We start from the raw sequence: 57,396 nt of genomic DNA on the forward strand, positions 1-57,396 counted from the left end.
TAACTCCAAGTACAGCAGCTACACCAACCACAGTGACAAGTACAGCAGCTACTCAAACTCTGACTACAACACATAATGCAACTACTCCAACTCCAAGTACAGCAGCTAAACCAACCACAGTGACAGGTACAGCAGCTACTCAAATCCAAACAGCAACAGACAGTGCAGCTGCTGGAGCTACTGAACCCCCAAGCACAGTGGCTGCACCAACCGCAACAACAGATACTGCAGCCACTCCAACCACAGTGATAAACACTGAAGCTAAACCAAAAGACCAGTTCGTGCCAATATCGGCTGCCCCTTTACACAAGGAGAAAAGCAAACAAGAGGCACAAAAAGCAACCAGTACAGTGAAGAAAGATGAAGAACTAATGCACTTACTACACAGGACAGCATCTAAACAAGAGTTATTATTATGTAGGTCATAGGAAGAGGAAGAAGAGAAGGTGACTTCTCAACCCCAGGCCCCAACCAAGCTATGGAACATGTGAAAAGATTTTACCCATGCTCCAGGGGAGCACATCATCACCTGGTAGCTTCAATGCTGGGACAATGGGGGCGACGGTCACTAACTAGAAGACAGGGAAGCCAAGCAGCTAGGATCACTTGCTAGGGAAGGGGGAATTGACAAAGCAATTGGAAAAGAGAAACAGTCCCTTAGCCTTTGGAGGCAGCTCTTGGCAGCTGCGAAAGAAAGGTTTTCGTACAAGGACGATGTTACGAGTCATTCAGCCAACTGGATCACAAGAGAAAAAGGCATCCAGTCTCTGAGGGAATCAGCCATTGTAGAGATGATCTATCATAGGCTGGATGCTAGGAATGCATCCTTAGATCCAGACGAAGTTGAATGTACACGACCCATGTGGTGAAAATTTACATGTAGTGCACCGTCATCATATGCCCACTCTCTGGCATGAATAATGTAGCATGACATAGCACCACCAACAGTGTATGAAGTGATTCGTTAACTCCGAGAGTTTGAAGACAATCTCACCCCTTCCATCATTTCAGCTGTGGAAAAAACTGTCCCAGGAGTTCAGACAATTGAGAGATGATCTATCTGATCTATCCAGCTCCCTACATGTACCAACCCAAGGATGATCATCCCATGAAAGCTGCAGCTTCAGTCTCTGGTGAGCAGGTTCCCAGATGGAGTGGAAGAGCTGATTTTACTCCAGCTCCTGTGATAACGAAGAATAATCCCTTTCAACATGACTTAAGTGTTCAACTTTGTGATGACTATTAGAGGGACCCTGCCTCCAGCCAGGTGGAGGTAGGGGATAATCGGATTTACTGGACTGTGTGGATCAGATGGCCTGGCACATCAGTCCCACAGAAGTATAAGGCTTTAGTAGATACCGGTGCACAGTGTACCCTGATGCCATCAAGCTGTCAAGGGGTGGAACCCATCTATATTTCTGGAGTGACAGGAGGATCCTAAGAGTTAACTGCACTGGAGGCTGAAATCATCCTGACTGGGAGGAAATGACAAAAGCACCCCATTGTGACTGGTCCAGAGGCTCTGTGCATCCTCACATAGACTACCTCAGGAGAGGGCACTTCAAAGGCCCAAAAGGGTACCGATGTGCTTTTGGTATTGCTGCTCTGGAGACAGGGGAAATTGAGCAGCTGTCCACCTTGCCTGGACTCTCAGAGGATCCTTCTGTTGTGGGGTTGCTGAAGGTTGAAGAACAAGTGCCAGTCGCGAACACAACAGTGCACTGGCGGCAATATCGCACCAACCAAGACTCCCTGATTCCCATCCATAGGCTGATCCATAGACTGGAGAGCCAAGGACTGATCAGCAGGACCCGCTCACCCTTTAATAGCCCCACATGGCCAGTGCGAAAGTCTAACAGAGAGTGGAGACTAGCAGTAGACTATCGTGGCCTGAATGAAGTCACACCGCCATTGAGAGCTGCCGTACCGGACATGCTAGAACTTCAGTATGAATTAGAGTCAAAGGCAGCCAAGTGGTATGCCATGATTGATATTGCCAGTGCATTTTCCTCAATTCCTTTGGCAGCAGAGTGCAGGCCACAGTTTGCTTTTACTTGGAGGGGCATCCGGTACACTTGGAACCGACTGCCCCAGGGGTGGAAACACAGCCCTACCATCTGCCATGGACTGATCCAGACTGCACTGGAACAGGGGCAAGCTCCAGAACATCTGCAATACATTGATGACATTATCATGTGGGGCAATACAGCGGAAGAAGTCTTTGAGAAAGGGAGGAAAATAATCCAAATCCTGCTGAAAGCCAGTTTTGCCATAAAACGGAGTAAGATCAAGGGACCTGCACAGGAGATTTAATTTTGGGGGATAAAATGGCAAGATGGATGTAGACAGATCCCCACAGATGTGATCAACAAGATAACAGCAGTGTCTCCACCAACTAATAAGAAAGAAACACAAGCTTTCTTGAGTGTTGTGGGAGAATGCACATCCCAAATTACAGTTTGATTGTAAGCCCTCTCTATCATGTGACCCAGAAGAAGAATGATTTTAAATGGGGCCCTGAGCAACAACAAGCCTTTGAGCAAATTAAACGAGAGACAGTTCATGCAGTGGTCCTTGGACCAGTTTGGACCAGGCCAGATGTAAAGAATGTACTGTACACCGCAAGTGGGGAAAATGGTCCTACCTGGAGCCTCTGGCAGAAAACTCCAGGGGAGACTCGAGGTCGACCCCTCAGCTTTTGGAGCTGGGGATACAAAGGATCTGAGGCCATCTATACCCCAACTGAGAAAGAGATACTGGCAGCCTAAGAAGGGGTTCGAGCTGCTTCGGAAGTGATTGGCACTGAAGCACAGCTCCTCCTGGCACCTCAGTTGCCTATGCTGGGCTGGATGATCAAAGACAGGGTCTCCTCCACACATCATGCAACTGGTGCTACATGGTGTAAGTGGGCTGCACTAATTATACAACGAGCTCGAATAGGAAATCCCAGTCATCCAGGAATTCTAGAAGTCATCATGGACTGGCCAGAAGGCAAAGATTTTGGAATGTCACCAGAGGAGGAGGTGATGCGCGCTGAAGAGGCCCCACCATATAATAAACTGTTAGAAAGTGAAAAGCAGTATGCCTTGTTTACTGACGGGCTCTGCTGTATTGTGGGAAAGCATCGGAGATGGAAGGCAGCCGTATGGAGTCCTCGACGACAAGCCGCAGAAACTGCTGAAGGAGAGGGTGCATGGAGTCAGTTTGCCGAGGTGAAAGCCATCCAGCTGGCCCTGGACATTGCTGAATGAGAAAAGTGGCCAGTACTTTATCTCTACACTGACTCATGGATGGTGGCAAATGCCCTGTGGGGGTGGTTGCAGCAATGGAAGCAGAGCAACCGGCAACGCAGAGGTAAACCCATCTGGGCTGCTGCACTGTGGCAAGATATCGCTGCCCGGGTGCAGAACCTGGTGGTGAAGGTATGCCATGTAGATGCTCATGTACCCAAGAGTCGGGCCACTGAGGAACACCAGAACAACCAACAAGTGGATAAAGCTGCTAAGATTGCAGTGGCTCAGATGGACTTAGATTAGCAACATAAAGGTGAATTATTTTTTGCGCCATGGACCCATGACACTTCAGGCCATCAGGGCAGAGATGCAACATACAGATGGGCTCGTGATGGAGGGGTGGACTTAACAATGGACACTATTGCCCAGGTTATTCATGAGTGTGAAACGTGCTGCAATTAAACAAGCTGAACGGTTAAAGCCTCTCTGATATGGAGGATGACGGCTGAAGTATAAATATGGGGAGGCCTGGCAGATTGACTATATCACACTCCTACCAACCTGCCAAGGCAAGTGCCATGTGCTTACCATGGTGGAAGCAACCACTGGATGGCTGGAAACATACGCTGTGCCCCACGCCACTGCCCGGAACACTATCCTGGGCCTTGAGAAACAAAGCTTGTGGGGACACGGCACCCCAGAGAGAACTAAGTCAGACAGTGGGACTCATTTCTGGAACAACCTTATAGACACTTGGGCCAAAGAGCATGGCAATGAGTGGGTATATCACATCCCATACCATGCACCAGCCTCTGGGAAAATCGAACGGTACAATGGGCTGTTAAAAACTACACTGAGAGCAATGGCTGGTGGGAATTTCAAACATTGGGATACACATTTACCAAAAGCCACCTGGTTGGTCAACACCAAAGGATCTGCCAACAGAGCTGGCCCAGCCCAGTCAGAACTTTTACATATTGTAGAAGGGGACAAAGTTCCTGTGGTGCGCATGAAGAATTTGCTGGGGAAGACAGTCTGGGTTATTCCTGCTTCAGGTAAAGGCAAACCCACTTGCGGGATTGCTTTTGCTCAGGCACCCAGATATACTTGGTGGGTAATGCAGGAAGATGGGGAAGTCCGATGTGTACATCAAGGGGATTTGAATTTAGGGGAAAAAAGCCAATGAACTCAATTATATGCTGCTGCCTTCTCTATAGCACTTCTATAGCCCACCAACTAGATATCTTCAGGTCACCAGTGACTGGCCCTGACTTCCTTCCGACCATCATCCCAACAAAGAATGAACTTTGATGAAACCAGACGAGCTCAAGCAGTGACCAGATGAGTTCCGCAATGTCAGCAGCAGGCAACGATCCAACACTGCACACAGCCTCTCCTGCTCGGGAAGACTGTTACAAGAGGTGGAGCCTGACATCATGAACCAGACGAACTCAGCAGCTTTATTGGGATTGGTCCATGAACTAAGGAATTATATCTCTCTCTTTGTGTGTGTGGGGGTATATATATATGTGTGTGTATGTATATATATATATATATATATGAGAAAGAGTGATGGTATATTGAAAAATGTGGGATCTGAACACGACATGAATGGTATGGAATAAGAAGTGGATACTGTCCTGGGTTCAGCAGTAGCAGTCATTTTTCTCCTTCTTAGTAGCTGGTGCCACGCTGTGTTTTTGACTTTCATACTGGGAACAGCGCTGATAACATCAATGTTTTCAGTTGTTTCTCAGTAATGTTTGGTCTGACCAAGGACTTTCTGAGTCTCATGCTCTGCCAGGGAGGAGGGGAAGCCGGGAGGAAGCAGAGACAGGACACCTGACCCAAACTGACCAAAGAGGTGTTCTATACCACAGCACGTCATGCCCAGTATAGAAACTGGGGGAAGTTACCCAGAAGGGCTAGATCACTGCTCAGGTCTGGCTGGCTATCTGTCGGTGGGTGGTGAGCAGTTGTACTCTCTCCCTTGTTATTTCCCTTATCATTATTATTATTGGTGGTAGCAGCAGTGGTTTGTGTTATACCTTAGTTACTGGACTGCTTTTACCTCAACCTGTGGGAGTCACATTCTTTTGATTCTCCTCCCCTTCCCTCCGGCAGTGGGGGGAGGAAGAAGGGAGGAGAGTGAGCGAGCAGCTGCGTGGCTCTGAGTTGCCAGCTGGGCTTAAACCATGACAGAATGCAAACTTCTCTGGCAATTTCCCAGAGGAAAAAAAAAGGCAAAACACACATAAAACCCCCAAAACACCACCCCCCCCCAAAAAAAAAAAAACCAAAAAACCAAAAAAACCACAAAACCAAAAAAAAACCACACCCCAAAACAAACAGACAACAAGACCAAAAAGGGACAGGGGGAAGGAGGAGAGAACCTCAAATCTAGAAGACTTGATGATCTCCTCAATAAAGAAACTAAACACATAAGTAATAACCATACCGCAAAACACAGCAAACGCACTGCTAATATCATGCTATGCCCCCTACCTAAGAATCTCAGTGGGCTTTTGTAAGTTTTACTGAATGAACTGTTGTAGGATAGTTATTGAGAAACCAAGTAACTTCTTGTCCTGGGTTGAGCAGCAGCAGTCATTTTTCTCCTTCTTAGGAGCTAGTACAGTGCTGTGTTTTGATCTTTTGGCCTTGGAACAGTGGTGATGGCGCCGATGTTTTCGGTTGCTGCTCGAATGTTTGGTCTGGCCAGGGACTTTGTGAGCCTCATGCTCTGCCAGGGAGGAGGGGAGGCTGGGAGGAAGCAGAGACAGGACACCTGACCCAAGCTAGCGAAAGAGGTATTCCATACCACAGCACGTCATGCCCAGGAGGTAACTGGGAGTGACCCAGAAGGGCTAGAGGGACTGCAGGGTTGGAGGAGGTATCGGTCAGTGCTTGGCTGGGGGGAGTGGGGTGAGTTATTGGTCGGCTGGTGTTGAGGTGTTGTATTCTTTCCTCTTGTTATTTCCTTTAGCACCATTATTACTGGTGGTAGCAGCAGTGATTTGTGTTATACCTTAGTTACTGGGCTGTTCTTATCTCAAGCCGTGGGAGTTGTATTCTTTTTGATTCTCCTCTCCGTCCCTCCAGAAGCTGGGGGAGGGCAAGAAGGGGGGGAGTGAGTAAAAGAGGTTTGTGGTTGGGTTTAAACCACGACACTTCTTTAACTTCACAAACAGAGTTACAGAAAATATAAGAACCCCTCAGATCAGTACCATTTGCTTAGCTGATTTCAGTGCTCCAAATCGGTCTCTACAAGAAACAGCAAAGTCAACTTTAGTGGTGCAAAAGAGATGATAACCTACCTGAGTTTTCATCTTTGTCAGCAATGGTCTGATGAAATACAGCAAAACCTCTCATCTCTTCCTTCAGCTTCATCAGCAGTGTGCTTACCTCACCCGTGAAGTTCTGTGCTATTACCCTGACCTTTATTTAGCCAACCAAGCTGCTTTGGTTTATACTGGAACACATTGATCACAAGTATAACGTTCACCACCATCCTGGAAATGAAGTCTTCTTTAGTGGTGTCCATTCAGTGAAAAAAAACTTTAGAAACAGAGCAGCATTCATCACATTGTGTTTTCTAACCCCTGTTTTCCACCTTCAAACATTATATCACTTCTTGCTAAGACCACATTCATCTGTGTACTGAGAAAGGCAACACCTGCTACCAAACTCTGATGTGCACAAACTAGCCAGAATCAATGGTAGTGCTGCTTTTGGATAATGTCTTGGTATTAAAACACTTAACAGCTCAGAAAGAACAAAGTGGAGGAATTATTTTGCTGAACTTGTGGGTAACTGTCATAGACTGCTTCCCCACAGTAAGTCAGCTTGCACGCAGAGGGGAAGAATTATAATCTCAGAACTATTTTCTTGATCTCATTGGAACTTTTAGACACCAGAGCTAAGGCAGCCGTATGGAGGTAAACATACATCACTAAGAAGCAGAGCTGCACCACTGACAGAACTGTGCACCTCTGCATCTGGCTGCTTGCAGGGGTTGTGTAAATCTGTGTCTTTTTCCTGAGAGAGTGCCATTTGTAGCAGCTACAAGCTGCATTTGTATCCCACAATGCTTTCTCTACTAACTGGTTTTGGATGGTCTCAGGTTTTTTGATCCTTAAAACATCTCACCTGTTAGTACAGAGCTCATCTGTTAGCATCCCTCATGATACTTTCTTTCTTAGTGTTATTTCTGGTTCTTATTACTTGAGCCTGTTATCCCTGTTTTCTCAAGGAGGGACAAGGATTGCTACAGATGCACCTGCTCAGAAATCACAGTGAGGCACTTGCAACTGTATCTGCCATATGGGAATTAATCTCTTAAACCCCAGAAAACCACATGAAAATGAAAGCCTCTGAGAGACCAGGTCAGCCTAAGCTCCTTGAGAGCGTTTTGTATCTATCTTTTGCCCATTTACAAAGATAGCAATGGGTAACAAAGGAGTAAACGTACAAGTGAATACCGGATTCTTCGGCTTCTTTTTCCAGACTTTCAAAGAAAACAACAAAGAAACCAGATCTGCAGCAGCATGGATGTGTCTCCTTCACCTCACTCATGCTACTCACTGTAGGAAGTGGTACAGATCAGACCCACAGCAATGGCATGGCTTGTCCTGAGGAGTAAGGTTGAGCTAGGGCCATTGGGATGCTGGGGATAGTTTTCTATTTGGCCACTTCTTGACATCAGTATTAAATGGGTGTGAATGAGCATAACCAGTGCTTAGGGGGAACATTTCACACACCCTTTGTGCAGGTGTAAATAAAAATGCAAAGTACACAGACAGGAATATGGTCCCTTACATTCTCCTGCTAAAGCTGTAAATAGTAAGTGTCCGAGCACTGTATAGCTGGCACAGAGGCAGGAGAAAATATTCCTTTTGTGAAAGTCTGTTTGATGCACTTAAAGCTAAATCCTGTCACTCTTTCCAACAGTAGTATACTTGCGGGATTAATGAGAGTGATGTGAATAGGATTTGGCCTCTAGTCTATGTGTTCTACCTTTTCTGGACTCCTTGTGATATTGCCAATAGAGCTCTGCTTTTTGCTAGAAGTTAGGATTCTGGCCACCAAAATGGGGGGTTGGGAGGTGGAAAACAAATAAAATCGCAAACAGAAATGAACCAAACAAAAAAACCCAAACCAAACAAACAAACAAAAAAAAAAACACACCCAAACAATAAAACCTAACCCTGAAACCTCTTCAGGGCTCCCCCTTCCTCCCACACAAGCCAAATTACAACTGCAGCGGCACAATCTCACCTCACCTTGATCGAGTATCAGTGTGAAGCTATCGTCTGATGAACTATTTCCAAAATTGCTTTTAGTTTGAACTGTTGTACAACACATTCAGCAACCACAAAATAACAACTCAAAACTTGTGCACTGCAAGGGTTCAGATGACTCAATAATAGGTAATAGATCACAGGTCATAAATGTCTTACTCTCTCAGTTTTAGCTTAGCTCAAGCACATTCTGTCTACAGATGTATACACTCAAATTATTTGGGGGAAAAACCACAATGTGAATAAATACCAACGTGACAGTGTCAGCCCTGGGAGATGGGAATGATACATCGTTGTTACTTCAGAGCAGAAAAATACACCTCCCAGTGACTTCATATTATTATCACTCTCAACGTGCATGATGAAAAGGACAAAAACTTTGTTGTTAACTGTCTTAGCCCATGTTGCTGATGTTAATACTGAAGTAGGTAAAAAAAGCCCAACAAACCAACACAGAAAAACAAAACAAAAATCTGACATTAAATGTAAAAAATATTATATCAGGAAGTAATAGCTCCTGGTGTCACTCCTAGAAAGCTCCACCTTAAGTCCTTTTTTACTGGATGCAGTTGTTAATTACGGGGCCATAAATTAAACCAAATTGTAAAAGCAACACATCATGACAGGTACTGGCAATGATGGCTGAAGCCTCACCATATGGTATGCCAGTCACAAAGCAGTGGTCTGTATGATATTGTGACTATGACTTAGAAAGTCATCCCTCTCATGCTGAAACCAACAAGGTCTCATTGAGGCCCAACGGAAGTACACAATTCTGTGAAGAATTATCTCTGAAAAGTCCTTGAGCATGGCTAAGTAACGATCTTGTTTACCTCATTTAGCCCCAAGTTCTCGAAGTAAGAGCTGGCCATGAAGAGTTCTTATGCTGTCTGATATCCAGCCGGGACAACATGTCCTGTCTTTGTTTTCAGCCATCAGGCTTGTGTCAAACACACCCTGACAGCTGCAGAATTTTTTGGTGAAAACAATAATTCCACTTTTCCTTTCCATCTGCCTGCAGATGGTTTAAATCTGACCCATCAAAAGGCTGAGGGGAAAAAAAAAAAAAAAAGGAAAATAATATTCCAGTGGAGATTAAATTATAATGATTGCTCATTTCATATAAAGAAAATACCAGGTTTGAGATTTGCAGAACAGTCCTTGCAATGATGAATTAAGCTGTGCATGGGAGAGCTAGAGGTTTTACCATTTGATCTAAGGGTATGTTTAGATTAGGTATCAGGAAAGAATTCTTGTTATGAGGGTGCTGAGGCGCTGGCACAGGGTGCCCAGAGAAGCTGTGACTGCCCCATTCCTACCAGCGTTCAAGGCCAGGGTGGACAGGGCTTGGAGCAACCTGCTCTAGTGGAAGGTGTCCCTGCCCGTGGCAGGGGGTTGGAACTGGATGAGCTTTAAGGTCCTTTGCAACCCAAACTATTCTGTGATTCTATTATGCGGGTTGTATATAATTCCTCTCAGACCTCTTCAAATTAGCAAACAGCCACATGAAAAATAACCAGCAATATCTGTTATGGATCATAACTACTTTTTCTCCTTTACTAAGGAAAATCTTTGTTAAGAATCACTGGAATACAGTCCAAAATATTAGAACAGAATAACTTCTGAAGGCATATGTTTGAAGCTTGAGGATCCTACTTTGTTTCAATGCTCCTCTTAGCTTCTCTATGTTTCAAATCCAAGTAACAAAATTGATGTCATTCTCTGTTTGTTGCCAACCCCCCGCATTGCAGACGTTGCTTTGCAATTGCACATTGTGAATCAGTTTACTCATGAAGAACATCAAGCTATTACACTAGCCAACCTGTTCCAGTGCTGTATGTCCACATGTTTGGTGAAACCAGTGCATACTGCGAAGTATCAAAAATACAAATCAACTAAAAGAAATTACTATCTGCCTAGGGATCTGGGGGTGAAGAATGATATGCCATCTGTCCTGGGCTCGGCTGTAGCAGTCATTTTTCTCCTTCTTAGTAGCTGGTGCAGTGCTGTGTATACCTAAGTTACTGGTCTGTTCTCATCTGGACCCATGGGAGTTACATTCTTTCCATTTTCCTCCCCATCCCTCTGGGAGTGGGGGGGGAAGGGAAAAAAGGGGAGGGACTACGTAAGTGACTGCGTGGTTCTGAGTTACCAGCTGGGCTTGAACCATGACACCATCCCTTGTGCTGGTCTCTTCAGGCCATCACACAGACATGACACTGAAGGGGAAAGCAAGGAGTTCTTCAGTGTCCCATTCTTGAGGGGTTTTTTGCCTCTGACTCTGGCTCACTCAATCCTGGCGCTCTCTGCACAAGTAGGTTATTCTGGTCTTTTGGTATTCACTTTCATACAAACCTCAACCATTCCTTCATCACAGAAAGCAAAAGAATATCAACCAGGCCAAACACGAGCCACGAACAGTGAAAATTCATTGAGTCATGAGTTTTAACCGTGGCCTCAAGGACTTTACTGCATTGTGTAGGCTGGTAGCAACTTCCAGTCACTGCAAGAGGGAACTGGTGGTAGAATATATGCAATCACTGGAAGATGTCACATGGGCCAAGAGCTGAGGAAACAAAAGTTAAGGAAACTGGCACCCTGTCAACTAGGAGAATATAGCTGTAAGTCATTGTAAAATGCTAAAGCCTCCTATCCCCATGGTGTTGGGTTTCTGCATTAGGACAAGGGTAAGGTGAGGATGTGGATCTTAACAGTATTAGATGTCATAAAGATCCCCTCAAGTCTGTTCATAAAAACTGTCATTGACAGCAAGGCAAAAAGGCTGGCCAGACTAACTGAGAGCAAGGAGAATAAGCAGCAGCAAATCTCTTTAGGATGCACTCAAGCTATTTCCCTTGATGGCGTAAACAGGGCTTTTCCTGAGGGACCCACAATGTGTCCTGGGATCCTGATGAAGGACGCTCCACTTCTGCTTTGCCCTCTACCTAGTGCTGTTCCTGCCAAGCACTTCCATTTGCTGTGACTGAAACCAGCACACAAAGAAATGGAGCTTGCATTTGTTTTGTGCCTTGTGACATCCATGAGTCTAAGGTCACATTTATGGATAGGTCAAACTTACCATGGACGCAAAAACTGTGAGACACAGAGCGGCTGTGCCAGGTCCCTGGATATCTGCGTTGCTAGGAGTTTGGAAGGCTGCCCTTAAAGTAGTGGAACTAGTAAACAAGAGAAAGAATAAGGGTGGAAAACATCATTAAAAACAACAGGTGGCTAAGTCACAGAAAACATCCCGTAGGATTCAGAAGTGGTGAAGAGACTGATTGTGCACGGAGGGTGAATTACCTTCTCTGAAAGGTTGTCTGAAAAGTAGCATACTGCTTAATTAAAAAATAGTAACAATAACTTGAAGAGTCTACTATTGCTATGGACTGAGTTTGCATTACTTTTCTTCTTACTGCAGTGCTCTCAAAGTCTTCAGTAGGCTCACATACATATGTAGACTTCAGCTCTCCCTGGTTAAATGAAGGACCTGCTAAACTGTCACCCTTTTCTAAGCAACGGATTCAATTCAGGAATTTAAGACTCATGCGCCAGTGACTAATGCCTTTGTCAGTCTAGTTACGAAGCACCCGAGTACGGCTGAGAATGCTGTGTGCTATGTGTTGTGCCTTGCATTACCATTCTGGACAGGCCAACTTCAACTGGACCCAGGCACAGTCCCACTTCTGATGAAAAGTGATTTCTGTGTGCTCCTGGAAAGGAGGTTTCACCATACAGTAGGAGGTTCTTCACAGAACTTCAGGCAGACTTTAGGGCATCACATAGGCCCATCCAGCCTCCTCCCTCTTTGTCCAGTGGGAATCACAGAGAAGTGATTATCTTGGAACAGACACAGATGCTTAAAAAAAGAGAGGGTAATGGAAAAAGCATTACACAAAGCCTCTTCACGTGAGCAGTGAGTACACCCCACAGCTGTTAGCTTTGTTTTACATATTTTACATATTTACATACACAAAATATTTCCAAACATCACTGTGTTTATTTAAAACTCCATCAGTAACATGTCTGGCAGAACAGATCCCAGTGCAAATATGTTCACTGGGTGACACTTCCCTGCATTGGTTTTAAAATGCATCGGGGTCCAAGGCTGCTTCTATTTAACACAAAAATGCCCAGATTTCTAAAGGAGGAAGAGCTAACTGTAATCCTGAAGCATTCACCTTACAGCAAAGGCCTTCAGCCAAACAGTCTAAAAATGAATGAGGCAACACTTCTAAAACAGGGACAGCTGGTACGTTAAAGAAAGGGATTTTTTTTTTTTGCTCACATGTCACAGATGCCAGTTGGTTATGGGTGGGTGGTGGGGGTGGGCTGGAATGGGAATAAATCCTTCGAAGGAAAGGCTGAATAGCCTTCTTCAGATGGTGTAGAGAAGCTAAAGAAGCTGCTCAAGATCAGAAAGCGGGGGTGTGTGTACCTCCTCCTAAAAGCATATTCTAGCTTAAAAGCAGATAGTGACACTCATGTATGTGCTCATCTTCAAGAAGCATTGACTCCCATCCAGCAAATGTTAAATGATCACCTAAGGAAGCATTTCACCATGAACATTTCTTTGTAAGAAAGACACCTCTTCTCATCCAGCCAGGCAGGAAACTGGGCAGCTCCACTGTTTGTGGTCACCTGTCACAGGCACAACGGCCTGGCCATGGGAAAGACCATAGGGCTGGCTTCCTGCATATTCCCCTGATGAGAGCCGCAAGCAGATAGAGAGCGTGGGGTGATGTTGCTGCTCCATGTTGCTTTGTTGAGAGTACCTGTCAGGTGGAGCAGGGGTCTGTCCCTCAGAAACAAGGAACAGACTTCTCCACAAAAGTGAACCACAAAGAAAAGGGTGAAGAAAACCAGGGGTAGTTGTGCAACTCATGGAGTTCCTGTTGCTCAAAAGACAAAGCAGGGCAGAAAAAACACACCAGCAAGTAGGGAAGATTTATCCAGACTGCCATCCCAAAGTGCTTTACTGATGGGGTTCTGCGGAAGCCTCCCCACTGGCTTCTACACAGATGCCAAAACAAAAGTTCGTAACTTTTACAGTGGGCATTCAAGGGAGTCTAGGGAGTTTCTCACTGAGAAACTGACTTCCTTAAAGTTGAATTTTCTCTTTATCCAAGTCCATCAGAAAAGAATGGAGTGTTATTCTTAAAAGGGAACAGATTTTTTGGTTTTGGCCAGAGATAGAAATCTTTGTTGCTATATTTGGCTTCCAATGTAGGACTCTCTGCTTGCTGGTGGGAGGAGGAAATTAGAGCTGGTGTTATTCATAACTAAATGGGCACGAAAAACAAACCACCTCCCTTTGAACCTTGGTGCTACTATGTGCATTCACATAACAAATCATTTTCAAAGCCTGTGATACCTCTGTACATGCAAAGGCCAACATCAAAACTTTATTACCCGCTCATTTTCCCATAGCGATAAGCCGTTGCAGATGTACAGTTACTGTCAAGGCAAAGGCATTAGTGTAGTTCCTGGTGCTGGTTTGTTGTTTCGGGTTTTTTAAAATATAATTTCTCACTTGCCTTCAAAGAAATCAAAAGTGATATTCCGGAGGAGAGACGATTACTGGAAGGCTGCGGCATCCAGTCCCCCTCCTCCCAACAACCCCAAAAAAGAAATCAGCTCAATGAATCGGCATCCCAGCCCAACGCACAGCTCAGCTGTGAGGAATTCTCACCAGATGTCTTGGTCCCCACCCGGCCTCCCACGTCACGCAGGCAGCATAACCCCTCAGAGTCCGAGGTCCTGCCAGGACGACTGGCCCCACCATGCCTGAGGTGTCCATGAAGGGCTGATGGCACCCCTTGTCCCACCGGGGCCAGCCAGCCCCAGCCCCAGCAGCTGGTCGCCGTCCACGCTTGCCTCCTCCACCCGCACAGAGGATTCCAGCCCCACTCCTCACATCTTCCACGGCATTTCCCCTGCAGCAGGCAGGCTGAGCACCACTAAGGTCACCTGGCTGGATCCTGGCTCCAAAGGAAGCTCTCCCAGGCACCAGGCTGGGACTCAATTTCCAGCTGATAACACCCAAAATGAATTTTATCCAGGTGTAACCAGAGCTTCTCCGTAAGTGTGAAGGTCACTAAAGCCAACTGAGTGACACTGATTTACATTAATGGAGGATGTTTATCATCATGAATAGAATCAGTCACAAAATAATGCATACTCTTGAGCATCACTTCCTCTGGTCTCATTTCCTGATGCAATAAGAGCATGTAGAAACAACCCCCATAAGCACCTGGCAAACTTAGGTGTGGGGCAATGCAGCTGGAGCCCTGCTCTGGTGAGAGAGATAGAAGTTACAGGGAGAAGACAAAGCACTACAGCCAGCTCATCCCCTAGCTTCTTCTGAAAGTACATTTGCTTCACTGTGGATAATTGAAATTGCCTTAAAGCAGCAGTGCTCCCCCATCTTTTCTCAAAGACTAAACCGCAGTGTACACAGCTCACTTCAAAGAAAGAAAGTTCCTGCAATGTTTATCCTACATTGACACTTAGTTTATATGAAATTTCTGTGTCTTCACATTATAGTGGTAATTTTTGATGGCTGTCACATCCCACTCTGTATCTTTCATGTATTAGCCAAGCGATCATTAAGCATTATTTACTTATGGTCTGCACCCCAACTTCATCCCCATTGCCTATGGAGACTCACTCTTTCCCTATGGCTCCCAACCCCATCCTCTACTAAAGAAAGTTTTTGAACCCAGTCTCTCCCTTTCCTAGGTTCCTCTCCTTGAGTTTCTGGCTTGCAGCTATTTTCATCTCTTCCTCACAGTCTGACAAAGAAGAACACAGTGATTTTTTGCACTGAAAAAAAGTGCCCTGTTTGCTGTCAGGGCCTGGAGCAGGATGTATGGGGAAAATCCTGCTCATCCCCTGATGCCGTGAAACACAGTACATCCCATATGGTCAGGATCTTCAGAGGATTTTGCAACTAAACTCTTAACAGCTCCCTGCTGATTGCGTGCAAGTGGCAATTTTTCAAAAGCTGAGATCTTGGCCAAAGTTTGGAGGTTTATTTTTCCCCTCTGTTGGAACAGTAAATGATGATCTGTGACCAAAACACCAAACCTTCAGCCCTCAAGCCAGAACATCGGCATGCAAACTTTTCTTAATTAACAGTTATAAAGTAATTTTAGCAAAGGCAAAGTTGCCTCCTTAGAGGGAATCACTGAACTTTGCAAAAAATAAAGTCAGACATGTAAAGTCTCTACTTGATGACTGTAAAAACTGCCAGAAAATGATAAAAAAAGGTCTTTACATTAAGAAGTGTCAGGTTGTGATTCTACTAAGTCTGACTATAAAATAGACTCTACTGTTAATGCAACTTCAGTTATTAAAAAGAAAAAGACACATTGTAGTGGAAGCAATTGACAGAATCTGAAATGGAAAGCTGCTGCCTTCATAAGAGCCCTTTTTGAAATTCTTTTGATATTTGGCTTTCACTCCATCCAATTTTAGTACAGAACCAGTTTAGCACACTTGTTTTACAACATTTTCAACAGAAGACAAACCTTTGGCTCTAAAAATTAATCTCATGAAGAAAAAAAATAAATCCAGAAACTCAGTATGCTGTAATTTACAAAGAGATTTATGAGTTCTTCAGTTGCATAAGAATAAAAGAAAGCATTAGCTAATTTTTCAGAAATACAGACCAAACCAAAAATGCTACATAAAAAATATAACAATAAAATTCACATTAAATTATTTATTCAGCAATTAAAACAGTGACATTTTTCTTAATACAAAGCCCCCTCATCAGTTTTGATGTGAGGGACAAAAAAGTTCAATGGAGTTTTGAGGGAAGCAGGGTTGGAGAACAGGTAGGGGGGAGGAGAGGGACCCTGATTTGACTGATGGTTTTAAACAACAGCTACAAACAGCTAGCAGGGAAAGTGCAGCATGGTTCTGCAGATACTTTACTAGATTACTTGTAAACCTCAACTGCTATAAATATTAGTTGTCTATAGGTACTAGCTACCTGAGCCTAAGCTCATTGGAATCAATGCTGATTCCAACTGATGTCCACCAATGTTGAACCAAATCTCAAGCCACCACACTGTGCCAGCCAACACTGGACTGCAGTTGAGGTGTTTGAGTCTGGTCCCAATGATCCCAATGTCATCAAAGATTTCTAAAGACACTAAGGGGAGGAAGCAGCATTTGGGCTCCCATATGTAAATGTAAATGGTCATCACCAGTAATGTGCAGCTGATCCATCCTGAAAGCTTGAGCCTTTGAGCAGGTGCATGAGATAACTGTGATGTTTTAATTACTCCCATCCCTAAACTGTCTTTATTGGGAGCTAAAAACATTCTGCATTTCATAGGGAACTCCAGCCCAGCTTTCACAGGTCCCACTGTAGAATCATGGAAACTGCAGAGCATGCACAGGGAGAGGGTCATGCACACTGTGCAGATCAAGGGCAGCTAAAACACAGGTTTTCAGGAACATCTCTAATTCCCCTTGGTAACCAGTTCATCCTATAAGTATAAACCTGCCAACACAGTCTAATTCTAATATGTTTTGTAGTGGCTGCCCAACCATCTACATACAGTGCTGAAGAGGATCATCTCTGCTCAGACTTTGCAAGAAGACTGCTCCTGCCTCTCCTGTCATAGGGATTAAATTTTGACTTTCCTCAGGCAAGAGTCCCTTAGTCTTTAAGGGGACATCTTCCTGCATCACAACTGTCAGATTGTGCCCATAGGGCTAATAGGTAAAAACAGTATTTATTTTTAAATACCTTCCTGCTTTACATGAGATTTCAGTTCCAAACAATATGCATCAGCATTTCTAAAAAGCCACACGCAAACAGTATTTATCATCCAAATACCCTTTAAAAGCTCAAAGGCTGACAGACCAAAGCCAAGAAGTCAATTTGAAAAATATCTATATTTCTAAATCATTTATAAGAAATATATGTTGCTGGTCCATTGATATGGAGAAAAAGCTTGTACCTGAAAGATTCCTATTCAAAAAGATAGCTTGTCTGCTGAAAGGCAATATATTGCATCTCTCTACATAACTCTGCTGACTCCATGGTCATCTTTACAGACACAACAAATCAGAGGTTTTGAAAGGGGTCTTTTTTATTGGTTTTTGTTGTTATTTGGTTTTGGTTTTTACAAGTATGGCAAAATTCCATTCACTCCTGAGTTAACAGAGAACGCAATAAAATGCCTACATTTTCTCAGTCTCAGATGAGATTTAGTGATATAATTTCCAAAGGACATGCATTTGAAACATCAGGGTGGAAGAGGGAACCAGGCCTAGCTGTATGTGTACAAATATGTATAGAAATATACATACATACACATAAGGAATTGTGGCAGGAGGAGAGCAAGACAAACACAATAGCGCAGAAGCAGAAAGGATGGGTGCATTTAAGTCCATCCTAAGTGCAGGTGCGGGGGTACGCAACACCACCCTCCCAGAACCTCTGCTTTCTCTGAAAGCTGCAATGAAAGAGTCATCCTCAAAAGCATGTTTTGAGGCAGAAGTAGACAGCTGAGAGAAAACTGCCATTCACTGAAGGTCTTCCCACTACAAAAAAGGTAACCGATAACTGAATTTGTGCGTCTGGTGAGGACAGGGATCAGAACAAAGTGCATTTTACAATAGCCAAACATAGATCATTCAGCTCTCTAGAAAGCAAATAAGGGTGGTCAGTAGCTGCACTATTCCCTCATCTTGTTGCGATGGAAATGCCCAGTTGAAACAAACTGGTATCTGCTTTTCAAAACATGGTCAGCTTGAATCCTCCCAAGTCTTCAAATGAAGACACAAAAACTGACAGAAGTTTCATCAACATGAATAGGAATAAAATAAAATCCTGGGCAACTTTTAGGAGTTTAGCATGTAGATTTTCTTGAAATAAAACAATAATTTCCCTATGCTCTCCCAGAAATTGTGACATAGTACATCATGTTTTATAAGTCTTTGCAAAATGAATCATCCGCTTTCTTGGGACAGCATCAGAATTCGCATTAAAAGAATGAAACAACTCCTTTAGTAATACATTAAGACACATATCTGTGACCTGATTTTAAGGGCTTTTTTTTCTTATCATGGAAACATGAGCAGTCTTAACATTGCTGTTTCTTTTTCACTGCCATCAATTCTCTGTAACTGCAATGTTGCTAGCACGTGCTCCCCTCCTCTTTCAAGAACAAAACCATCACAGCATCTGCTTCTCATAAGCGCATTTGTGCGTGTGTATAAGTGTGCGTGTATGAGGGAGAGAAAGAGAGAGAGAAGTAAATCTGGTGCATTTAACTTAAGTTTGTCACAGGGAAAGCTTTTTTCTTTCCCATCCTTCAAACTGGAGAACATAGAAGTAGGGCTACTGCTATGCATTTATGGTTTTACTTTCAACCCACTAGTCAGGGGAGAGTTAGTGACTGAGGAAAAGAAAATCAATTTATTTCACTTTCAGTTGATTGGTGCATGAATTTCTACAGACAATAGTAGGTTTTTATTGGCACTTGTCTTTCAGAGCCTGCAAAGCAAAAGGAGTTCCTTCAGTACACTCACAGATTCAACAGTGGAAACTGGGCACATAATAGTAGTCCTTGAGGTGGAAGAAGCAACAGCTTCACAACATATTCATCCCCACTACCCATAAACTCAATAAAACAATCCAGAAAGGGATTCCAGTGCAACCTGTGGGTCTGTTTTTTCCTGCCCCATTCTGCTTTAACATCTATGGGGAACAGGAGGAGGTCCGTCCTCATCTGAACTTGCAAAGAGGAAGGCAATGAGCTGACTTCTCTTGATAGACTTCATTTCAGGAAGTCAATCACACTATGCCTTTCCTTTTGCTCGCACCACCACCAAAACTCTTCAGGCCTGAAGTCCAAAGAGGATACTTTACCTCTTTGCCTTCCAGCTTTGTCAAGCCCAGAAAAAAAAAATGGAAAAAAAAAGTAAAAATAAAAGCTTGGATTTTTTCCTCACAGTATTTCTAATACTGTCAGAATTCCTAAGTCACAACTCTTATTCTTGAGATATTTGCTGGACTATACTGTCTGGATAAAAAAGTGAACCATGGCAGCTATTACTATGATGCCTCCCATACAGTTTTCCAATTACATTATGAATTCATTAACAAATTGAGGAGCTAGCTCCACCAGAGCAGCAATTATACAGAGTTGTCAAGAGAGTGAAATTTATTAAGAAAGAAATGCTGATGGACTATAAAGATGAGGGAAAGAAAACCCCCAAACCCACCACAATTAATACAGCATCCCAACAGAGAAACTACATCCCTACTATTTTAAAGTAATATTTAAGTATAGCCCATTCAGCATTTACACACTGTCCCAAACGTCAAATCAGCAAGGTACATACTTCAGGGTCTTGCCAAATTGTGACATAATCCTAAAGACTCCAGTGCCAGTATGTCAAACCCTCTTATGTGGCAAGGTGGAACACTCAACACCTCACACGATCAAGTTCAAAAACCTTGGAGGGAAGCAGCAGTGCAGGGAAGGAGGCCTGAATCTTGGAGTGGCATGCACATCCCAACACTTCCCCTCCCCTTTCACACACAGATCCATGTGGTCTCCACCTGACAAACCTACATTTACAAAGCTTGCTGCCTGAAAATTAAACTGTTTCTTGTCTCAGTCGTGTGTTTATGTCTTGGTTTCCATTTAACTGGTTTGTCTTTCTGACAAGGATGTCTGCAAACAGTGGTAACAGAAATATAATAGTTTATAAGAGCCTTAGGAGATATTACAGGGGTACCCTGGGTATGCAGAGCACAAAGGCAACATCTCCAAGCAGTAGCTAGGATCTGGCAATCCAGGCCCCAATCCTGTACTTGGTCCCACCTAAGCGCATGCTGACATACACAGGAGTCGCTAAGGACTGGGGATGGAGGCTAACCCACCTCCAGCACACTGCTGGTCTAGGGCTGTCAAGGGTAATCTTGTAGCTCTTATTCAGGAGTGGATCATGCTCACCCTGGCTTCAACTGAAGACCTTATTATGCAAGTGAAACCCAAGGCCCAGGCCAGAAACGAGGTTTCCCAAAAACCTTGCAGAGCACTGTAGCTAGACATGGCCATGTCATTCCAAGTACAGACAGCAGACAAGCCTGAATTTGTGCACACTGAAAACAGGCAAGTTCTCAAAAAAATCAAGAGCTGCAGCTGGGGTCTCATAAGGCTCACAGCAAGTCTTAGGTTAGACAAACAGTTTTTGATGTCAAGAGGAGTTGAAAGTTTCAGTGCTTCCCTTGAGGTGCTCAGCAGACAGATGAGGCCAGTTGGAAACATTCCGTTTCCGCAAGTCACACACCCTTTAAAACTGACATTTCTTTCCTGAATATTGACGTTAGAAGTTGCCACCTTGAAATGGCTTAGCTGAAAGTCCTGCCTCTTGAGCTAAAATATGAGTATACCGATACTCATGAGCACTATGAGGGCCTGAAACATAACCCACAGGCTACTGTGTTCAATGGAACAGCTTCAATGGATCATAGATGAGGCCCAAACTCAATTCTGATTTAAATCCGTAAGAGCATTTGGTCCATTTTGAAAGAATGGATGGGTTGGAAATACAGTGCCTATAACCCCAAGCTTTGACCCATGCTAAAGGTGTTTGCGAGTTTCTGACAATCGGCACAGCACAAAGCCACCTCTAGAAGCAAGAGAATAAAAACACCCTTACTACAATCTAACTCCAGGAAAAAAAATTTGGCTGAAACTTTAGGTGCGACTTATATTTGCTTAAGCTAGAATAATAGGACAAAAACATCAAAATCTAGTAATGTGGAAAGAAGGAACGTTTAGGCCTTTAAAAAGAAAGGATAGACAGACATTTGAGGTAACAAACAAAAAAAAACAAAATGCACAAACACATCACAGACATCTAAAAATAGCATTTTATACATTTTTTTGCCAGTGCTTCTCTGAGAGCAAGTTCTTTAAACAGAACTTAACAATTTTACAATTTTTTTTAAAAAAATATGTCATCCTAAAATAGCCCATCGATCCTTACCCAAACTTTCTGTATTTCTACAAAAATAGATGCACAAACAGCTACAAAATACTGTATTCCTGAAAAGAGGCGCACTGTAGACAACTGAGAGTCTCTTTCCTGACAGTTGAGACTGTTCATAAAAATATCAAGCTGAACAAAACAAAACACTGTTAAAGGAGCAGAAAGGAGTTAGGTTGCCCAGCTGCAGCAGGCTCAGATGAGGGAAGAAAGAAAAGTTAGGGTTTTGTTGCTTTCAAACACTGTGGGACCCATAAATGGCCTTACAAACAAAAGGCTCAATAGCAAAACCAGAATGGTTGGCTCTTCATCTTCATGTGTGTCCTTTGCTCCATGGAGGAGTCAACGACTGTTATATCACCCGCCCAGCTGTGCTGACTCCAGCTCTAGCTGGTCTTAATTTATCTGAACTTCAGAACCAAGAAGTTTCCTTGTTCTTGTCCTGATGCTGTAGACCTACATTTCAGAAAAGAAAAGAATGAAATTAAATTTGATACAGCTTTATCCTTCCCCTCCCCAAGCAACTTAAGTAAGGACAAACAGATTTGGATTTAAAAAGGAAGAAAAGCTCCCCACAACCTACCAGCCTATTGGACTTGTTAGTAATAGTGCTATCGCTCATGGGTTTTTAGCGTACGTGGGATAAACTTTAACCATGCTTAAGTTTTAGACTGGCTCAAGTGGTTCACGACACTGATATAATGCGTGTGCTTCCTTGATTTGACCTCATTTGCAGCATGGCATTTTTCCTGATTGAGGCCAGCCAAATATGCCGCTTTTTAGGAAAGGCCTCCGACACTGGAATCTCACAGTTTTTGTGGCATTTCACCTTACAGATGAGAGAGGGAAAATGTTCCCCAGCATGCAAAAAAACCCAAATAACTTCACCTACAGAGTGTCAGATTTTTAGCCAAGAACAGCTAGTACTGCCACATGGGAAAAATTAATGATTCTCAGCTTGCATTTATTATGAGTTCCTCCAATATTTTCCTTTATAAAAAGTGAGGACTATCTAATAAATGTGGTGCTATATTGTGGCTTTAGCATTATAGGCTTGGAACCTGTGTTATAATCTGGGATTTCTCTGCTCCAGAGGGATTCAATCTTTGCTAGATTTATGCCCAATGGGGTGTATACCTAAAATCCAGACAATAGAGGGGGAGGTGCAGAGGAAACTTCCCAAAGAAGATACATTCCTGCTCATTTGCAGGGAAAGTAAAAAGAAAAGAGGTGCAGGCACATATTTTCAGAGGTAGTAAGGCACTTAGGCTTGATTTAAAACCTGCCCCTTGATGTTTCTAAGCCAAGTAAATCAGATTTTGTGAAATAAAGGTGCACTTCATTGCTACACAGACAGCAATGTTGCAAGCAGTTAAATATTTTATGATGATCAGCATCATTTCGGAGTTGAGCTACAAAGCAATTAACAGTCACATGAAAGATGACAACATATGGCTTTATTCATAGCACGATTCCTAAGCAGCACCCTAAATGGACACTTGGGTGTCCAGCAGTGAACAGATAAGAAGAGTACACAGGTATAGCATGCAAAACCCTGTTCTGTGGCCTCCTGCTCCATTTCACATAGGTGCGCTTGCACCTATTTCTTTAGATTGGAAAAACTGGGATATCCCTCAACCAAGGTATGCCTATAAAAACATGTTCAGAGGCTCTTTACTCATTAATGATGTCTCCTTGTTGCTTCAGAGTTGCTTTTTTCCCTGGCAGCATCACTCACAGGCAGAGCTATCAAAAACTGCTGTTAGCTTCCTTCAAAGCTCCCTCAAAGGTAGTGACGACAATTTTCTGTTAGTTTTCCCTTGGTGTTTACAATTTTTTTAAACAAAGATGACAAAGTAAAAAAGTCAGACAGCAGAAACCTTCCTGTGTGTAAAGAAGTCATTCAAATTCACCACCAGTTCATGATTGAACACTAAAGGCCACCAGAAGCAGTGGAAACCTATGAGATAAGAAGCAGGTTATATGGCTCCTAGCAGCTTAAAAAGACACACACCACTGTTTAAGAGGATGTCCACCTGACAGTAGAAGGGAAATAACCAGCTGAACAGACACCTCCCTAGTCAGGTGTCCTTGGAACAAGCAGAAATAACTGTAACAATGAGGTTTAAGGTATAGCCATAAAGTCTAAACAGCCAGAGAAAAACAGTCAAACCCCCTGAAGTTGCCTTAGTTACAGAACTGAATGTGGAACACCTTCCATGCCTTTTCCTCTTTATCTTCTTATCTCCTTCATGGAAAGGCTACATGCAGTCCTAACATCCTCCAAGTACAACCCTGCTCCTAACTGAGAGCTTTCACTTGCAGCCTGCTGCAGGAACATTTGCCTCTTAGCAAGAACACCCTTGCCTGCATTGCATGAGTCAGTACTGCCAAACAGCAAAGCTCCCCATCTCTGGGATACCAACATTATAGCTAATTGCCACACGAGCAGAATGCATGTTCTGTGGGAACATCCAAACAAATTCAATGAGTAGTGGCAAACTCATGGGGTGTGTGTGAACAGAAACAACTCTACAGAAGGCAGCAAACTGACCACTCAAATTCCCTATTCAAATGACATGCTGATGTACAGGCTTTTCCAAAAGTGGATGTTCCATAATTAGCCAGGACTAGAGGATATTGCTTAATTCATCTAAATTTAAAGTTATGCACCCCAATGTGCATAACTCTATATGATAGTGGATGTGCACCTCAGTTTTAAGACAGACTTACAAGCCTCAGAGATGCTGAAATCCTGCTCTGGTTTTAGTGTGCTGGGGATACAGGAAACCTCCTCCAGCACATCTGTCCAACAGCAGGACAGGATATCCTCCTAAGCTCTGCAGGAGCAGGGTGAGTTGCTCTGCTGTCCTCCCCATGGGGCTGGCAGCCGGGATTCAACTGATCACCTGAAGTGCCTGGTATGCTGGGCATCCTCCAGCCCTGTTCCTGGGGCTGTAACGATAAGTTCCACTGCAAAACAGCATTTCCCTTCCCCACCTCCTGGTATTAAGTTCACAACTCGACATGTGTACCCTTAATGTAAACATGAGGATTAGGACGCAAGGCTGTGGGATTACGGCTGCAGCAATGCTCTCTGTGTGCATGCTGTGAGCTGCAGTCAGTGCTGTTAGAGGCTGACCTTGCTTTGATTGACATCAGCGGGGCAGGGAATTGTGCCCTAAAGCACAAACATGCTGTGCTTATATCAATGCTTGATAAAAACCCATACTTTCATATTGAGAATTACAGCCTGGGAACTTCAGCTATGCAAAGACACCGCATACCAGCAGCCATTAATGTAACAGGTTTTAATAGATTTTGATGTAAGCTAGCATTTTCTTTAATCCCACTTGTACCAATAAAGAAGCTTCTAAAAGGGTTAATTTGCAGCACACAATGTGAGGATTAAGCCACATTTAATGGGAATCCGTTAGCTAAATCCCTCTTCATCCACTAAAACAGGACCACGTAAATTCAAACAGATGTGTAACACAGATCAATACTTTGTTAGCTCTCTGAACAGTGATATGCTGGTGTCCCACACAACCTGTTCTGAAACATAAATTCCCAAACTATCCCATGCATGCAAGGGGAACTCCCTTCTAACCTTTGAAGTGAGTCAGCAATCATCCATTCATGGGATCAGGTATTTGACTTAGTACAGCAGAGATGCCACAATGTAGCTGGAAGAGGGTAGGATTACAGTTAGCCCGTCCTGATCCCAATACTATCACTCAATTTAATTCAGCGTGAGGAATTTTGCAAATGTTTCTATAATCGCATGTGACAGTAGCACAAGAAATGTGACCCACAGTAAGGTGGAGGGATAATTTTCATATCTTAAGGGCTCTGAAAAGCACTGTCAAATGAGCTTTTTTATCTAAATCATCTGAAGCTCATGGAATCCAATATACTGACAGCCCCACAGGTTGTTGTCTTTTGTTCTCCACAGACATATGAGCAAAGACTTCCAGAACTGAAGTTTTCTTGCCACTATAGCCTTACCCTACTTTGGAGAAACCACTTTTATGCTGCAGAAAAAGCCAGTACACTCTACCAGGCTCTTCAGTTTTTAGACTCTGTTGAGATTGCTGTCTCATATTAAAGTTAGATGTATATGAAATTCTATGTGATTATACCTTTTATAATAGACAAAAGGATTATCCTACTATTACCTAGTAGGACTATCTAGTATAATCCTACTACCCTGAAGTGGATATGGAGCAAAAAATGCTTAATGTGTGCTGGTGAGTGTTGGATGTGACCCAGTGTGGTGCTTCAGCAGCTCCCTCCTCTTCCCAGTAGCACGATGCACCTTCCTTGGGATGACACCATTAGAATGTATGCAAAACATAGGGGCAATTGAGCTCCCTCTTTTCGGCATCATGCCTCGAATGCCTGTGACCAAAGTATTTGTTTCAAACATACAAGCTGCAGAGAAGGCTGAAAAGGAAGCTCAGAGCCTTCCTGCCCTTCCCAGCACACCTCTGCTTGGAGAGCACAGGAGAGATGAGTGTGCAGGGTAAGAAAACAAATAACCGTAATGTCACAAGCTACTGCTACCTGCTGTGTTTCACTGTCTGCTCCCTTATTTCCAAAGCCTCATATGTCAAACTGGTGCTACCTGGTAAGGTTTTGCTGTTGCGTTTCAATGTATGGCCATTTTGAACACTCACAAACATGTGAGACGTTGGTCTGCAGAGACCCTTTGTTTCCGCAAACCAGTCACACATTTACCCTCTTTCTTTCCCTTCCCAGAAACTCATGGAGCAAAACACACAAAGCAGGCATGGGCCAGAAATTAACTAAGCAGGCCTTCTCAACTGCTTCCCATCCTGAGTAGACAGCTACAAGTCATGTAAGCCACTGTTAAGCACTGCCAAGTCAGGATCCTGACAAAAATTAGCATCCAGCTTTAGTCCTTCATACGAATCTTCACAAGGAGCAGGCAGCACCAAGAAAAGGGTATGTTAGCCCTGTAAGGCTAATATGGTGCTACAACCCACAGTCCTTTTTGAGGTACTGTGCTCTTACAGAAAAAGAGAAAAAGCACCTACATTATTAGACATACTACTACCAACAAAGTAGCAGTAAGCAAACCAGCTTGCCTGGCACTGAATTCACAATCTAGTTTGGATTTATACCTAAGGCAGGGAGTGTTTTTTCCTAACAATCCCTTACACAATTCTCAGCTCCATCTGCAAAAGGTAAGTCAAATACCAGAGCTCTGGAACTGGACTGCTGGGGCTACCGTCAGATGAAGGGGAACGTGCTCTTTACTGGTGGCAGTGACAGTTTGCTTGCGTTTCAGAGAAGGCAGCTTATTCCCATTACGGAATTTGTCAGAGGGACAAAACTTGAGATCCCAGTCTTGTTAGATTATCATTTTATACCCAAAAGCTTAAAATGTAATTCCTTTTGTATCATTGGCATGGCTGGAAATGTTATTAATATATATAAAATTGTCCAGTGTTAAGGCAGCAAGTGTCATGGTATTTAGAAGAAATTATTGGCCCCTAGTTGCTATTAACAGAAGACAGAGAGGTTTGTATTAGGTTCATAGTACTTCATATTTAAGAAACAACTTTTTTTTATTCCCTACCAATTCCTCTCTCTGCTGCACACTAATCAAAGCAAGGAAGTACTTCTCACATTGAATCAGTTAGCTAAAACTATCAAGAAGAGAGACAAACTGATGCTTAATGGAAAAGGAAATAGAGGTGAAAACCTAGTATTTCCTTAATAAATAATATAAAGTGTTTAAGAAGTAGTAATCTGTAAGGATTACTGCTGGTGAGAAAAATACCATGCATTAAAAGGAGACCTCAGTAGTGCGCAGGAGCTCCAGGATGGCTGCACTGGAAACTGCTAGCCACCCATCACCCAATGACAAGCACCTATGAACAGTGGGGGCTGCTAGACTGCTCCTAGTGCTGAGATGAGAGCCTCAAAGCCAGTAAAAGCTTGCAGATGCTGATACAGTTCATGAAGGCTGCCCTGTGGCTAAATATCCTACAGTAAAATAAATCTAATTCACAGACCTCTGCCTAGAGTCTGCAGAAAGAAGTTTAGGTTGATGGTGAGCACAGCTCAAACAGCATCTCTACTCTCTATGTGACTCCTGCATACTTCACAGGAAGGAAATGCTGATCTATTCCAATTTAGATGAGTAAGGTGCAATCCTCATGTACTGACAAGTTATTAGTTCAGTCCTCACTGGAGCTACATTTTTGGTGAATGTACACATGAACTAGCTGAACAAGCTTGAAGCTTCCACATGGAAGTTTCATTAACCATTCCCCACAAGATTTAAACTAAAAACACCCTGCATATCATGTTGCAACTTATTTGGCTTGAATGGGACTACGGCAGACAAAGGTCACCCAGCAAAAGGCAGTGAGAGCTGGATGTTTCACAGCTCATCTGCCTTGACAGTAATTTCAGGAGGGATTCGCACATAGAAATATATTTGGAGAAGGCTCTGAAAACAAGCCTGACAAGCTTCAGCTGCAGGGAGTCCCCTTTGCTCAAATTTTTCCTGCTAAAACAAGTCACAGACACAATCAACCATCTTACCTGTGTCAAACCCAAAACTTGGCACGATGTCCACCGTTCCATGAAAGGCTCCAGCCCATGCTGAGGTAGCGCTGGTGACAGCAGCTGGGTCTGTCTTTGTCACGTCACACTCGGGAGCAGGAATCCTGGCTGCACGGACTGAAGGCATCAGCAGGGACCCGTAGCGGGGGTCACGGTGTGAGCTGGGATGGTGATGGTGCATGTGTGGATGAGGGTGATGGCGATGCATGTACACGTCATGCATGTGTGCATACGAAGGGCTCACCTGAGATGCTAAGGGATAATGCCAGGATTCGGATGCAGCAGGGGGAGGAGGTGGGGCAGTCTGATGAAGGCCATGTCCTGGCCAGTTACTGGGATCTGGTGTTGGGAAGGTGCCTGGTGCAGTAACAGGGAAATCGTGATGTACTCCACTTAAGCATGGTGGAGGTGGAGGTTGATAAGAGCTGGTCCAAAATGAAGTTGGGAAACTGCTCCTTTGGCTTGAAATTGTTGAGCTTTCTGGAAGACAGGAGAGAAATGAAGTATGGCTGAAACTGAGCAATTTTTATTTTAATGATAAAAAACCCACAATGATTTTCTACTCTCTGAAATTTGTAACACTGAACTCAAGGTTCCTCAGCAACTACAGAATCACAGGTAGGAGGGGACCTCTTGAGATCATCTCATCCAGCCTCCTTACTCACATGGGGTGACATGGAGCAGATTGTCCAGGACTGAGATGCAAACTCTACAACCTCTCTAGTTCAGCCACCCTCAACAAGCAACAAAAATTGTGTTCAGTGGAGTTTCCTGTTTTCTAATTTTTGCCTATTGCCTCTTGTCCTGCCAGCAAGCATTGCTGAAGAGAGCCTGGATCCCCCCATCTTCATTCCCTCCCAGTCAGGTATTTACACATATGGATAAGATCCTTCCTGAGACTCTTCAGGCTGAAGAGTCGCAGCTCTCTCATAGTCTCGGTACAGGAATTATGAGGACAAGCTAACTCCTGACCAGACTGGAACATATCATTTAGAAAAGCAGCTGTTGTGGCTGTAAATGTTTCTGAGGACCGAGAACCAGGTCACACTGCAGAATAGGAGACATCTGGCTAAAGGAAGAATACCAGATCTTCTCAAGCTAATAGCATGCTTTGATGGGATAAAGATCGTATCTAACATATCTCCATCCCTGGCAGTGTTCAAGGTCAGGTTGGATGGGGCCTTGAGCAACCTGATCTAGTGGGAGGTGTCTCTGCCCATTGCTGGGGCGTTGGAACTGGATGATCTTGGGGTCCTTTCCAACCCAAACCGTTCTGTGATTCTATGATTCTATCTTACGTTACTTGCTCACAGAATAAATCGCATTATCCCATAGTCAATAGGATCAAACCTGCAGAAACACCTAACTGAAAGCTTTTGTCAGAAATAAAAGATTCACTGCTCCTTACAGCTAGGGCTCAACTTACATTTATATGGATTCCAATACCTTTATGTTATGAAATCACACCCTAAAAATTCCTCTTTTGAAGGAGTGGTTAGTGTTTTTGATGTGTAGGAAGGTATTGACATTTCCATTCTCACAATCCTCTTGCCAGCTAATGTTTGGAAGTACTGCTTCATACAATATGTCTTAGCTCAAAAAAGGGATTTTTTCTGTCAAAGATGGAAACATAAAAATATAGGACTTCACCTCAGATGAAAGGAAAGTCATAAAAATAGCCTACAGAGAAATAAAGCCAGAGAAGTTTAATATTTGATAAGGGGAGGAATCCTCTGGTCCTCAAATAACATTTACAAAAATATTTAGATTTTTTTTTTAAATGACATTTTGTTTTGCATTGTTTAATAAGCAACTGGAATGAGACTTGGGTGAAGACACCACTGAGAATGAACGGCTTCTTCAAACGCTGCTGCCTCTCTACTTTGCTTACACAAAAATATTTTAGAAATTAAAATGCAACAGTGTTTTCTGACTGCCCCCCATGATACTCATGTACCTGCTTTAAAATCCATTAAAATCACAGAAATTTTTCCACACATCAACTGGCTTTGATTTAGGCAATTTCCTGAGCCTGATTAACTTCTAATATTGGAAATAAACTTTGCAAACACACTATGGACAAATGTAAAGAATTGTGCCAGACTTCTTCAGAGGCTGCAAGCTTATCTAGCAAACTGTACTCCAACACAGGTTTCTTCAAAAGTTTGCCTTTTTTTAGCAATGTATTTCTATTTTAATTCATGCTAGAAGGCTGGAGAGAGCTTCAAGCATATTACAGAAGCCTCAGCACCCCTCTGAAATTGTTATTGCTCCTCATTAGCAAATTGTTCCTTCTTACAAGGGATTAGGCTGAGATGGAGAGTGTACATGGCTTACAGTATTGGCAGCAGGGCTGACTAAAAAAAAAAGGCAAAAACAAATTTCATGTCCAGCCTGTTGTTTTCCTCACTGCTTAACAGAGAAGCAGAGCTTGACAATTGCCAGCATTCCAGAAAATTAACCTGTGTAATCAAAAGCTTTTGGAAACGATCTGGCTGTTATCTGCATGGAAAAGTCCTAAATCCAAACCATCCCACTTTAAAAAACAAAAACTCAGAAAACCACAAAGTACCTTCAGGACAATTTTAATACCAGGAAAGAACACTTTAAACCACTGGATTTGCCAACATGAATTCATTGCAGGTTGTATAACAGCTTGGCTTTCCCAATCACTCAAAAAGTCTATGCCACAGAAAGCATGTTTGGTCATCTCAGTTTTTCAAACCTGTGCACATTTCATAATGCCATTACCACTGTCAGATACTGCCATGGACCAGCCTCCACTGCAACACCATTGAGTGCAACTGCAGGGGCCAACCTCACTGGTCAAGGGCAAGTCATGTCACTGGAGATACAGCATCCATCCAGGTTATATAAACATGCAAGAAAACTTCATCCACCCTGAGTGCTTACAGAGGATGCTATTAAGTATTAAGTGTGCAGCAATCCCATCAACAAGAACCATCTCTCTGTTGAACAATCCAAGACCACCATCCATTTCCATGGTGTTTGAAGTGTCTCCTTTCTATCCCACCTTTAAAACAGCAAGCACAACCAATTATTTTTACAGATACCTGGCCTCTATAGGACATGGCAATGGAGAAACAGCCATTTCAGCAGTGCTCTTGAGAAAGGAAAGAACCAATCTGAATAGATTCCACGGCCTTTCAGGAGAGGGAAAGGAGGAATTTAACAAAAATTGCCTGCCAAGAAAGATGCTACAGTTACCACAATTTCCTATGCTAAGCACAGGAAGGCAGGAAGATGGCAACATCTCATATACCACAAAGTGGTGACTAATGTAAATGTTCATGGTGAATGTCCACACCCACTGAAAACTAGCCAAAGCGCACATGCTGTAAAGAAGACAATGTATGGAATTTTCTGTAGTTAACATTACTTCTCAGTTATGGCAGGGGAAAAAAGAAAAAAAAAAAAAAGAAAAAAAAGAAAAAGAAAAGAAAAAAGAAAAAGAAAAAAAAAAAAGAAAAGGAAAAAGAAAAAGAAAAAGAAAAAGAAAAGAAAAAGAAAAAGAAAAAGAAAAAGAAAAAGAAAAAGAAAAAGAAAAAGAAAAAGAAAAAGAAAAAGAAAAAGAAAAAGAAAAAGAAAAAGAAAAAGAAAAAGAAAAAGAAAAAGAAAAAGAAAAAGAAAAAGAAAAAGAAAAAGAAAAAGAAAAGAAAGAAAAAGAAAAAGAAAAAGAAAAAGAAAAAGAAAAAGAAAAAAAGAAAAAGAAAAAGAAAAAGAAAAAGCCCCAAACACTTTCACTAGGAAAAACATGTTGATTAAAATGCAATGAAGGTATCATTAGTTTCCTTAGTTCCATCAAAAGGTTTCAGGTAAGCCACACCTACAACTGAACATTCAATGTCTATCTTACCAAAGTTTCACAATAAGTCAGGTTTAAAGTTAATTTTAGCCTAAACTGATTAGTATTTTCAATGTACAGGTTTCTGTCTCTTTTCAGGACATCAGTTTCTATTTTCTAAACACAAACAAAATCCCTTCTTGACACAAATCCCCCCAACGATATCACCTTAATGAGGAAATTACAATTTGCTCTTCCATCAGGACACTAAAAAAAGACAAACCCAACAACACAAGATAAAAAAGGCAGAAAACATTATTAAGCCCTCCTTTCAACTAGAGGAGAAAGAGTACAGTGAGCTGAGAAGCCAGTTCATGCCCACCCACATTCCATTTAAATTTATACCTTCCAAAAGAGCTATTGAAAATGCAAAAGCTTTTTAATTTATCTTTAAGTAATTTACTGACAAAAATTCCAAGTACCCATGAAGGGTATTTATAAAATATCTTCAAGTTAACGATATTTTAACTGCTTTAGGTAATGGGATACAAATTCACATTCATCTGCTGTAACTGAGTATCTTTGACGGGAACCAGAAGACGGAGTTGTTAGCATCGTTCCTTCACCATTTCCTTCAAGCAGGCATGTTTCAGAAATTCATCAGGGCCTGATAAACTCTTGTTAGCTTCTCTTCTCTGGAGAAGCAAACACCCCCATCTTCTTCAGCCTGCACAGCACAGAACCAAGCATCCCTGCTCAGCAGGCTCCCCAGGGATTTTCATACCGCTTCAGCAGGTGCAGCAACAGCAGAAGGCATATCCCCTTACTTTATTCCCAGAAGACTTTCAGGACATGGAGACCTCTATTCCCCACTGATGGCATGGGACACATGGGGTCAGGACGCAGCATGGCTGAAGAACCTTTACGTCAGGCCATGCTGTCCCCTGCAGAGCCCGCTGGGGAGGGTTGTGCAACCACAGAGCAAGCCAGGGGAAAACAGCAGGGTCTGTCTGAGGCCAAGAGAAGACATACAACCCCATCCATGGTATGACCCCAAGCTCAGTAGAGAGGGCTTGCTGTAGGCATTGTGTCTCTGGGGACTGCCTTGATCCCATCTCTAAAACATTTATAGCCTGTCTGGGCCATTTATAAATGCTTGCCTCCTTTTTAGTAAGCATAGATTCAATCCTGCTCTCAGTCGAGTCAACGGAAAATTTCCTGTTAACATTAATGGTCCCGGCTCAAGCCATGAATTCCTCCAGCTCCCCAGCCACTTGTGCTGACCTTTGCTTAAACTTCCTTGGAGTTGTCATCATCCTTCTGGAAAGCAAGTCCTTCTGTGCTATTTTTCTCTTCACAGTGGTTTCCAAAAATTCTGTCTCTTTGTTATCTGCGACTTTCATCAATAAACTCTCACCTCCACATCGCAGATTATGAACACCCCTGCTCTTACAAGGATCCTCATGGTACCTTTCTCACTCAATCTGATGTGAGGCCATGGCTCACAATATTCAGTTCGTGTTCCTTTGCCAGTCCCCATAAGGACATGATCAGAAATAACATAGCTGTGGATCTGAAAAATTACCCAGACTGTCACATTCAACAAAAGGAAATAGCATCTTATGGCACGCTTTCTCCAGTCACCACTTCTAAAACCTTATCTGTAAGGTCTACCTTCTATACCTGACAAGATCTGCTTTTTGTTACTTTGGTCTTGCTTATATGCATAATAAGACATAAATGTTATGGCAGTGTGCAAATGCCTTGCAGTACCTACCATGTTTCTGCTCCCTGCTCAGAAGCAGAGTAACATCATCCCCATTTTACACACGGGAAGCCAGTAACAATGGCTGTGTCCCTCCCGTGAGCTCTGCCTATGGGCAGGCTGCAATGCACCACACCACACGGCTGCAGCCATGCTGGCCAAGGCTTGCACTTGAGCCTGTTCCAGCCTGTGCTGGCTCCCCAACACCTGAAAAGCAGCCATGGATGAATCTTAATCACCTGGCAAAGTCACCCGAAAAGGCTGCATGGGTCTCCTCACGTTCAAGGCCAGGATCCCAAACAAGCTTTGCTCTTGTCTCACAGGCCAACTTTCACACTTGGAGCTTAAAAATAAGCCTCCAACCTCCACCAGATATTTGTGAAGTCTCATGAGCTCTGCCCTGTTCCTCTCAGGCCTCGGCAGAGCCACAGGTTGTGGCAAGAGAGGGAGATACCTGTTTCTTTCATGACTTTGGTGCCTCTTTTCCCTATTAACACTTCAGATCACTCAACCCCAAGAAGCTCCCCAGTCCTTTCAGATTTGAGGGGATTTTTCCCCTCCACAGGGGAGCAAAATTTCAGCTGCAATGCAACATGCATTACCACGACACAGACTGGATAAGTCACAACACAGAGAGCAAGTTATTGCTCCTCTTACCTCTCCACAGAGGGCTTAGCCCTGCCTTGCTCTTGGTAAGTGCAGTTTCTGTATTGAAGCTACTGGTTTGGCTCAAAGCTCTTGAAAAGTGTTCATCCACAACTGAACCAATGTCTCCCTGGAAGTAAGTGAAAAGGACGCAGCGAGAGTTAAGGTACTCCATTTCGGCAGGCTGGTCTTTCTCATCCTCCTCTTGCTTGCTGGGAAGGGTCACTTCCAGAGACTCCTGCATCTTGTTGTATACAGCTAACTTCTTCTGGGATTAAACACAAAACAAACAAGACATGTATTAGCGATGGCATTGAGTGCAAGCTCAACATCTGGTTTCCTTAAGGAAAAATAACTGAATACATTGAATATTCATTTCATAATTGCAGTTGGAATACAGGGATATTTTGCACTGACATTTCACAACGAGGAGATAACCAGTGACATTTAGAGCCTTTATTCCTTCTACACAAATGTACCTGCTTCTCAGACATATTTCACAACCACTATTTACCACCAAACACTTTCACTCAGTACCTTCAAAAGAAAAAAGACAGGCTCTAACATTTCACTCCTGGCTCACACCTGGAAAGGATATTCCCAACAGTAAAGGCCACAAAGGTCAAGTACAGCCTTATGGAAGGGTGGCCAGATACACAGCATCTGCATTTCACCCGTCCAGCTGAACATGCACCAGGTTTTGCCAGCAGCACTCCCAGCATTGAGAGTACACGGCCCTCTGGACTCCATACATCTACTCATTGCTGAAAGGGTAAAGACAGGAGAATTCAGTGCTTCCTGAAACATTTTCCAGTGTATTATCAAAGTCCTCAAAATGCATAAATTTTCACTCACTACCAAGATTTTTTTAATGATAGGAATCATTAGGGTGGTGATTGGGGTTGGGGGGAAAGTTTGGAGTGTTTTATTGTTTTGGGGTTGGGATGAGGAGTTTTTTCTCTTTTCCAGTTTTCTTTATATTTTTTTAAACACCAGCTTGTGGAAAAAAAGGACAAAAATGCAAGTAATAAAAAATTAAGCATGTGATGTGGGGGAAGGAGGGGATTGACAAGTCTGCAAACACATGCAAAAAAACCTGCCCCAAACCAAAAACACAGAGAAGCATATAAGAAATAAAACCCACACAAGCCATCTGTGAATGGCTATTTCAGAATCTTCTCTCTCTCTCAAATCAAACCTAAATGTCAAAATAAATGTGTGTGAAGATCCATTTTGCATGGAACATGTTTTTCAGATGTTCCACTTTACAACTGTTTTCACAGAAAAAAAATCTCACCACAACAGTCAAGTAAGGAATCATAGCTCTCAGCTAGCTAGCCATTTCCACAGCTGACTTTGCACACAAGCAGCTTCAGGAACCCCAAAACCACTACGGCACATATGTAGTAGTATTTCATAGCTTTTCTATAGAATTTCAGTTTATCTTTTATGGCCTGCTTGGCAACACTTTGGCACCATCAGATTCTCTTTAAGTTTATGGCTTTTTTCCCTTTTTCCAAGGTTGTTCTATAGAAAAAATTAAATAACTAAACAGTCTATAAAGTTCTATTTATACACTTGTCTAATTTAGAAGTGAAAGTCCTTTTCCAATCTTGTACGCCACCAATATATTTACAGCCAATGCTGTGTATAATCTTATAAGCTGATATAAATTAGCTCATTGTAATACAAAATAGATGGTTATTAAAAAAAATAACGGTAAGAAAGAGCTATTGACAAGTGGAATTAAAACCTGTAATACTAAAAGCTTATAGCAACTAAGCAATGTATCTGATATTACAGTAGGTTAACTGATAAACATAAGCCAACTCAGTAATACCTTTAATTCTGATGCTGCTGCATGAACTGCAAAGAGGATGTAAGTAATTTGATTTTACAGTTTGGGATATCCAGACAATGGTCTGGAATTTAATTAAATCTGTGCTTCACAAAGCAAGTTATATCATGGCTCTATTTAGTACAATATTACTTATTTAGACTTACAGTTTTATCCCAAGATCCCATAATATATAAATAGAAACTGTGGGATTCACTTAAAAAAAAAAAAACCCTAAACAAACAAAACCAGTGATGGAAAACACAAATCAAAGGTTTTACTAGAAACTAAAATTGTAAAAATGAAACACAATCTGAGGCTCTGAAACAGATTTTTTGCAAGTGCAGATTTTGCGGTGACCTATACTTGTTTTTGCAAACACAAACAAACAAAAAGCATCCTCATATTTGTTCCTGAAGTGCTTACTAAGATTATCACTCATATCTTAGTAAGTTCGTAAGTACATATGTTCTGCCACTTGGTTTTGCCGTGAAGCAGTAGCAGAAAGATGGGACCTTAGTAAGACAGAAATGGTGATAACAATATTTCATATACATGAGACGTATGCATTAGAAATCTGTAACACATCTACCTCAGTAACTTGATAATTCTTAAAGGTGCACCATAACCCAGATCCTTATTAAAATGCAGGACAAGTGGTTGGGAAGGGTGGGGTTTTCAGTTCTGGTTGGGTTTTGGTATCTAAGTAGAGACAAAGTATGAAGGAGATCCTTTATAGAAGTCTAAATATATATTGATCTATTTATTACATCTTAGGTGCACTGTATATGCCAGACCTTAAATCCATGCAACACACTTTAAAAGTTGACTTCTATCATTATAGGTACACTATTTGCATTTATAGTGCAAGTATGCAAATACATATACAAGCACGCAATTATATACAGAAACAAGTCATTTAATACAGCCTCTGGCCTGACTTGGTTATCAGGAAGGAAGTCTTTCAATGTTCCTATATAGAGACTGGAGCTCAGGAAATTAAAACTTATCTCCAGAGTCGCTTCTCTGTGCAGGAATGTTCCCCCTTCCATGGCCTAAGAATCTAATTCATTTTTCACTTCAACTCTCTTCTCCCCTGTCCATGGGAAGTCATTGCAAGATACTCCGAGCACTCACTGCATTTGAAAACACAAATCTGACCTCTATTTTTTTAATGTAAATAAAAGACGGTTGTACTGATGGGCAAAATCTAATTAATTTGTATTTCAAGAAGAAACTATCAGCCTGTAATTACAGAACTCTTTAAATAAGAGACTACAGTGAGATAAGGTAACTCAACAAGTTTTCTTTCTATGCCACATATCCTTTCCAGTGTATACGTCTTTTAATAATAATGTCTTTTCTCCCCCTAACTCCTTTAAAATACCCTGTCTGCAAACAAATTCCATATTGCTTGTTCTGACCTTAACAGTAATCTTCTGATAGTATTTCTGACCACACTTGTGTGAGTGGAAAAGTATGCAAGATCATCAAGCCAAATGAATTTGTCCCACCACTGGGAGTAGGGTGTACAAAAGCAAACACAAAAAAACAGGTCATGTTTCTGGTAACTAATCTAGACCAGTGCAGTTTCACTTGTACTGCTCTCATACAAACAATTCTGGCACATATTTAAGTAGCCAAAAGTATCTGTAAGATATTTACAAAGAGTATTTTCTGTCTAAACACAATGTTATATCTTGCCTATGTTCAGATCACCAATGCTTTAATATATTCATGAAATCCACCTCTCTCTTCCTTACAAACTGGAGACTGACATTATAAGCAGCCTCTGAAGAATAAAACAAAACAAATACACAAGTTCTCATCCTGGCCAAGACCCAGAATACAGAATTACTGTACATACTGCATACTGGGAAATAGGGACATTCAGTATCTATAGCACCTGATGCCAGCTTAGATAACAGACCCCAGTTCATGACTGAAGGATGAGTGGTATAACCTCTGAGTAAACAGTGATGTACAGCATGGGCTGAATTTAGCTTAAATCAACATTATTTTAGTTATTTCATATATTCACAATCAGGCTTTACCAAAGAAAGTTTAAGCCCTTAACTGCAAGTTGTCTAACAAAAGCAGACTAAAGGTCACTGCTAGTATGGGGATATTAAAGAGAAGGTTTACGCTGGATAAGTACCATCCTCTTTTCTGAAGGAAAATGGACCACTTTTTGACCAAAAAAGCATGTGATCCATAATCTTACACAAAACCCCCGTCTTGAAGATTCCTGTTATTTTTTGACATACCCTACCCAGAACCAAGCAAAATGGTTCCCATGCACTGAAATTCTGGCCACATTAAAGCCAATGGCAGAAGTCCAACTGACTTCAAGGGTCCCGGCTCTCACCCAGGGTGTCTGGTAAAAATGTCATTCCTCTTCACAAACTGGAAAAAACCCTCACTTCCAGCTGAAACCAGCTAGTAGGCAGCAAAGCAACCAAACAGCCAAGCACAGCTGAGAACAGAGAGAGTTTGAGTTAAGCCAAGTTTGCATTAAAAATTCAAGCCAGCTCTTATTTTTCATATAAGCTAGTTGCCTATGCCTACAACTTATTATCTCAATACATGCCATCATACAGCATATGGTCCTTTACACTCCCGAGCATGAAAGTCTGGTGTGCCTGTGGCCACCTGTTACACATTTTCCATTAAGAGAGAAAGAACAGGAACCAAAAATAAAGAATAACTGCACTGAGGAAACACTATATGACCTCCTATCCTGAGAAAAAGGCTGTCATTTGACATAAACTTCTGAGAAGGAATTTCAGCAACAAACCCGAGGCAAATCACGGACAGTCCTCCATTTGTGGAGCTGTCTTCCAAGCAAGCTCCTATTGATAACACAGAAAGTATTCAAGGAAGAAGACAATTTCAAGCAATCAGGGCATCGAATGCTGCACTTGAAAGTGGTATTTATGGCATGCCCTGAAAACACGGAATTCTTACTTCAACCCTCGCAGATGAGCAAGCCAAGAGCAAAGCCACATGGCTGCTTTCAGGTGAGCCGCTGGATTTGCAGCAGTAGAGTTCTTAGCTCCTGTTATGCTCTGCTGATAGAGGGAAGTGGTGGGAAAAGAATGAACTCATACATCTTTTGCTGTACATCTATCCAGAGTAATAACTGTTAAACTCTAAAGTTCTGCTTTTATGTAGATAGGGGAAGATCAAATAGAATTTGGTCCCAACCAGATGGACAAAGTAAAATAAGCCATTTTTTAAAAAATCAGCAATGTCTTGTGGGATTAAACAAAACAAACAACAAAATCCCCTTCACGGGGCAAGACTTAATCCAGATTGTACATCCCGTAATCCTGAGAGTAGCCTTTAAAGGTGAGTTATACAGGTCTAATTCAGCTTTCCGGGAAGTCAGTAGCAGGAACACCACCAGGCTTCAAAACAAGCCCTGAGAAAGCACCAGAACTACAATAACTGAAGGTGAAGCCATCTTTTGCTGTTACCTGCTGTGGTATGTATAAGCAGTATAATAACCCCATTATCAAAAGTTGTGAGCCTGTGATACAAAGATACTTCAGTGAAAAATAAAGTTGCAATGCATGAGTCAGGGTTTAGCTACATCCAGCTGACACCTTAAATGCAACTTGTCCTTGTCTGAAACGTTGTTAGTTTTTAAGGAAGAGTTGAGTTAGTGACCTAATTTGCTAATGCAGACAAATCCTTATCTGGAAAAAGCCTGTCTACAGCACTGCCAGCAGAAAGTCTGACTTGAGCATATCACAACTCTTTAATGCAAGACTTGATTTAGCAGGGATGGTGTTGGCTTAGAGCTCTACATCCACATACCATGGAGAAATTCCAAAACTACCATTTACTGTAACTTCCCATTTCAAAGGTCTAAAGCTCAGCTGTTACTGAGCCAGGATGAATCCCACCTTAGCCTCGGCTATGAAGCTTTCTATACCTAGATTGACAGGGTATAGCAAGTCATCATGGTGTTTTGTGAGCGCCAAGAATACAACAGGATTCTTCACCAATTACATGTTTCCAGAGTATCTTCGAATGAGCAGCTGTGTTACACCCATTCCTCACCCAACCCATAGCAAAGCCAAAACTTACTACTACTATAGATGCACAGCCCCTCAGGAAAGAGTACAATTGAAGAGCATTTTAAATCCACCATTCTGTATGGCTTTACCCTCACGCAGGCTCCTTACCATGTACAGGAACACATTCACATAACACCAGCAACACACTCACTCTGTCTTTCGGCAAAGCTATAGGGAACCCCCAATACATCTGCAGAATGAAGGCTGCTCCTATTCTAGTCAGCTCCTTCTGGCATTACGATGAGCTTGCATATAGCCATAATCCACTTGCTTCCCTCCAGCAAACACACTGGACTTCAGCAATCTCAAAGATCTAAGGCGCTAAGCCTCCACTCCTATTAACATTCAATAGGAATTCAGGCTTCAATCCATTAAGTGCTTTTTAAAAAAATCCCATCTAAATTAATTTGCCAGCAAGTCCTTTCTTGGCTAAGGACTGGTGAAAGCTAAGCTTCCAGAAACCCCTGCATTTCTATGCAAGCCAAAAATCAGTTTTGTGTGCGTTTTAAGCGAGAGAGAACTAAAGACAGAAATGTGGGAATAACTTCAGAGCAGGTAACTTTAAAAAGGCATGATGGACCATCCCCTAAAAAACACTTTGTCACTTTTGCATAACCTGGGTGCATCATTTAAAAGCAAGCTAAGATCTACTAATTAGGAAAAAAAGAAATGACCATTCAAACCCCCTCCACTGCAGAGCAGCGACACAAACCACACACCTGATAGAGACACTTCTCCTGACCTATGTATGCAGCACACGGCCTATAGAAACACGATGAGCTTAGTTCTCCAAAGAGATACTGCGGCCCAGAACTTGAGACTATACATCTGCATCGACAGCTAAGAAACTTGCATTGCTCTCTAAAGGATACAAAACTGATACCGAAAGCTAGCATAACCAATTAGATGTTTGTGACTGATTTATTACAAATACCAATGGAGGCGCACAAGCTTTATTTAGAATAACACACCTACATCTCCTCAGACTGAGGAGGCAAGGAAAGCCAACAGAAGCACAGCACTGAGGAGCTTCTCCTTTCAGAAAAAGGAAATAGTACCAAGAGACACCAGAGAAGTACAATATCGGAAAATGCTTCGATGGAGTCCTCGGATATTTTAAGGGTGAGCTCCACTTTATCAGCTCCAGTGCAGAGCCTTACTTTTAAGATACCCCACTAATTCTTCTTTTCTCACCGTTATTTTTAAAACAGCTTTAATTGCAGCAAAGAACATTCTTTCAAATGGTCATTTATCCTCATGAAGAGCGCAGGAGTGTTTTACATGCTGAACACATGTGTGAGAAGAAACAAAAATCTGGCAACAGATTCTTCATCCTTCTTTCGTCTGCTATTTACCAGTTGATTAAATGTCCCTGACAGGACAATTCTGAAGACACAGAAACTTGCAAAATGTCGTATGTTACCCAAACAATAAATCTTTCCGCTACAGCTATAGATGCATAAGGAGTTAATTCTATGGTTACTTTTTTATTATTTAAAAAACATTTGATTCAAAGAAAAATACGTAAACTGCTCTAAAATTTGCAGCTGTTAGAATTAGAGGGTGCAACATTTTTAGCTCAGCACCGACAGCTCAGTTTTCCCATCTGTTGTTCAACCAGTTTGTGAAGACCCTCCAGCTCTAAGTACTTCAGTAAAGCCAGTGCAAGCAGGATTCACTAAAGCAAATTCTTACTAACATGTAGCTAAGCAAGGTTTAGAATGATTTTTGGTGGTAACGGGGTATACAGTGCTGGCCAGGATTCCTGAGCTGCATTAGCTCAACAGAGCTATCTACGGCTCTTGCTTTGCATATCTACCTCCACTTTTCTTAAGCAGCATAACCCACAAGAACTCTGTTTATTTAAAACTCTGGCGTTCATTAAGATGCCTCTGGGACACTTCTTGTATAGTGCTGCGTTCAGCTGGTGGAGAAACTTCATGATTCTGTTTAAAAATAAAAAGCAATTGCACTTGAGCATGTCACAACTGCTAACGATCGTTTAATAGACTTTCCTGTACTATGTGTTCAACACTCCAGATCTGGAAGAGAAATACAGCCCATCGCATACAGAGTTAAGTACAAAAAAGATTTTGATTGCTGTTTTCTACTTCTAGGTCTCTTACTCAAAGAGTTGAGTTATTTGAGATGGTTTGTCTATCACATGGTCTAACAACTGGAGCTCCAGATACTCACATACAAAGCTAATAACTAAAATTACTGAATAGATGTAAACTGTGACCTAGATTGAAGAAGAAATAATAACAAAGGCACCCTGCAACAGACACAACTCACAAGTTCCCAAAGCTAGCCTTTACAGAGAAAAACATGATCAACCTGGGGTGTCATTTCTGCAAACAGGCTCTCTCTGCATCAATAAAGAGAAAAGCCAACAACACGCAGTAGGAATTTTAATGTTTTAGCCCATATTCATGTCTCCCAAGCAAGTTGATACTAGGGGTCACTTCCCATGTACGGAGAAAACAATCTTCATGGATAATAATGATAAAACCTTATGGAATGCAGCAACAACCAAAAAATGTATTCTCAGATGACTGCATTAGGGCCAAGTCAATATTAGTCCCACTTCACCCACGCACTGCATAGTCTAAAAATGCTGTCAGCCTGATAAGAATTTCCTGATTCACTTAAAAAACCCTGAAAAATACATCTGATCACCGAACTCAGCTGGAACCCAGCCGGAGCCGATCCTCCAGGAGAGCCGGGACGAGCGGCGCGGCGCTCCCAGTCCGTGAGGACCAGCGCCGCTCCCTCCCGCCGGCGGGCGGACGTTTCGCCCGTGTCCGCGCCCGCGGGCCGCACCGCACCGGCAGGCAGCAAAGGCGCAGCGCTGCGCCGGCAAAGCTGGTGAGCGGGGAGGCTCAGCAAGTAAGGAGGGACGCGGAGAGGAAGGGAGGAGGAGAAGGCAAAAACCAACTTTCTCCCCTTTCCCCCTCCAGCCGCACAAGCCAACACCCATAGCCCAACTGCAAGAATTTGGGGTAAAAGTAGTTTCCTTTTTAAAGCAAGGTCTTACCAGGCACCGCTGCTCTGGGGCACCCTCACCAGCTCCCCGCATCTCCAAATCAGGCCGGGGGCTGCATAGCGCATCGCTGGCTGGCCGGAGGTCTCCGCCCCGGCCAGCCAGCGATGCGCTTTGCACCCCGGTAAGGGGGGTGATGGGGACCTCCCCAAAAAGCCCCACTCCCAGCCCGCCTCACCGCCACGACTTGCACGGTGCCCCGCGCACCCCGTCGCTCCCAGCGGCTCACCTGCGGACAGCCCGCCGCGGGCGCGGCCAGACAGCGGGTGGCCCCGCACGCCGCCGAGGCGGGCTGCTGCATGGCCACGTCCGAGCAGCTCATGGCCGCGGCCGCCCCGCGCCGCCACCGCCGCCTCCCCCTTCTTCTTCTTCCTCCTTCTTCTTCTTCTTCCTCTTCTCCTCCGCGCAGGGCGGCCGCGGCGGGGCGCCGCGCAGCCCCGGCTGCCAGCGCATCTTCGGCCGCCGCCGCGCCCCGCGCCCGCACTTATAGCGGGGCGGCGGTGGCGGAGGCAGCGCGGAGCGCCCCGGCGGCGGCAGCGGCGGCGGGGCCGCAGGGGCGGGGACCGGGGCCGCGACCGCGCCCCGCCCGCCCCCTTCCCCGCAGCGGCTCCACGGGAGCACGGCACCTGCCTGTCCCGTCGCCTGTGAGCCAGAGCCGAGTTTCGGGCCGTGAGAGGCTTGGCCAGATTTAGCAGCAAGGGCCCTCTGCAGCCAAGTGTCACCTGCAACGGCCGAGCTTCCACCCCATCCAGGGATCCAGCCTGGAAATTCATCTGGGAGGACAGAGGAAGGCACTTGTCCTGCAGGAGGTGGCAGGTTGGATGCAGTTTCAACTAGACCGGGAAGTCACTCTTCCCTCCCGCCATTTGGTCCACAATGTGTAAAAAAAATAAATAAATCAATAAATCAAGTGTATTGCTCTACTGGAAAAAATATGTGTAAAACCAGGAACTGGTGGTAATGGCTCCAGTCCTACTCAAATATATTCATGGCACATTTTTGCCAGTGAGCTGCCCTAATGCAGGCTCTTGCTACCATTCCTCACATGGAAGAGACTACGTGTGTGGCTTGTTAGCATTATCCCAGCTTATGAGCCTCGGAATGACTTGTTTGCTTGTTTGCTCTTGTTTTCATTTGGCCTAAAATGAATTATTGACAAGTTTCTTTTTCACAAAATTTGTTTTGAAGTTTACCTACACTGAGTAGTGGCCAAAAATCAAAGCCTTCATTCAAAAATTCTGAGTTCATACTCTCTCTGTTTATACATACACAAACACACACGTCTCCCTGGCCAGAACAGTTAGATGAATACACAAGGTTAAAATAGCTCAGTCTGACCCTGGTAGGATTCCCTGTTTATAGAAAGCATTTCTGCAAAACATTCAACTGCAATACTTTAAAACAAGATTCAATTTCCTGCAGGCGTGGTTAGCTTTTTTCTCTTTTTTTTTTTTTTTCCTTTATTTCTTTTTTCTCAGATTTTGAGCATGGAGACTTTAACGTAGCTATGTACTCTTTTAATAGCACTCTGGTCATTTTCTTTTCCTGTTGCATTCTGTATATCTACCTAAATGGACTCTATCGTAAGCATTAACGTTTTCAGCCACTCAGAAGTTTCCACAGGGGTACAATACACATGCAGCATATGCTTGGCTATACTAAATGCACGGGCTTCTGAGTGGTTTCTTCAGGGAAACAGAAAATCCAAGCACTGATTGCTGTCTACAGATTCCTGGTCGATCCAGGCTCAATTTCAGGCATCTTTTTCCCCTTGTTTTTTACTGCAACAACAAGCCTAAGGGCAGAATGTTATCCGGACAGCAAGGAGCTGGCAGCCATTGGTTGGCAATAACAAGTATCACCTCCTGAAGTCCTCTGTTCCTGGACACATGCCTGATCCTGACCTGGAGGTTTTTACCATGAGCGTATGGCCAGACTCCGTCCAGGCATTCCTCTGGCCGCCTTGTCTTCTGGCACCTGGCCTCCTTGCTGGGTTTGGACAAGTGACTGCTCTCCACCCTCGCAGATCCTCTCAGGGAATCTGTGCTGCTTGCTGCAGAGGATTGTGAAACAGGGTTCCTGTTTTAGGGAAGATGTTGTTTAGCACCATTCTGTCTGAGGTGAAATGCTTTCAGATGCAATGACTGTGAGGCTAGTTTATATATATATATATATTATGTATTTTTATGTATATAAATATTATATACATAAACATATATATGTTTATTTTATATATATGTAATAAACAATCCAACACTCTCCTACATTTAAGAACAGTAACAAGCCTGTAAAATCACAAGTTCTTTCAATACCAACTACTTGCTTTTAGGAAAAAAATCACTATTAGTCTTTAAGGCAGAACAAGACCAAAATAGAAAATTATTTATCATGTACTATGTTAATGCAATACATTGAGGTGGGAGAACATTAGTAATCATTGTACACTGCAGTACCCGAGACACTTTTGCAAGAGATTTGTGGATGCACACAGCTACCACAATTTCCACAGGACGCTGGTGCTCTGATACTCAGCACACGTTCTTTACTATCAGATCCTGCCACCATTCTTATCAGATGCCTTCAGAGGCAATACAGTAGCATGATACATTACATCAAAGAGCAGAACGGGACCACTATCAGGCAGAATTTTGTCATGATGTATCATGTCAGCTAATGGCACAGAGCCATTGCTCAAAAGGATTTTGACATAATACAATGTGCCAATGCTGTAGCACAAAACCAGCATGTTCCGAAAATAGGAACAAATTCACCTCTGGCACAAGTAGAACTGACTGCAGTGACTTCATTAGATTTGCATCTGCTTATGTCAACAGTGAATTTGGCCTGTAATATGGAATTTATATAAAAGAGTGGTAAGTGACAGCATTTTCAGCATTTCATATTTGTTATATTGCTTTCTATTCCCAGCATTCAAGCATCATGAGGCAGCTGGGGGAAAACCACCGCATTTCTCAACTCTTTCCCTCTATCCCAACTCTTTCCTTCTACCCTAAGAAGCAGCAGCATCATTTTTAGCAGCATAACAATACCTCAGCATACATGGAGGGTCACTCTTTTCAGAAGTATGAGAAGTTGTGAATTTGGGAATTTCACAAGGAATAGGAATTTACAAAAAAGGAAGAGAGAGGGTCTTTGCTTTCTGCCTCCATACTGTCTCACAACAGTAGCTTCAAGCACTAGGTGCCCAAGAACAGCAGCGAACTGTAATTTTTCAGTGGCAATTATAGTAAAATAATAGAATGAAAGAGCAGCCAGGATGAAATGTGAGATCTGATAAGATTTGGAGATTTCTTAAAAGGCATTGTAATTTATTGTTGTCCCCTTTCATCACTCTGGAATGAAAAGCACAGCTTGCTAACGCAAATGCGTCACACTGACAAAAGGAGAGGAGTGGAACAGGCTAAGGTATGACTCGTGCGAGATCTTTACAGAAGAGAAACTTCAGCTTTCTGCCACAATCTGTTTCTTTAATGAGGGAAGAATCAACTGGCTGTATATTAAAGTTCATTTATCTTTGCTGTGTATTATGTCTTCTTAAATCCATCAGGCTATGCTGTTTCTTGGACGAGCTGAACTTCAGCTATGCTAAGGGCAACCACAGGAAATAAAGAGCAGAAAATTGTCACGAAGCACTAGGTAAGCACCACAGCCAAACACAACTTGGTACAGCAGCTGTGTGGGTTCTAACAGTGCAGAAAATGTGATTTGCCTGGTACGCTGTAATTCTGGAGGGAAGAGTGTAACACCGTGCAGTTCCACACATTAAAACAAACAAATCCTCTCCTTTACTTCCCCCCTGCACCACCACCCCCCCCACCCCCCACCCCAGCTTGGTTTCACCCTCTGTTGGCATTCTATAAGTATTTAAATCATTGAAAACCACACCCTAGCTAGCTGTGGCTAGTATTTACAGGCAAAGCCCCTTGGCTTTGCTGTTGCAGTCCACTCAACAGCCAAAAATGTAACAGATTAGTTTTTCCTGAATGAGGAGACCAAATCTGAAGACACACATGGCATCCCAAGGAAATAAACACCAGACGTTACCTCTGCCTTACATATAAAGGAATAGGAAGGGAAAAATAGTCTTTGTTCATGACTGGCTGGGAATTGTCTGATGAGATGGACAAAAAATAAAATAAAAAATTTAAAAGTCAATTTTGATGAAAGGATTTTATAGAGATGGCTCAGTTTTGACAAACACCCTCTGAAGCAAATTAGGTTTCTGGTGGAGTTTGCCCACACAGATTTCTACAGATGATGCTGGGTAGCTTGACCTAGGGACTCAAGGGCTGCTAGGCATGGTAATGTAAAGCTGTGGTGCCATCACCACTGTAATCTACACTTCCAGCTGATACAGTGCAGGTCCCAGAAGCACAGGAGGCAACAGAGAGCTCAAAACCTCCTAGGCTGAGCTTAGGCTCTCCCCATTCCCCATGAAAATTGCGTAAGATGAAGACAGGCACTCACTTTCATTCCCGACGGAATGGAAACATGGTTAGAACTGCCCCAAGCATTTGAGGAGAAGAAGAATGAAAGTTCTTTCATTTTCAGAGGACAAAGTTTCTTTCTATACATACTTCTATTGCTCCAATTTGAAACAATACAGAAATTGAAGGATTGGGTGTTTGGGAAAAAAAAGAAGCATTCCATTCACACAATGCCATTTTCATTCATACAGCACCCTGGAAATACAGGAAATATGCTTAACATTTCTCTTATACATATAGCAATTACAGACTCATCACCTAGGTTTTGACCTCTCTGGAATGAAAGGCATCAGCTCATGTGTGGCAAAGATACTGCCCTGAGTATTTAGGATTCAGAAGGCAATGAAATACAGCAAACCACTGGACGGAGTTATGATCATGAGAGGCATAGCAACCTCTCCATATGGTGTGAGGATCTGGACACCTCTCTAGTCATCTCCTTCTTATTTTATAATATAAGCAAAGCTGCAGTACTGATGACAGCAAATACCTTTCTTCAAGCCACTAGCAGACTTCACATCTCATGTCTGTAATCTTCAGCAAATAGATCAAAGACTGTTATTCATTTTAATGCCTAAATGCATTATATTTATTCTTGTTCAAGTATTTTCTGTTACCACAGAAAATGTTTTGCTCCCAAAGAAAAAAAGGCAATTGTGTCAAAAATCCAAATTCTTCCTTGAAATGCAAACATTTTTAATAGCTTAAATGGAAGATACGCATTGAATCCCTGTGCACAATCTGACACTAAAATCTTCCATCTACACTGGAATTTTTCATCATGTCTTTTTCATAATATATTATTAAACATTTTTCCATCTCAGCAGTTGAATTTTGGGGCCCTGTTGCATCTGAAAGGGAAGTGCAAAGCAGCTGGGTAGTAACCATAAAGGAGAAGCAGAAAACTGATTTAAACCTTCAGATGTTGGATGGTGCCTTTCTCTTCCATCGTCTTCCTCATAGGAGAAAAAGCACACTGCAGTGCTCCATCAGACTTCCAGCTGGTACACTAGCAGAAACTGGGCCAATGCAAGGTAGCTTCAATGCTGTTCCCAGTTACCCTGAAGGTTTCTTTGGTACCAAACTGGCCACAGATTGAGCACAGACTCATTCCCCACTCCCTGTGCAAAAGTCTAGGGCTGCAGCAAAAGCAGTGAATATGAAGCAATGGAGGATAAAGCCCAGCAGCTTTTGGCAATTGAAAAGCCTGGGAGAATATGGTCTGGTTGTTCTGCAGACTGGGGACCAGTAACGGCTTCCTGAGCGCTGACACTTTGCTCTGAAATCAGTTCTGTTGTCAGCAATATAGCTGCTCACAGAATATTACAGTGGTTCTCCAGCCTTTGATGCACCACCTGTAACTGCTGAATAGCATGCATATGAACAGTTTTTGATGAATTAGCCAGAATACAATATAGAGTGTCTGCCAGTTTTATGCAGCTGGGGGCAAGCTGACAATGCCTGTTCTGGCATGAAGCCCATAGAAAAACATTAGCCCAGCAGCACATTTAGAATAAACCTGAACCAGCAAAGTGAGTTTGTAGCAGAGCATGCTTGCATCAGCTGACTGCAAGAGGTTTGATCCAGTCCAAAAAGCCCTAAGGTAGGGCTTACACCATAACTCCTATTAAAAAATACCCTAAAAAATCATCTCATCTCCTTGCTTACCATTGCTCCCCCTCATGCATGCACAGACATATGGGTCTGTAAGGTTAACAGGACAGAGACACCAGTCCAAGCTAGGACTAACTCAGTAAGATAATGATCAGTTTTATCATGGATTCATTCTTAGTTAAAAAAAAAAAAAAACAACCCACAACCAACCCTACAATCTAACTTCCCTACAACCAAATGATGTCTAGATTTTCTGCAACCATCCCTGCTGGCATAGCTGACTCCTCCAATCCCACGTCTTGCCTTCAGATATTGCAATCCACAGGAGAACAGGGATGATTTGACACCCTTGCTTCACCCACAGACTTCTATCACAATCACACAACAAACATGGCAAATCCATCTTTTCCATGTAGGCTACTTAAGATGACTTCTCATCAAACAACATAATTGCAGTACTGGATCCAGTTGAGCTGAACTTCTTTTACTTCCTCCAATTCTCCTTCTACTTGACCAAAGTGGCTTCTGTAATAATTCAGCTAGTAACACTTCTTATGTTTTATGGGGTGTGATTAGTGACTAAAGGAACATTTGATGAATGTTTTTGTTTGCAGAAATGGGGCAATGCAAATCCTTTCTTTGGCTTAAATTACAGAAAGCATTTACTACAAGAAACATTGGGATGTTTTTAATACCACACATCATTTCACAACTCTAAATACATATGTTAAATTGAAGTGAAAAGTTGTTTTACTGCTGCAACACACAAGTTCATAAATGCCTTTAACAATTTAAAAATTGCTTGGGTTTTGTTTTGCCTTTCTTTTCACTCCCTTTGCCGAGGCTGTATATTAGAGTAGCAATGTAATTTGCTCCTATACTAGACTGCTATTATCATTAAGACTGCCAGCATTTCCCAGTTTCTTTTCATACTGCACTTGTGATCTCATTACCATAGGTTTTCATCATCATTTCTTTGCTTATTAAAAGAATACATGTGTATGGTGAAGGAAATGGCTTGAAGAATACTTCTAGAGAATAACCAGTCTCTTGGTAAATAAAATGCAGCTATCAATAACACTTAGCCAGCTCTTCTCAGTTGTCTACGGCATCATTCCTTTCCTACCACAAAACCAGAACACGGTGTGAGTGGGAAAGCAAGCAGTTAATTCTTGGTGAATTAGTATTCACAGTCTAGGAGGTTCCTTCAGTGCATTGATGATAATTTCTTAATGCAAATGGTGGACAAACCAACTAGGAGAGGAGCGCTGCTGGATCTAGTACTCACCGACAAGGAGGGTCTGGTTGAAGTGGTGATGGTCAATGGCAGCCTTGGCTGCAGTGACCATGAGATGGTGGAGTTTAGGATCCTGTGTGGGAGGAATAGAATACCTAGCAAGGCCACAATTCTGCATTTCCGAAGGGCCAACTTTGGCTTCTTCAATCAATTGCTAAGGGAAGTTTCATGGGAAAGGGTATTAGGTGGTAAAGGGGCTCAAGATAGTTGGTCAGCATGTAAGGACCACTTCTTCCAAGCTCAGGATCAGAGTGTTCCAATGGGTAGGAAACCAAGTAAGGGAGCTAGGAGACCAGCATGGTTAAACAAGGAATTGCTGGGCAAACTCATGTGGAAAAACAGAAACTACGGATTATGGAAGGAGGGGCTGACCACTTGGGAGGAATATAGGACAGTTGTTAGAGGATGTAGGGAGGCAATTAGGACAGCTAAGGCCTCCTTGGAACTTAATCTTGCAAGTCAGGTTAAGGACAATAGAAAGGGCTTTTTCAAATACATAGCGGATAAAACTAACACAAGAGGCAATATAGGCCCACTGTTGAAAGAGGTGGGTGACCTGGAGACAGAGGATTTAAAGAAGGCAGAAGAGCTGAATGCCTTCTTTGCCTCTGTCTTTACTCCTGCAGACTCTCTAAGATTCCTGTAGCCCCAGAAAGAGTCAGGACAAAGGAGTTTCCTTTGGTAGATGAGGATTGGGTTAGGGATCAGTTAAGCAGTCTGGACATCTATAAATTGATGGGTCCGGATGGAATACACCTGCGGGTGCTGAGGGAGCTGGCGGAGGTCATTGCTTGGCCACTCTCCATCATCTTTGGTATGTCGCGGGAAACAGGAGAGGTGCCTGAGTATTGGAGGATGGCAAGTGTCACGCCAGTCTATAAGAATGGCAAGAAAGAGGACCCAGGTAATTATAGACCAGTCAGCCTTACCCCCATCCCTGGAAAGGTGATGGAACAACTTATTCTTGACACCATCTCTAGACATATCAAGGATGAGGGGGTCATTAAGAGCAGCCAACATGGTTTTACCGAGGGGAAGTCATGTTTGACCAACCTTACAGCCTCCTATCAGGAAGTAACTAGGTGGATGGATGATGGTAGAGCAGTAGATGTGTTTTTTCTTGATTTCAGTAGGGCATTTGATACTGTCTCCCACAGCATCCTCATAGATAAGCTAAGGAAGTGTGGGCTTGATGATCAGGTATTGAGGTGGATCAAGAGCTGGTTGAAGGGAAGAAGGCAGAGAGTTGTGGTCAATGGGGCAGAATCTAGCTGGAGGTCTGTGACTAGTGGAGTTCCTCAGGGGTCGGTGCTGGGACCGGTGCTGTTTAATATTTTCATCAATGACCTGGATGAGGGAACTGAGTGCACCCTCAACAAGTTTGCTGATGATACTAAACTGGGAGGAGTGGCTGACACACCAGAAGGCTGTGCTGCCATTCAGCGAGACCTGGACAGGCTGGAAGGTTGGGTGGGGAGAAATTTGATGAAATTCAACAAGAGCAAGTGTAGAGTCTTGCATCTGGGGAAGAACAACCCCATGTACCAGTACAGGTTGGGGGTTGACCTGCTGGAAAGTAGTGAAAGGGAAAGGGACTTGGGGGTCCTGATGGATAGGAGGATGACCACGAGCCATCAATGTGCTCTTGTGGCCAAAAAGGCCAATGGCATCTTAGGGTGCATTAGAAAGGGTGTGGTTAGTAGGTCAAGAGAGGTTCTCCTCCCCCTCTACTCAGCCTTGGTGAGGCCACATCTGGAATCTTGTGTCCAGTTCTGCGCCCCTAAGTTCAAGAAGGACAGGGAATTGTTTGAAGGAGTCCAGCGCAGAGCCACAAAGATGATTAAGGGAGTGGAACATCTCCCTTATGAGGAGAGGCTGAGGGAGCTGGGTCTCTTTAGCTTGGAGAAGAGGAGACTGAGGGGTGACCTCATCAATGTTTACAAATATGTAAAGGGTGAGTGTCAGGATGATGGAGCTAGGCTTTTTTCAGTGATATCCAGTGATAGGACAAGGGGCAATGGGTGTAAACTGGAGCATAGGAAGTTCCACATTAACATCAGGAAGAACTTCTTTACTGTAAGAGTGACAGAGCACTGGAACAGGTTGCCCAGGGGGGTTGTGGAGTCTCCTACACTGGAGATATTCAAGGCCCGCCTGGACAAGTTCCTGTGTGATGTACTGTAGGTTACCCTGCTCTTGCGGGGGGGTTGGACTAGATGATCTTTTGAGGTCCCTTCCAGCCCTTGGGATTCTGTGATTCTGTGATCTCTTTCACGGACACCCCCTTGTTGTGGGGAAAGGGCTTGCGTGCCCTTGTGAGGTTGAGAGCTATGCTGGTGGCAGCATATGCCTCCGGTAGGGTCTCCCATGCCAGACAGGTCTCAACTGAAGGGCCAGACAAAGTGTGTCCATGGGCAGGATGGGCTCACTAGCCTTCGGGCAACCATCCTAGAGGAAGGACAACTCTAACTTCAAACCCAGGCAGATGGAGCTCATTTAGCCTTGTAAGGCCATCCATCTAAGAGAAGGACACTCTAACCAAACCTACAACCTGAGGACTTTGCTGTCACCATCCAGGCTCGCTAGGCCCTGGCAGATAAACCTCAGGTGTAAAGGGTGGCGCCAGTTTCATGCACGCTATGCCTCTCCTAAAATATCCACTGCGCAGGCCCGAAGGGTTTACTCACACTTGCAAAGCCCTGTAGAGACAGGTGAGGGATGAAACGGCAGGTGATAGGGTGCACCAGAAGCCGCAGACCCAACCCTGCATGCAGGCGGTTCAGGACACTGGTCACTCGAGACTGACTCAGGAGGTAACAGTCTTGCTCGCCAACACCCTGAATGACCAAGCAGCCTTTGTTCAAGAAGAGCACTGCTTGCTCCTTATGGAGAGAGGCCTAGAACAGGTGGCCTAACCAAAGCTCATCTCCCCCTCCACCTGGTTGGCTAGCCGTGGCCAACAGGCATCTTCTGTTGTAATCAATCAATGACAAAGAGACAAAGGCATACACCTGCCTCCAAAGGTGTGTCCAGATTGACACTTGCATGTTGAAACATCAGAACCATGTTTGATACAGACAACAGTGCGCATCCTGAGCGCCATTCTGTGCTAATTGCCCACGAACTGTCACAACTCAATATCAACATCGCTGCTCTCAGTGAAGTTTGCCTTCACGAGGAAGGTAGCCTTAAAGAACATGGTGCCGGCTACACGCTGTGCTGGTCAGGCAAATCCAAAACTGAAAGTCATCTTTCTGGAGTTGGCTTCATGATTAAAAACTCCATCATCTCTAAACTTGAAAACTTGCCGATCGGTCATCCTGATCGTATTATCTCCTTATGCCTTCCACTACACAATAAGCAACATGTTGTTCTTTTCAGCATATATGCCCCAATTCTGCAAGCTGACCCTGCAGAAAAAGACAAATTCTACACCGACCTGCATCGCCTCACTCAAAAGGTTCCTGTAGATGATAAGATCATAATCCTTGGTGACTTCAATGCCCAAGTAGGTAAGAACTTTGAAGCCTGGAAAAGAGCACTAGGCAAGCATGGTGTTGGTAACTGCAATGATAACGGATGCCTCTTGTTAGAGTTTTGTGCAGAGCAGCAGCTTACCATCACCAATACTTTCCAGTAGAAAGACAGTCTGAAGACAACCTGGATGCATCCTTGATCTAAATATTGGTACCTTATTGATTATGTTTTAATGCTCCAGAGACATGTTCTTGACGTCTGTCACACCCAAGTGATGCCTAGTGCAGAATATCAAACAGACCACCAGCTTGTGCGTGGCAAACTTAGCCTCCACTTTAACCCCAGACCTAAGAGAGGCAGCATTCCGAGGAGGAGGCTCAAAGTTTATAATCTTCAAATAGCCACAGTGAGGGACAGCTTTCAGGCTAACCTTCAAACTAGGCTTGAAGACCATCTTATAGACTCATCTCCTGAAGTGCTTTGGCAACATATTAAAAATAGCATCCTGCAGTCCTCTGAAGAATCCTTTGGGTTCTCCTTAAAGAAAAACAAAGACTGATCTGATGATAACAATCGGGAGGTCCAGGAATTGCTGACAAAGAAGAGATCTACCCATCAAGCACACCTCGCTCAGCTGTTTTGCCATGTAAGAAAAGCAGCCTTTTGTCTTGCATGCAGTAAACTCCAACAGAAACTTTGAGACATCCAGGACAAGTGGTGGCTCAACCTAGCAGAAAAGACTCAACTATGTGCAGATCTGGGTGACCACAGAGGATTCTATGAGGCTCTGAAAGCAGTGTATGGACCCATATACCAGGTTCAAAGCCCCTTACTTAGTGCAGATGGCCAAACACTTCTTACAGGTAAAATCTCCATCCTGAATCACTGGTCTGAACATTTTCAAACACTCTTTAGTGCTAACCGTGTAGTCCAAGTCACAGGAATCCAGCACATTTTACAACATCCATTGAAAAACGGATTGGATATAGCCGCTACCATGGGAGAGACTCTTAACGCTATGCAACAGATGAAAACTGGCAAGGCAGCTGGGGTCTATGGAATCCCACCAGAAATCTGGAAGCATAGAGGCCAAGCACTTCATGCTAAATTTCACAAGCTAGTTGTGTGCTGTTGGGAACAAGGTAAATTACCATCAGATTTTCGTGACGCAATCATCATCACTGAATAAGAAAAAACGTGTAAAGTCAGACTGCTCAAGCTACTGAGGTATAACTCTGCTCTCCATTGCTGGAAAAATTCTTGCAAGAATACTATTGAACAGATTAGTACCCGCTATCACAGAAGAACTTCTACCTGAAAACCAGTGTGGTTTCAGAGCTAATAAAGTACCACAGACATGGTATTTGTTCTCAGACAGCTGCGAGAGAAGTGTAGAGAACAGAATAAGGGGCTCTATGTAACTTTCGTTGACCTCACCAAAGCTTTTGACGCTGTGAGCAGAAAAGGCCTGTGGCTGATCTTGGAACAATTAGATTGTCCCCCCAAGTTCCTCAGAATGATTATTCTGTTACAGGATCAGTGCAGCCAAGTCAGATATGGTGATGCACTCTCTGAGCCCTTCCCAATAACCAATGGTGTGAAACAAGGTTGCGTTTTCACACCAACTTTATTCACAATATTCTTCAGCATGATGCTCCAAATGGCTACAGTAGACCTCGATAAACAAAATGGCATTTATATTTGATATTGTACCAGTGGGAGCCTATTCAATCTAAGGTGACTGAAGGCCGATACTAAGACCCTAAATCACCTTGTCTGTGAACTGCTTTTTGCTGATGATGCCACCCTTGTTGCCCACACAGGAGCAGCTCTGCAGTGCTTAACATCTTGCTTTGTGGAGGCAGCTGAGCTTTTTGGGCTGGAAGTCAGCTTGAAGGAGACAGTAGTTCTCTACCAACCTGCACCACAAGAAGATTACCATCATCCCCACATTGCCATTGGCAAGTCAGAGCTTAAGTCAGTTCAGCAGTTCAGCTGTCTGGGAAGCATTATTTCCTCGGATGCCACGATCAACAAAGAGATAGACAACAGAATAGCAAAGGCATATAGAGCCTTCGGAAAACTCCATAAAAGAGTCTGGTGCAATAAACACCTGAAGAAAAGTACAAAGATTAGTGTCTATAAAGCCATAGCGTCCATATAAAGCCAATGTCTACTCTTTTATATGGGTCTGAATCATGGGTTATGTACCACCATCACCTGTGACTCTTCGAATGCTTCCATCAGCGCTGCCTCCGTACAGTTCTAAACATCCATTGGACTGACTACATGTCAAATGTTACTGTCCTTGAACAGGCAGGGGTCACCAGTATCAAGGCCATATTGCTGAAATCACAGCTGCGCTGGGCAGGGCACGTCTCCAGGATGGAGGATCACCACCTGCCTAAGATTGTGTTTTATGGTGAACTCGCCACCGGCTGCCACAAGAGAAACGCCCCAAAGAGGAGATATAAGGACTCACTGAAACAATACCTCAGCCTTGGCCATATTGACTACCATCAGTGGTCCACCTTGGCCTCCAATCGGAAGACTTGGAGACACACCATATATAATGCTGTTGTCTCCTTTGAGAACACACGCAGAATTAGTCTCAAGGAGAAAAGACAACGTAGAAAGAATCATGCCTCACCTATACCACCCAAGGAGACCTTTCCCTGTGCTTTTTGCAACTGGATTTGCCTATCCCACATTGGCCTTTTTAGTCATCAGCACGCTTGTAATAAGCGTGGGTAAAGCCCTTCCCAAATCTTCATTCGCGAAGTCAAGCCATCAATATTTTGTATAGTAAATGTGTAAAAAATATATATATAAATGCACTATTCTCCACAATGACCATGTGAGCTATCACAGCTCTTTCTTTTACAATTGGAAATAGTAAATTAGGCTGTAGGCCTAATTAGCTGAAGATCACAGCCAGGATTTTTGCTATTCAGGCATAGGCACAAGTCATGCAACTTGTTTTATTCTCCTGTAGGGTGCAAGATTCATTGACATGATTATTCCCTTCTCCACTGGCATCTCTGTGCTTAGAGTGTGATAGCCTTAACAACAACAACAAAAAAAGTTAAGTGAGCAAACCCAGCATCCTGAAACTGTCTGGAAAAAGCAGTTTAAAGAGGGAGTGTATTGCTTACAGTGAT

The 57,396-nt window shown here is 43.2% G+C and overlaps 1 protein-coding gene across 3 annotated transcripts; it reads right to left on the reverse strand.

Annotated features, from left to right (window-relative positions):
* Window positions 1–16,124: 16,124 nt before the first annotated feature.
* On the reverse strand, window positions 16,125–43,805 carry VGLL3 (vestigial like family member 3). 3 transcript variants are annotated; one of them, XM_065676384.1, is made up of 4 exons: window positions 43,569–43,805; window positions 34,387–34,639; window positions 28,139–28,639; window positions 16,125–22,015 (listed from the first exon to the last, which is right to left on the reverse strand). In XM_065676384.1, the coding sequence occupies exons 1-4, from the start codon at window positions 43,659–43,661 to the stop codon at window positions 21,972–21,974; spliced, it is 891 nt and encodes a 296-aa protein (XP_065532456.1). In that variant the 5' UTR covers window positions 43,662–43,805; the 3' UTR covers window positions 16,125–21,971. The 3 variants fall into 3 exon arrangements, with proteins under 3 accessions (XP_065532456.1, XP_065532455.1, XP_065532457.1); XM_065676383.1 differs by having other exon boundaries at window positions 34,387–34,642; XM_065676385.1 differs by lacking the exon at window positions 16,125–22,015 and adding an exon at window positions 25,182–25,245 and having other exon boundaries at window positions 34,387–34,642.
* Window positions 43,806–57,396: the final 13,591 nt, after the last annotated feature.

Source organism: Lathamus discolor, chromosome 4, assembly GCF_037157495.1.
Source record: "Lathamus discolor isolate bLatDis1 chromosome 4, bLatDis1.hap1, whole genome shotgun sequence".
Classification (NCBI taxonomy): Eukaryota; Metazoa; Chordata; class Aves; order Psittaciformes; family Psittacidae; genus Lathamus; species Lathamus discolor.

Bases quoted from the DNA above. Each gene is read 5' to 3' on its own strand.
- VGLL3 (XM_065676383.1), bottom strand. From the start codon at position 43,661: ATGAGCTGCTCGGACGTGGCCATGCAGCAGCCCGCCTCGGCGGCGTGC. The intron at 34,643-43,568 runs GTGAGCCGCTGG...GTTTAATCCCAG, and splicing joins CCGCGGCGGGCTGTCCGCAG to AAGAAGTTAGCTGTATACAA. The intron at 22,016-28,138 runs GTAAGATGGTTG...TCTGAAATGTAG, and splicing joins AAGTTTTGGGTTTGACACAG to GTCTACAGCATCAGGACAAG.